The following is a 66,527-nucleotide window of genomic DNA, read 5'->3' on the forward strand; positions in this document are numbered from 1 at the left end:
AACTTAACTATTAAATTAAATAAACTCCATCGAACTCTGTGTGTCAAAAAAATGAAAGCATGGAAGTTGTATTTATGCGCGTAGTGAGCAAGACTACAGTTGTCTAACTTCTCTTTTAGCTTCAAAAACTTTGAATATTACACTTATCGACTTCCTTTCGAAAAAGAACTTAAGGTTCGCGTATACCCCTTAAAATGGTTATAAGGAAATTAAAATAGAACGGAAAAAACAGGGCCACCCCCCGAAGTTATCAGAATGAGAAATATATTACAGAATTTCTTTACCCAAGAAGGAAAGCACAATATTAAGTCAAAAAAATTGGTAATATAACGGTGCGGAGGAGTCTTTCTAGAAATAGTTAAAAATTGGTCTATGTTTTTGAATAATCCAGATACAGGGATAACTTCTCCACTTCACCCATATGTGTCTTAAATGTTCAAAAAACCAGGAATTCCATCCTGCCCTAAACCTAAAGGTAACAAACCCAGATGCGTAAACTGTCTAGGGGGCCCATTGCAAGCTATAGAGATTATTATTACCTCAAAAAATTCAAAAATTTATTTAGTGCTAAGAACTACGGCATGAAAAAATATGCGAGGATGCGGTTGCGGTTCGGTGTTACAACTTACCTCTAATCGCCATCTTTTTTTAAGTTGTGGTCAAAATCTTTTGTGAGGTAATGTTATTCAGTCCCTTAAAAAATTTTATGACCGAGTGTTGCATTTAGTATCGGACATATCGCTTCCCCTATTAAACCAGCCTTAAATGACCTTCAGTAGAAAGGTTACTATACAACTTATAACCTGACAAGCTTACAGCGAGTGCGTGAACGTTCTATCGACACCTAGTGATTAAAAAAAAATTTTCTTTATTATTACTTATTATGTTATGTTGTTCCTGAGTGCCCTTCGGGCAGTTCTTTCGTTTATACTATAGCACCTCTTTACTAACGGGTATAAAAGAATAGGCAACACCAATATATTTTTATTCGCACTACACCTGAAGACTTTTATCCTTAAAGAAGCTCGTAGTCACAGTATTATATATCTGTCCTTTTTGCATTTTAACATTCCACCTAGGTTTCCCTTTTTGTATTTACTTTTACGGGCATTTGCGTTCTTAATCTTGCGTTACATTCTTTTAACTTATACCCTAATTGATCTCCATTAGTGTTTCGTTTTTAACCGTAGAGTAAAGCTTTTAGCATTATAGCATGGTAGGTTAGTAGAACTGCTAAAACAGATATTAATGGTTAACATTATAGCAATATTTTCCTTTTAAAAAATTATACCCATTTTAGAAGGCAAAAAAAATTTTGAACTTATTCCGAGTCATCAAAAAAACAATATTTTTTTAAGTTTTGGCAAAGCTCGTAAAAATAGTTCTACGTAACACTTCGTAACAATGTTATTTTTGTTTTTGAGGGAAACTGACTGAAAATGACGCCTTAAAAACACTTTTATGTTAAGGATAAACTTAATTTTCCGGTAGGATAAAGCTAGCTAGTTTATTATAACTCTTTTTTGCCTCCTTTCACACGCTAATTGGCGCTATAAAACTTTATAGACGGGGAAGTCTTTAGTATTCCGAACCAAAGCAAAATAGCCTTTTCGCTTATTCGGATCTGCAACAGCCGCACAACACCGGATCTTGCTTTTACTTAAGTTCATGGGGGGATAGCCTTTCTAAGTAAGTATGTTAACGATGACGGCTCATGGTGGTTTTTATATGGCTTAGGGCACCTCTCCCAGATCAAGGATTTCCTGTCCTTCATAACTTCTACCAACAAGAAAAATACGAAAAATAAGTAGAAAAAAGGCAAGAAAACAAGGAAGAAAAAAAAAGTTACGCGTATCTATAGCAAGGCGGATGGTGATTAACAAAATACTCCACTTGCAAATCCTTCAGGATCTTATGGACCTATAAAGGGTTGTGGTAAGGGAAAAAAAGTGGAGACTAGTATAGTGAAGTTGCTTCTCGGTACATCCTTTATAAGCCTTCTGGAGAACCAATGACTGATCAGGAACGTTCTATGGCGCATGCGGGGGGTCTCAAAGTGGGGGTGGTTGACGACTCGCCGTCGGCCCTGCACAGCAAAACTCTCGTTATGGAGAGCACAGCCTCCCAACAGACACTCAGGGATACCATAAGGCGGACGGACGCCATAGTCGACATGTCTCCCGCAAAAACAGCCTCCTCGGGCGTGTGCTTCCTAATCCACGTGCAAAGCTCACGAACAGTTATGAGGTCAAAAGCGCCTACGGGGCGTGAACAAGCAAGAGCCTGACCAGCACATGGCTGCGGGACCTTGACTGGTGTAGTGCCGGCGTAGCTCATGAAACCATTGGCTCTCTGCCGCATAAAGTATTATGATGGCGAGCCCCAATAAAGTGGAAAGAAAGCTGCGGAGGTGCGATCGGGTCAATGACTCTTCCGGAGGTCTCCAAGTCCTCGCGAGAAACAGTTGGACGAACATGAAATAGGAGGAGAAGAGGCCTTTTTGGCGCGTAGCAGGGTAGTGTGCAGGTAAAGAGCGAGCAATGGAAAAACAACAGACCCAAAAATGGCAGCCATAGCACAGATAAGCGTTTGACCAGCAGCGCAGAGCACGTGATTCCCAACCCTGGGACGGAAAAAATAACGTGCGGAGAGCGTTACTGCAAGTCAATAAGAAAGTACCGAAGAAGGCGAGGTAGTAGAGAGGTCCGGCAATGGCGTGATGCGATACGTTCTTTAATCGAGGCGTGCCAATAAGGGCTGACACCGAACAGACCGCCAGGGGAAGCAAGCCGCCCCGGCAGAGATGTTTAAGCGTGCGGGTGTCCATAAACTGGAAGGCGCCGCTGAGAAGATACCTTTTGTTTAAGGGGGCAGCAGGCAGGGGAGCGGTTTATTCGCAGCACTTGCCAAGAAAAAGCAATACAATGCGGAATAAAAATCAACGGGGCGCTCGCTAGTTTTTCCGGCCAATAACGAGTTTAGTTTGGATAATAGAAGGCTGAACAGGTGAGAGTCGTCGGTCACGTGGGCTGATCCCGTAAGAAAGAGCCTCAGCAGGAACGCAAACGCAGCAGTTGCGAAAACAAAGGAGGCTGCGCTTTTCCAACTTGGCGAGCTTTTTATCTGCGCCAAAAGTAATAAATAGCATAAAGGTGCTTGATACAATATTGTAAATATAGCCAGTTTTCTATTAGTTCATTAGAATAAGTCAATGGAAATATCTAATCACTCGCGGCCCGGGAACGAGACATGATGCTATAAACCACCACTCGAACCGTTATGATTTTAGCTAAGTTTAGTTTTATAAACTAATTTAATACTAAAGTTTAGTCAATAATCATAAACTTTAGCTAAGAAAGGTGCCATGGCTCACCGCCGGCATTCTGTTCTATATACTAGGAAAGAGTACTATTCTCATACAGTACCTATAGCATATACTAGTATGCTACAAGTGCTATATTTCACCGGCGAGTCGATTGGACTATGCTATTACTACACTCTTCATAGAGTACAAGTACAAACTTTCATCGGAAGCACCAGCTGCTAAAGTATAATTAGAGCTAGAAATAAAATACTTTTAGAAGTCGAGAGGTTATCAGGAGCGAAAAGGAAAGAAGCACACAGAAATCCAGAGAAGCCAAAAACATATTATTTCCAAACATGAGCACAGCGGCTGCAACATTCGACGCAAGTTTTACAAAAACCAAATTTCTGAATAAGTCATACGAGAGATGCCCAAACAGAAAAGCGGCAAGAAGCGCGCCTATAAAAGAAATATTTAACACAACTTCATTCGTTTCATGCATTTCTTTATTTTTGCTGTACAATTAAGATGTTATTTATAGTCAAAATAATTATTAACTTACAAGTTTCTACGCCGAACACAGAAGGCAGCAACTGCCACGAAAGAAGAGAGAACAGCCGAATAATAAAAAGCAAAAAGAGCTGAACTTTCACTAGCATTTTTGGGTGAGTCATAAGAAAAACTGTTTGCTGTACGGATAAAAAAAATAAAGGGACGCCCCACATTTCACGGAGGCCAGGCCCTGTACATGAAACAAGAAGACTTTACAGAAAAGGTAATTAATTATGAATTTACAGACAAGAATCTGTAGATAGTGAGGAGATTAACAGAAAGACTTTTTATAGAAAATTAATTATGCGAAATTAGAGTTATCTACAAATAGTGAGAAGATTAACAAGACTTAAAGAAAATTAATAAGCAGAGTAACGATATTATTATTATAATAATATATATATTGTATTTAAAAAATATCAACTTAGTAAATTATATAGTGAAAAATTAAAAACTTTTATTAAACGGAAATTCCACTTTTGAATTTAAAGTACTTTTAGGTAATCTGATATATTTTACAACCAATTATAGAATATATAATGAGTAACCATAAAAAATAAAAAGTAAAAGTTGCAGATTTAAAAAAAAATTATTTTTCAGCATAAAATAGCGTTTATATTTCAAAGTAGAAACCTATAAAAACGCGAGTCGTGAGAGTGAGAAAGCAACAATACGGGCCGAGCACAGAAAGAAACGAGGCAATCATCAGATTTAATAAGGAGATGCCGGAAGCCCTTAAACTGAAATACATAATAGCAAAAACAGAGGCTGGGGTCAGGCTCTGGAAGATTTAAAGAAAAATTAAATATTTTTTTTAAAATCTATAAAGAATTAAAACGTATGACCTGAAAAAATAAGATACTTTTAATGTAAAAATCTACTTCGCTTGTAGTTACTAGTGGCCAAAAGTTTCTGTAAATCTAATATAGGTTTTCATAAATTCATTATAATAAAATGAAATCTACTTAAAATTTAAAGTCTGAATGACTATTTTAAGTAAACAAAATTTTATAAGTTTGTTTGTGGTTAAGGTTAGGGTTAGATTTTCCAATACTAAACAACGGAAGTTTAAAAAATAGTGAAGGTGTTTAGTAATTTAAAGTTTACGTGCTTTATAACACAGAAGTAAAGTTAAAAGTACTAAGCTATAATACATAATATTTTTCGAAAAAAAAAATTATAAAATATAACAACTTAATTACAAAGGCTAAAGCGATTTCAGGCCAAATATTGAAGCGACGTATAGAATTAATAACGTCCGGATACTCAACCGTATCATCCTTCAGAAACTTATTAAAGACTTCAGCTATGGATGCATTGCTAGACTCCTTGTAGTAAGTGTAATATAAGGCGCGCTCAGAAATAAAAAAAGATTCCTTTTGATCCTTGAGAAAAGTTAAGTATGTGTAAGTTCCAAGCAGATAGTTAAAAAGAATAGCTTTTGGAGTTACAAACAAACTTTACTAAGGCTACCAAGGTTCTTGTGGACCACCAAGTTCTTTCTTCGTGCACATGATTTAGATACCAAAAGCAAAGGCTATTGTAAAAATTAAAGGATAAAACATATTGTAAATTTTTTAAGAAACCTCCATATTATTGAAAAACACAGTATAATAATGGCTGGTTCGAAGTTCCAAGATTCCTATAAGGATAGTATTAGCAACCCTCTAAGTTTTAAGGTAAAGTAAACCCCTCATAACTTTCTCTTTGAATCTTAGTGTCTTTTTCATTTTAAGGTTGCCAACTCACATACTAAAGCGTTATCAGAAACTACATAGGCGAACGCAATGCCTGCCCGAAAGGGTTACCAAAAAATCTTGATAAGATACATTTAAAGATAAACTTGCGCCGTTAAGGAAGTTGGCTGTTTTTACAAACTTTAAATCATTATTTTGCTCGGTTCGTAGGTTGCTTATACAACAGAAGTTAACTTTCAGCTTTAAACATTTGTTTATGGATATGCGACGAACTTTGGCTATAGTAACCACTCAACAAGTCCCCACGTTTTTATAATCTCTAAGTTTAAATAAAAAGGAGTCCTCTATTCTTTAAAGTTGTGGTTCGGTTTTGAAGTATATTCTTATGTGAGTGTCAAACTTAGTGATGTAAACCATTAATGCCTAATTTAGTTTTCATAACAGCTATATTGGCAGTTAGTATGTCCTCATTATTGTTTAAAATATTTTTAAAATTATTTATCCTTATTAATAACAGCTTAAAAAATTGGTTTTAGTTAGCTATGATGAAACAAAACCCCCTGCACAGCTTAGTTGTGATATGGAAGAGCGAAAAATCAAGAGCTTTTATTCCTACATTTCTTTTTAAGTCTTGGCGATTTTTTAAATTTGGCGAGGATTTTTTTGAAGTTAAATAGCTCACCCAAAAAAAATATTCAAACTATTCCATCTTTTAATATTGGTGGATGTATGAAAAACAATTAAGCTATACAAGGTAGATCTACCATTTGTTATATAGCCGTATGCAATAGCTCCAAGGCTCCCATTGGATCGATACGTTAAATCCAACCATAAATTAGTCACAAAGTCTGTTTCACATGGCTCCCAGGCGTTAAAATAATTTGGCCTAGAACTTAGCAATATTAAAAATTTTTGATTGTTCCAAAATTTTTTGTATATTCGCGACGTGACAAAAGTCATCATACAAAACAATTGAAGAACATAAAATATTATAAGCAAAGCATAACAAATGTTAAAGGAGAGTTGTTAGGCTAAACTCTTTCTCCCTCTCACGCAAGGTCACATTTGGGCGCATTAGACTTGAGTCATTAATAAATTGTCTGTTCTTTCAGCACACTTTCTGTACATATATGGTATTTGGTAACAAATAATAGTTGCTTCAACACTGATCAAAAGAGGAACAATTATTAGTGTTTAGATAAAAACAAGAGTCAAACAAAAATGTTTCACGCTTTATTAGGCGAAGAAATAAGTGCTGGGTATTGGTGTTTCAACGTGGTGGGACAAATAACAGCCTTGCGGAAAGGCGAACTATAACTCAATTTGTGGACTGCCCGGTTCCACATGAGAAAAGAGAATGTTTCTTTAAAGGAGTCACCCAGATTGGCTGCCTACAACAGAAGTTATGTTATACACCAACCAGTGGACTCCCTATTTTTACCCCAATGGCAAGAAGGCACGAGGCTTGCAATTGGATATTACCACTCCTTGTTAGTATGCTATCAACAGCTGAGGCAGTGAGCTCTACTGCTTTTTTAAACTGGAGCAATTTCTATAGTTTCCTTATTAAGTCTTTTTAGGGTTTACATTTTGTTACATACCTTTTCAAATTTAGGGTTCATGAAAATTTCGTACTTCCAGAGAAAAATGTTAAACAACCTCCAGATTTCTAAAGCCACATCGCCCTCATTATAAGAATCTGTAACCCGTTACAAACTTTTTGGGAGGTATTTATTTAACAACCTGTTGCTTCATTTTCAAAAATAGAAATGTCAATGGCAGTAATTTTAGCTTTTTTTTACACAAAAACATGGAAAGTTACTAATTACTTAGTAACTAATAAGGAATTATTATTCAACTTCTACATTTTCATGGTAAAACTTTAAAGAAATGGTTGTGTAAATTTAATAACTCACCTGGCGCTTTTACTTTGTAACAAACGGAGGATTCGTCATGCTGAACAATTATGATAGGATAATTATCATAAGAATAATAGTACATAGATACTTTCATAGAGCAAAATTGAAGCTGATGTAGGTTGTACATTTTCCAATGAATTTTGGTTATAACTTCCTTTAAATTAAAATGAAGTTGGGTAGCCCTCGTAATTGTTAATAAAACCTTAACTTTCAAGTGAACTGAAGGAATCGTTAATAACAAAATATAAATTAATAAACCCAATTTATAGGAGAAGCAAAAGCATCATCTTTCTCCGAGAATTTTATATTTTTGCAGGAGGTCAATACAGATCCCTCTGAAAAGGACTTGTTTTCGCTGAACAAAATTTGGTTGGATTTTTGTTAATATTATAAAGGTACAAGTACCCTTTAGTCAAAACGCTCACAGATATAAAAGGCATTGATTGACCTATTTATTGTTCAAATAGATACGAGAATTAATTATATTTAACAGAGCCGGTGAAAAAATTTTCCTTAAATATTGAAATATTGTCTCAAAAGAAATGCAAATACCTGTAGAAATCTCACACAAAATCTGCATACTACAACTTTTAAGTTTTTTATAATGCAGAGTTTACTCGCCAATGTAAATTATAGAATAGCTTAAATTTACCGAAATTGATATTAAGTTTATATGTCTGTTTTTTGGCGCCGAGAGCAGGCAGCTGTACCCCAACAAATAAGTTATTTGACATTCCTATGTACTCGATCGTCATCATTATTGTTATGAACTTGAGATAGTAAATATCTACTCAAGAAATCTTGCTTAATGTGAACGTAAGGCCCCGCCTTAAGTGGGGAGCTGAGTAAATTTTAGCCATCTTGAATAAATGCTTGGGAATCTGGAAAAAAAGATAACTCTTTAAAATAGAAGTCCCTTTGATTCTTCTTTTTATAAATTTTGGTCCTTCGCCTTAAATATGCTTTTATTTGATAAATTATGTAACACAAATAACAAGTTACTTATGTATAGAAAGATTATGCAACCAAGGATTCACTAATGCTTGGCAGCTGTTAGCTCCGCACACCTGCACAGCAAACTCGAAGTCAGATTCGTCAAAAAATTTAAATTGTTTTTTAGCAAGGAGTGACTTAAGAAAAAATATGAAAGTACATAAGGCCAGAGGAGGAGGATAGTATCCTTTTTATAAAAACCATTGCGAAACACTTTAGAGAGGAAAAGAGCTGTCTACTGAGCTAGAGCCCTCATTAGCACCGCTAGGCTGCGGCGGAGACTTTTCATTATAGTTGTTATACAGCAAATCAATTCCCGGAGGAGAAAGCTGGTAGAAAAATCAGGACTTGAAACAAGCGCATTCGCTGCTCAAGGGTTTAGTTTCCTACAGTCCTTCAGACTGCTCCAAATGTCTAAAGCCCCAACCTATCCCAAACTAATATAAAAGGTTTACAACTTGCAACTCTCAATTTTCATAAGACAATATCCAACAGATTTAGCAGTGAAGACACTACATATTAGAAGCAAAAGTATGGCTAAGCTTATAAAAGGATCATTTTCATTGACAAATAATATACTGGTCTGTAACCTGAAACGTTAAATAGGTATTATTTATTTGAAACCATATAAGGTGAGTGCATGCTATAAAACTCTTGCGGCACTAAGTGCAGGGAAAGTGTGGCACAGTTTGCAAGCTTGTCCACACTTTAAGCTCGTTGACTAACCACCTCCTTCTCAGTGTTTAACAAACCCATGGGTGCGTATAATACAATAGCTTAAAAAGCTATGAGTTTACGACATCTTGCAGAGAGTTCAAGTTAATATTTTTACACATTTGTTAGAAAAAACTTCTGCTAAATCTGTAAATAAACCAAAGATTGCTTCCAAGTAGACGACATCTCTATTTACAACGGACTTCAGAAGCTCTGAGTCTACCTAACAGCTGTATATACTTGACTAACTTGCTCCTTGGGGAAGATGTTTGCTGTACGGTGGCTTGATGTTCTTTTTTGAGCCCTAGGTGTAATACAAACAAACTTTCTACTCCTTCAGTACTTAGAAGTAGTGCATCCGTAGCTAATTTTGGCTCGAAGAAAAAAATTCGGATAAACAGCTTAACTGGTAATAAAAAAATTTTGGGGCAAATATGTATAAGTGCGTAAGTTTTTACAAGTCTACTCGGTGTATGATTCAATTCCTACTAAATTCTGTCTTTAAGGCAACTAGTATTTCTGTTAAAACTTGAAAATAACGTGAATCTAACCGATCTTAGAGTAATCAAAACTTAGAATCTTAATATTAACATGACAAGGCAACCTCAAAGCTGAAAATATAAAAAGAAAAGTTATTAGTAACACTGCATTATAAGAAACAAATAAAGAATAACTCAGAGTTAAAGCGGAACAGTCAAGAGAATAAGTAAGGCGGCGCTTTATAATAAAAATAGGTAGCACAAAACCTGTACTTCACCCGGTGAGGGGTTCGCTATAAAAAGTACATCAACCCGCCCGATTTGAGAAATCAAAACTCAAAGGAGTTGGTAAGTACTGCGATTGATAACCAAGAGGCTAACCACGTACTGCGCTTTCCCCTAGGAAATCGGAACATTCATGATACTCCTCCTGGAGATACAAGGACACCTACTTGCGCCCAAATCAAGACTAAGCGGCCTGCGCACGACTTATCGAGCACCGCAAATCTCACTAATGAATATCTGAAATATAACTCCTCGTACCAATCAAATTAGATACTGCGTATAGATCCTTCAGGGTCATATGATGGTTAATAGGTAGATATGTCCGGTAAAATACCAATAAACTGCAGGTCAACTAATTTTAAAAGGTAAAAAGACCAAAAAGGGTTCCACATATTTTTTGAAAAAATCATTAATATTTCAAAAAATTTAGATATCTATTTAATAAAATTAAGTTATAGAAAATGATATGAGGCCTACAATTCAGCCTTGCGTTAGCAGTACCACTGCAGCCTCCCATTTCTTTTCTCTTCAATAATCCCTAGGTATTGCTCATTTACTATTGTAAGGAGATTTTTAAGATCGTATATTTCTGTAAATTTTCCATTAAAAGGGATCTTGGAAAAGAATGGCCAAGTGTCAAAAACTTACACAAGTTACAAAGTTATAAAGAACTAGACTTAGAAAAATTTGGTGCTTAAAAACCAGATAACTGAGTTCTTTAAGTTGTTGTGAGCATCAGCTTTGATGATAAAAAGGGGGGGAGGACTTTCTATAAACAATAAATAATCTAAAGTGTTAAAGTCTAGAGTTAACTTTAATTAGAAGTTTAACTAGTTCTATATGGAATGGATATATGCTTTAAGTTTTATAGAGGTCTTTCATAGTAAAATTAACAAAAACTTAGATATAGTTACTCTAATATTAAATAATATATGTTTTAGTAATTTAAAAGTTTAAAGGTTGTATACCAGGTGCCACCCATAGCGTAAGGAGAAGCCGCATTCACTTTCAGCGGTAAGTTATGCAGAAGAATATACTTTACAAACTGCATAGTGGCCCAAGTTACCTAAACCAAATTCAAATCCATAAACTGCTTTTTAGTTTAAAGTTTAATGAACAAACTAACTTTTTCTAGTTATACAAATAAGTTAGTAAATCCTATATAAGCACTCCTGGCTATATAAAGTTTCAAATAATAAATAAATCTAGATCTTCTTAATTTAGGATTTGTACAGGCCCTGTACGAGGGTAACGCAATTATTTATGCGCTTAAGGTCTATCCACTTTTTTTAAGAATCTGCTTAATAAAAAAAAAAATTTATATATAGTGTAGTTTCGGGATAATTAGGACATCCATAGATTAACGAAATACCCGTTCAGTCATGTTTATTACACTCGTTCAAATTCGCAAACAAAAAAAGGCTTAAGATAACAGACAAAGCTACAGCCAAGTTATCGTTGATGTTACCTTAAAGCTATATATTGGCTAGTTAGTATCCATTCGATTAAATTTCATTTATAGTTTTACGGCTTCTATCTATAAAAATCTTTATACGTTGATGTGTAGGTCTCTAAAATTTAAATATTCTTTAGATAGTACCTATTACTTAAGAAATAATTAGTAACTGTTACACTAGCTGTCTAGCACACCGAGTTCCTTATCTTCACATGATGATTGTATGGTTTCCCCTCTATTCTAGAGGGTCCGATTATGCTGCAGCCTTCGGTGTTTATCCAAGAGAGATAGAGGGGCTTAAACCCTCAGTTTGGATCTACTGAGGAGACGGCACAAATAGCACTAAACGTAAAGAGAAGTGCCCTATGACTGTAACTAAAGAGCGGATTTCGGCTTTCCCTCAACAAACCCGAAAAAACTCGAAAGCTTAAACACTTTCTGACGTACAAAGAGCTAAGTGCCATCAATACAAGCGCTTAAACTATTAAAGTTAAAATAATAATCCTAAAATAGTCCTAACCCCACTAAGACTTAAAAAAAACGAAACTAGTAGTATACAAAGCTTTCAAGTAGTCAAGTATATATACCATACTTTCAGTTGCACAATATAGGTATCCTCAACGCGGGAAACGCCCAGGCGCAGAGACACAAACAGAATAAAGCCAACTCCAACGAAAATAAAAAAACCAACAACAAACTCGAGCGCTTTTCTACAGCTTTAGACATCTACAATTCCATTATGTTCGATTATTTGTGAAGATGCTGTCTTTAACTTTGGGTTTATCAATTTTTTGATAAATTTCTTTACGTTAGATGGTAGTTTTTTATGTAAATCCTAATTATTATTATAGAAGAAAAAACACAATTCTGTTTTGGAAAAAATTTAATTGCGTTTTAATATTATACTATTTGTATTTTTATTAATAACGTCCCGCGATTATTCTTTAAGTCTATGTAAGGAAGCGTTATCCAATAGGTCAACTACTCTTAATTTTCTTGCCGGTATAAATATTCCTGAATGTAGATTAGTTTGCAAAAATCTTTTATACAAAACTTGTACAGAAACGCCTTCGCAAATAAATTTTTTTTGATAACTTCATAATATCAATACCTCTGTCTTCCGTTAGCAATGGACAAAGAGTTTTTACTAGGGTAGCTATAAAAAAAGGCTTAAAGGTTGTCTTGGGCAAACCTTTTTTAGCCAAAATCAAAGTAAATTAGACGTGAAGATGTTTACTAAAGATACACATTGCAAACATGGAACAGTGATCTGAAAGACTACATATGTTTCAGTTCCTAAAATGGAGCCTTTCGTTATGTAGTTGGGCGTTGGTCCTATTAAACTATGCTCAGTGGCGACGCTATAAAGTCAACGCAGTTATATTATAGACACCAGAGAGCTTAAGTTATAGTGACATGTGCAATATGCATTTATTTATTGGAAAAATTATATGCTAAAATTTCAAGTCCCGTGTCCTTTTGCACAGAGAGCTTAAGTTTAAAAATTTTTTCTTATTTGTTTGTTGTTAGTCTGTTTATTACATAAGCCCCTTACCGTTTATTGCAAATGCTCGTTTACTAATTTTAAATTATTGTAGAAAAGCTTAATACAAAGAAAGTTCGCCCAAGTTGTCGATCTGTTAATTTTAGTTTCCTCTGCGCGTTGTCTTAAAGTTTAACTATAGCGCACATAACCTGAATATTGTTTATGAGAAAGAAAAACTGATCAGTTTGGGGCGAGTGGGCTATTTGCACATCATAATAAATTGACTAGAAGAAACGCCTCCCAAAGATTAAATAAGCATATAGCGTGGTTATACGCTTAACCAGTTTTTTTAATTGGTTACTTGTCCACTTTATAAAAAGTGTTTTAACCGACTAAAATGGGAAAGGATTGGCAGCGACGAAAACCTGAATGACAAAAATAATCAAAAGCAACACACGCAAAAGTTATTTCTTTAAAGTGAAGGTCAAAGAATAAATCATTTAACTTATGATTAGGTTTTAACTACTACTGTACAATTAAAGGTAGAAATAGGCGTATGGACCCCCTTAAAGATTGAAAAGGTTGTCTAAGAAATTCTTTCTTAGGATCTCAAAGTTAACGCCAAGGTTCTTTACCTTTAGGCGCCTTGGTTTGTTTATAACTTGTACTATCTAATTAGGCAACCATGTCTTCCATGGATTAAAATATAAAATTAGATGATTTCTATCATTTTATTTAAATTTTTAATATAAAGAGGCTCTGTTAAAAATATTATAGTTTAACCTAACCGACTGGTCGATTTGAGACTTTATAAACAGACTAACGGCGTTTTATAAAAACAAGGAACAAGAGGTCAGCAACTGGAAACCAAAAGCTTGAGTCTTTATTGTAAAATTATTTTTACTAAATTATTATTATGGATTATACGATCCGTTTACAGTGCGCGGTAAATAAAAAAAATAGAAAAAAAAAAGGTAGATTTCACACAACTGAGGGTATGCTCTTTGCATTTTATATTAATTTTAACTAGTAGATTTAATCTTTCAAGATTAATTTTAAATTGTGTATATATATTCATTTTAAGACAATAAAAGCAAGATTTCGATCTTTCGTTTTTGTGGCTGCTTTTCAGTCTACGGGGCTCTAAGAAGTTTTAGCTTTATTTTCTAAAGAGCAAGTTAAATATATTGTTTTGGTCTAAGGGGCCTTACAAAGTGTTGATAGTAACTGTCTATAAGATAGTTGATTGGGAGCTTAACGTCTAGAGGGCGTGTGCGTTATTAAAATAGCCTAAAAGCTCAAAAGGAAATTTCTAACGAGAAACTCCAAGAAAAATACATTAATTTATAAGCAATATAAAAAAAAAAATAGAAAGTGGAAGCTGCGTTTGTTATTTTAATAGTTCCGTTATCGTTTTTTGCTTGGTACAAGTTTTAGTATAGTTTACTTCACTTCACGTTGACAAATAACTTCTTTCCCGTTATTTGATCCAATAAAATTTTCAGCGTATTGGTAATATTAAAGTTAGGTGCTACTAAGTTAAAGTGTACCTTTATCTTTCCATTGTTTTATTATGCCTAACCAAATGACATCATATCATAGTGAATTTGACTTAGAAGATCAAATTGAAAGCTTTACACTGAAATTAACAGATTTTTTTTGAAAAATATTTATCAATAAGAAGGGTTAAAGAAAGTTATATATTTTGTTATATATTTTGTTATTTGTAGCCACAATTAGTATAGTCCCTTCGATACACTAGCACATGATTTGATTAATAATTAAGGACTGGGTTCTTAAATTAAGAAAATTAGGAATGCTCTTCCTTATCACCCATTTGCCCGAAGCGATGGCCTTAACTACTACTCAAGATAGCTCTATACGTAAATAGATGAGACTTTCTGTGTTTTAATTTTTTCGTAACTCTGCTAAGTTTCAAGCGGTATAAAAATTTGCTATTCTATTAAGACCGTAAATGTAAAATACTAAGTACGATCTATATTTTTTAATTTAAATATTGGTTAAAAAATAACATATTTTAAATATACGGGCACAGTGTCTAACATATCTCATAAGCTCACCAACGCGTAAAATAAGCAAGAAAAGCGCTCCTTTGTGGGAGCAAATTGAATACCTGCTAGCGTAATAGTTCAACAGATCTTGAGCATTTACGGTCGAACGCTAATGGGAGCTAGACTTTAACCTTACGCTTTTTAAACATTTCTGTTCATATCCTTTGAAGTCTACAAGCGTCGACTTTTCATTTAAAAAGTATGTCGTTTCAATTCGAACTAAGGTAAACTCTAAGCTAAACTATATTAAAATTTAAATTACTAACTTACCGTTAGTACAAACTCTAAAGGTTCGAAGGGTAACCAACTGAAAATTTAGGGTTACTAATTAAATTCTTATTTTAGTATAATAAAATTTAAAAGAAAGGAAGCACGATATAATTAAGCTTAACAGCTTTTAACAAAGAAATGAGAGAAGAGGACCAATAGAATAGTTGAGGAAACAAAGAAACAAATAGGGTTAATTTTTGGCAAATATCGTCGCGGTGATTTTTTGTTTATGTAGATCCGCGTTGGGGCCCCAACTTAAAAATTACTTATATACTAGAAAATGTCTAAAACTTTGACACCGTACATTACTGCCGTGCGTAATACACTTAACGCTGCCATTTGCTTGGAAAATTTTCCTTCTCAAAGGGTAGAACGACATAATAAGCCATTGGTTGAACTTCAGTGAGTATACTTAAATAAACTTTTCAAAGTTGGAATTTAATTGATTAGTAAAGGACTGACCCAGAGTTATTATGTGTGCCCGTTGTCATTTGCCGTTCTGATAAAGAAAGAGTTTTAATTGAAGCTTCGGTTAACTCTTGTCGAATATCTTTAGCTATTAAGCAGGTTGCTCTGTGTTAAGCTTTATTTTCGTTTAACTATTTGGCCTTATTCTATAAACTTAGATGGACGAGATCGAAAAAATCCTTTGTAAAAGGTTTATGAGTTTTATAACGCAAAGAGCGGAGGCCTTTGTTATCATGAGAAGAAAACCGATTTTAGTAAAAAAAAAAAAAATTGTATAAGTCTTCACGATATTACTATATTTTTTTTAAGGGTTATGACTTAAGTTTCCTTGTGACAAACATTCATACAGAAGTGATGTACAAACACAAGTTGGTGGACTTTATCTGTACTTTTATGGAGGACATCGACAAAGAAATCAGTGAAATGAAACTTTCTCTTAACAGCCGCCTTCGTTTATCCGCTGAGGAGTTTTTAAAAGCCTTTGGATAAACGAAATCTGCTTAAGGACTTATAAAGCTCAAACTTTGAATGTAGTGAGCCTTGCTAATAAATTTATTACGAAAGACATAAATATTAACACTGCGGGGATGTAATCCTATACAAGATGCAGCGTAAATTATTGTATAGCGGGCTTGACAGGGTTGGCTCATAAATGGCACAATGTTTTTTTTTAAATTCAAGAAATGAATACTTGCAAAGATTTAAAGAAAGTAATCTGGGGTCCGTCGCGCTACCTCTGGCTCGCCCTTACGCGGCGCAGGATCAAATTGAAGGCTACACAAGAAAAAAAATATAAGAAAGGCAACTGCTAAATATGTGATAAGCAGGAGCTGACCACGTATACTTGAGAGTGTCGTCCAGTTCCATTATAGCAGCCTGATTACCGCAGCGGTAGCAGTAGTTAGGCGCGCTGAATATAGTGGCGACATGTTTGCTGTGAATCCAGTTGTAGCCCTTAAAAAAAATTACTTAATAACTGAAGCGGAGTTACTGCAAGCTCGAGAGCGACCTCCATAACGAGCTGGTGCGCCCGGGCAATTAAGGTGAGGCCGTTGTGGTGATTAAACTGCTCTGAAATGTCTTGGCCAAACGTATAGCCGGCGCCACGTGGAGACATGCCCCAGCCACAGCGGTCGTCAGGATCACTCCAAAGAAGATCGCACATGGGCCCCTCGTGAGGAACCTCTTGTATGCGGTCCAGTGCCCGAACCTGCAGATAGCCCGTCAAAAGAAAGATTATTAAAAATTCTTTGGAGTTACGTGGTCTAGAGTGTCAATAGAAGGCGAAAGTCCTCCGTGTAAGGAAAAAATCTGAGTAATAGTATGTATAGTTAGTTTGTCACAAGGTTACAATAGCGAGTGACATTCGTTTAAACAGAGTCAAAATATGGACAAAAACAATGTCAGAAAAAAATAGTAAAACTTTTACTAGCGAGAAAAAATACCTGATTTTCTATTAAGGCAGTCAAAGGCAAATAGTCAAATAAATCAGTAAAGTATTTCCAAACGTTGGTGTTGGCGTACTTTTTTGTACATTCGTCATAGAAACCGTAAACCTTTCGCGGGTAATCTCAGTAAATATATTTGCTTTTTAACAAAAAAGCTCAAAAGATTATACTTGTGTAATTTGTCTGCTTTCGTGGTTGCCTCTCAATATGGTAATGCGATCTTTATACCTTACTTTTAAGCAAATTAGAAGACTGACAGTTTCCACAGAGTAATATCCCCTATCTACGTAATCACCTGAATAGCGAGTGATAATTATAAGAAATGAAAATTTTCAAGTGTTCCTAGTAAGTCAAAACCCATAAATAGATAGTTAGTATCAGGACTATCACCACCAATTCTAAATAGCTCGATAAGATCTTGAAATTGGCCATGTACATCGCCACATACCGTGACCGGGCAGCAAACAGTTTGTACGTTGGACTCGGTAATAAAAATTTCTTTTGCTTTTTCGCAAAGTGTTTTAACCTATTACCATTATAGGATTCTTTAATAAAATAAGAATTTAATGATACGAAGTTTACCTGATCTTCACTTAGAAATTCACACCTATACAACTTTTCAATCCAAGCATCCAAATCTTTCACGGATAAGGACATCTTAGAGACTTATCATTATAAAATGTTTAATAAGTCTTTGATTAAAATTCCTGGTGGATAATACAAGTAAAAGGTATAACAAGCGCTATAACTTAATTAGCTATATCGGCAATTAGACTTCGGAACAATTACTCAGTTGTTATATACACTTTAGCGAGGGGTCAGTTATAAAAGTAAAGCGAGCGAAACCAATAATAACGAGGGAAAAAGAGAACGCTTTTGCGTCTAAGCTCCCTGCCTTACCTACCAAACAGTTTATTTCCGAGCACGGTCAAAGAGATATTTCATATTTAGTTGATCTCGAGGCTTCTCATTAATACGACAGGATTTATTGAAATAAGATAAAGCGGTATATTTTGACAGTCATGAGGAGGGAGAATATAGAGGCTTTTAGCAACTCCATGTCATGAACTAAAATAAATACTAAATATAAATAGTTTTGAGGCCCAAGAAATCTGTATTTTTTTAAATATCTAATTAATAAAAAGGAAGGAAAATACCAAAAACACTCTGAGTAGTTTGGCTGCATCTGCTAATTTTATAAAAAATTTTAATATTACTAAATAAAAATTGCTGACGGTTTTAGCTTTGGCGCCTTTTAAAGGACCGCTAAAAAGTTGGGGACTAAGTCAGGTTGGTCACCATTTACGAAATTGAAAAAACAAGGCAGTTCTATCAAAAAGCTTACTACGCTTCTAATAATTCTATACCAATAAATACTTACTTGAATATGATATATGATATTATATCTGCTTTTCTTTTTTATACCAATTTATAATGCACTATTTAGTTAGTATTAAAACTGCTGAGTAAACTTTTGTAAGGAACTAACTCAAAAATAACGTATAAGAGACTATTCTAAAGGTCAACTAAAGTTAACCTAGTTAATTTCATAACATAGGTATAACTTTTAGTATAAGCGTTAATGCACTATAAAAAATTAAATTTTTTTATAATTTGGTTAAAATACATAAAACAACGTTAAAAACCAGCTTATAATATAATACTATGATTGCAGTGTCTTAAACAGTTGAAAGCCATGAGGTGTATTAAGGTCGTGAAGGTTAAATAATAATCTTCATCCTTAAAACAAGGAATATAACGGCTTGGTATAAAAACAACTTCTTACCTTAGAGCAATTATTATTTGATTAATTTATTTAAAAATACAAAGTTTCCTTTCCTTTTGATAACAAAATTACTAAATTATTGACAAAAGTTTTTAATCAGTAAAAATTCTATAATGTGGACATTAACTGTAACTATTTTGTAGCTTTTTTTTTATCTACCTTAAATTTGTACTTGCCTAAAATCAGTAGTATATATTATGACCATTTTTTAAGTTATAGCGAGGTATATGATCGGTGTTTCTTTTTTAAATAATCATGTTTTACAATTTGTGGGCTTTTTAGATACCTGTATAAATTTTTTACGCAATTTTGAAAGCGGGTGTGTCTTTTTATGAACTTGTGGTAACTAATTTTTTTATAAATAATAAAAGTTAAAGTTAAGTTGTGTAAATTTAAGGAAAAAAAGTAAAAATTTTGTCTTGGGTTTAATAATCTGTTACAGTTGATGAAAAGAGTTTTCTGTATACAATTTGACAGCATCGTTTCTAGGTAAAATAACAAAAATAGTTACCACCAGTAAAAAGACATTTGATCTAACGCTCCCTCCCTCCCAAAAAATAGTACTGGTGCAAAAGGGGCGCTAGCCTAGAACGAGACGTAAACCAAATACTAAAGTAGACGAGGGAAGGGCCGGTCTGTGGACTCCCGGACGTTCTTGTCAGAGTCGCCGCCAGTGGGCCGCCGTAAAACACGTTTTCTTTAATTATTATTTGGAAAAGACAATTTATATTTGGATATTAGTGTTATCTATTACCATTGAAGTGCATATTTACTTTGGTCAAGATTAAGATGCAAGGTTACAAACTCAAAATACCGTTTAGAATTCTCAGAAATATATTGACGCCAGTTAGTCTTAGTAGTTTTATACCACAAAATCACAATTACATTTTTATTTACTTAAAATATTCTATTTTTACTTATTTTTGTTTTTAAATTTCAAAAACTAGATACTTGGCAGATTTCAATTTTTTCAGTTATTTTTATCGGTTGCGCCCCTATTCTTCTCTTGTGGTTTGTTCCAGTTGCTTCTTTTAAAGTCCTTAAAACCCGCCAGGCGTAAATTTAGATATTATTTTATAAAGACACATTAACACCAATTCCATGTGCTAAGGTTTTTAAATATTTTACTGGCTTTTGCTTGTGGCGGACTTTTGGGCGATGTCTTTTTACATCTGTTGCCACACTCTTTTCAACCCCACTCTTTTTCCATTATGTCCCCTTCGCCGGAAGCTTCATCTCTAGAAAACCGCTTAAATAATATACCGGTCGGGTTTTCTCTGATCGCGGGTCTTTTATCTTTCTTCCTTCTTGAAAAGTTGTTGCGAAATTTCCAAGGTAAGTTTGGTAACATACTTTGTTATTTATATTTATGCGCAGTTTACATAGAAAAAATCTCCACTATTAGGTACAAGTAGCTCACAAACTAAATATGCTAAAGGCAAAAGTTTGAAAGAGAGGAAATTTTCACTTCCTCCAGTTAAAGTAAGTTTTACTTGTAGTATCCTTTTTATATACATAAGCAACCCACTATAGCTCATTGATATATATACTTATACTATTGAAGTGCATAGCTGATCTTGAAGATAGTGTAGTTTAAAGGCCCCAGGAATTATATCCCCTTTTATATGTAACTTTAAGTTTTCATGGTTATTATACTCTAAGAGTGTTGTTGGTCAGTATTGATTGCCTGACTGACTTTGTAGGCGACGTACCACAGTTATGTGAGCACTTGTAAGAGTTGCCGTCATTCCTTGAGTGGTTAGACGTTAACTCGAAACCAGTACATTAGTCAGCGCCTCTAACTTTATTGCGCTACTTGATATTAGCATTACTTTAATTACATAACTCCCTAGTTGGAAATGTTAGTACATAAAGATAGTTTCTTAGGAGAGATATTCGACGGTATGCTTAGCATAGTCCACTTTGCAAGCATTAATAAACGAAGCAACTTTCTGGACGTAGAAAAATTTTAGCCTATTCTAAGTGGTATTGAGTAAAAGGACGGGGTAATAGTGCGCTTTGCAGTCAACGGTAACCCCCCCCCCTGCGCCTGCATAGGCTTAAGGCAAGCAGTAAGTCCAATGTTCATTTATACAAGGCTTCTCTGTAGGTTACATTTTTTTTACTTTAGCAAACAAATTTTGGAGGAGTGAGCGTTTTAATTTTTTTTAATTGTTACTGCGTTTCCAAGTTTTTGTGTTTTTTATTTAATTGCCTTGCGAACTTTGAATATTTTACTAAGTTTTTTTATATAATTTTTGGCAGGTTGTTGGCTATTTGAACCTACTTGCCGACTTTGTCCATAATTTTACGGACGGTTTAACAATAAGCGCCTCGTATCTATTCAGCGCGAAACTTGGCTTTCTTACAACTCTCGCTGTATTTGTTCACGAAGTGAAGCGTCCCTTTTTTACATTAAAATAATCTCATATATTTCCCTTTATATTGTAACAGATTCCTCACGAGCTTGGGGACTTTGCCATACTTCTCCAAGCTGGATTAACTAAGAAGCAGGCTATGGTTGTTATCGGCAGTCTTTACCGCCTTCAAGCTTTTTGCTTATACTTATTCGTCGTGTATGTATGTAAAGTGGGCGCAAGTGCTTACAGCGTTTGGTTCCCTTCTAGGCGCAGGCACTATAATAATAAGCGACCTTTATCCTCGCAAAAATCTCAGAGTCACCTCTTAGTGCTTGGCCTGTCGGTGGAAGATGCCGTGCCAGCCCGCCTTGTCTTAGCTTTCACGTCGGGTGGCTTCCTATACGTGGCACTGACTGCAATCTTCCCTGAGCTTTTGAAATACTGCACTTTCAGGCAGACTTTTTATGAGGTGACCTTCGTAGGCTCGAGTTGTGGAATCTACAATTCCTATTCTCGTGTATACAGACGCTCGCTTTTCTTTTCGGCGTAGTGCTGATGGCCTTGGCGGGTATTGTCGAGTAAGGAAGGACTTAAGTCATTTATGCTCTTCTTATGAATGGGGTAATTAAATTCAGTACGCCTTCTACTTATAAACTGTTTAACTTTAATTTGTTAAATATTTGTAAAAATTTATTTTATTAAGACCAATTTTAAAACCCTCTTTAAGTGCATAATTATTTTCTTTTTAATCTTGAAAACCTCAAATATTGCTTGAGGGGGCATTCTATATTTTCGAAAGGGGTATTAGACCGCTATATGGACTTTAGTAATAGCGCTTTAGGAAGTTTTAGCTTTTTTAAAGTAGTTGACATAAGAAAATCGAATTTTATAGTTCATTAAGTAGACCTTGTATCCATTTGACCGTTCGAACACAGGGGGGGGAGGGCAGCTATACGGCTTCCACGGTAGGTAACGCAGTAATACTTCGGCGTTTCGATTTCCCACATAGTGGGCCACCGTTGGCAGTTATGATGACTCCGGTTCTACTTTTCATATGTGTTCAGAAGGCGTAACTCTCGCGTCTGAAAATACTTCTAGGTTTAGATCTTTCCCTTAAGATACCACTAATTTCATTGACTTTGTGCCTTTTAAATATTTCAAATACTTGTTTTGCTGCGGCCCACTGCTGTTTACTATGAGTTTTCAAGTGCGTAGCCAACTTATTGGCTGCAGTGGCGTTTCCGACCTGGTTCTACTTGCGAGATACTAATAGGAGTCCACTACTTCATTAAAAGGGTGTTCGTGCTCGACATCTCTTAATCTTTCTAAAATCATCATATTCATGGGATAAGATGCAGGTTTCGAATTCCTGGTCTCTAAAGTAACTTGCCCTCCATGTTCATTTGACACATCTTTAAAACGGAACTTCATAGAATTATTTAATTCACGGGTTTTGGCTGCACTATTCGTAAACGCTCTCAGTCGTCTATGTATGCTATAGCAATACACGTTAATTGATAGTCGGCTATAGAAAGAGGCATGTGTCAATGACACCGTTTAAATCCGAGGTATTTTAACTTTTCTCTCACGAGATCAAATAACAAAGTTTCCTGTCTCGCTTGTTCCGTACAGCGCTTTATTTAGTAGTAAATATTTGCCTTCTAAATTTCCGTTATGTATGAAATGGAAACCTAAGGGTATTTTGACTTTTAGAATTACGTCCAAGTCTGCATTGACGTAGGCATTTTTTATAGTCAAATTTTGTTGAAGATTTTGTTGGTGTGCTAAAACGACAAGGAGCTTCATTGCTTCCTTAGATATCACTGGACTTGTGTATTTGAAATAGCCTAACCCGCGTGTTTGATTAAAACCTTTGAAGCAGTTCCTCGCTCTAAAACTTCTGTCATTATAATTTTAAAAGCCCAAGTAGTATCTTTTATATCGCCTCCCTTATGCTCTGATATTTGCTATATACTTATAGAGTCTATTAATTTAATTTTTAATTTGTTTTAACTGTTAAGCTAATATATGTACAAAATTTAATTTATTAAGTTTTTTGGATATTAGATAATATAATAAGAAACAGATATTTGGGTATGTTTTTTCAAACAGCACTCCAGAGCATTTTATTTTATAATCTTATAATAGAAGACAGATATTAACTTTAGACTATAGAAGAAATCTAGATTCAAGAAAGTTAACACTTATAGTAATAACTTTTAAATCAAATATATTTTTTTCCGATAGTACTAAAATTGTATTAAGTCCGTACTCGAAATGCAAAATAAGTATAGGTAGAAGACCAAGAGGGTCTGACTGAGCTTGCGTGTATAACTTCTATGTTAAAACGATAAATATGTTGGTAACTGTTTACAAGAATTAGAGGCGAAGTCGTTGAGTATAAGATCGGGTTTTGATATATATAACGCAATGGAGCCCTTTTACATTTTTGTTTCGCCCCTAACTTTTTTTACTGTTGAGCGCTATTCATTTCTTTTCTGTATTTATTTATTATTTTTATAAAATGAGCTCTATCGTTGAGCACTCTGTTGTTTACTGGAGCCATACGGCCTTCATTCGTAAAGTTTACTTACCCATTGTGTCGCATTTGTAAACAAAGTAATTGGGTACCCGAAAACTGTGTGTTTCGAAGATAAAAGCTATAAATATTATTCTATTGACCTTTTAATTACAAAATTAAGATAAAAACGTTTAGTAGGTTTTTGCCTCTGACTAATATTCTAAAGATCTTATGATTACGATTAGTTATACTCCAGACTTAACTTATTAATGAAGCATATGTAATTTCTAAAATTACTGTAGTCAATACGATTGTTCGTATAAACTTCATTAAATTATTTAAAAATTGATATATGAAGTTGAGCAGTAATTTTGGTCCCGCTCATTTTCATATATATAATAAATTTTGTTTACAGTCAAAATTACCAAAATTTATCAACTCCTTAGAAACATAACATATCTATACACGTTTTCAACTTAGTAAGTTTCTAATAGATAAGATTTTAGCAATAGAACAGGCAATCGCAATTTAATACAATATTAGCCTACAAGGGGGAAGAGAAATACTTGAATAGCTCATATGTAAACTCTGCGGACACTAACTTTATTAAAAACTTGATCCGGCTAACCTTGTATTTGCACTTTGTGGGCTGAGGAGACCCTTATATTATCTTCAAAATGAGTTGGTTCTATCGGTTCGTAACACCTAAAAAATTTAAGTTTTCTGGTAAATGTTTGCTTATCATAACTATTAAGTATTTATCTTTAGTTATTCTTATTAGAATCCTTAATAACTTTAACTGTCAGTTATTGTGAAACCTCCACTTTAAAGGTTGTAAAGCAAACTTGTTTCAAATTTTTTTGTAGTAATACGTACTTATTAATAGTTTATTGAACCATTACTTGACATAAAACACCTTTCCTTTTACAAATATATGGAAATTACTGACATCGACAGCTGGAAGTACTTATCTTTTGACTTTACTTTTCTCATAATTTTTAACTTGTATTAATTCTTACTATACGTATCAAGGATCGCTCTAAAATTTTTAACTTTTATTTATATCTGCGAAATAGAGATGGGCTTTTTCACTTATTAAAAAAAAATACAGCCTTGGGCCGAGTTTTAATTGCAAAAGAGGCCCATTTATTTATATATATATTTGTACATATACGTTTTTTATATAATCTTTGTAGGGTATCAACGCACAACTATCAATTAAATGCTGCAACCTTGACCTACTTTTAAGCGATTTAAGGGATTATCCTCTGTTAAGAGATGTCTATTTTAACGTAGAGGTTACTTATGTCTTACTGTTTTTTTTTTCAGTGGCGAAAAGTTGTATCTACGTAGTTTATGACAATGAATTTTAGGTTTCTGGACTCCCTTACGATGCGCATGAACAAGCCTTTAGTAAACTCAAAGTTAAAATTAGAGACACTATCGTTGTAATCTTTTTTATTTTATTTGATTTTTTTTGACCTATAATAAGTAATTTTCTTTTTAGTGCTTAATTTTTTGTAAAATATTTAATTTTGTTTTACTACTTTTTGACTCGTATCCCCTATAATTAATAATTATATTGAAGTATATTTTTTTCTTTATTGTTCATAACTATTTATTAATAAGCACTTTTTAAAGCTTTTCATAAGTATCTTAAATTCTTCTGAACAATTCATTTTTTTTAAAAAATATAGTATCTAGCCGTTTTTGAAGGTTACTAATTTCGAGTAAATTAAATTTATATTTTTGTTATATAATATTTTAAATAACGTTTAATATAAATTTTATAATTTTTTTATTAAATATTGAATTCTTTACTTTATCGGTAGTTTTAGATTTTATTATTAAAACATTATAAACTTTTAGAATTTTTAGAACTGCTCTTGTTATTAAATCTTAATGTTATTAAGGTTTGATAATTAATATTAATTATTTGTAGTTACAATAATTTTTTTTAAACTTTAAAACCATTTTTGTATAGTTTTCTTAATTTCTATAATCAACACAAAATTTTATCATTAAAATAATTAACTCGGAAATCTTTATATACGGCTTAAAGGCTGACAGGCCTCGTTTTGGAGAGCGTTCGGCTATAAAAGTTGATCCACACTGTCAAAGTAAAACTTTAGCCTTAATGATAATTTCAAGTTTTTTTAAAAAATTGACTAATTCGGTTTTTTATTAAAATTGTAAACTAATTTTTTTAATATTATTTTTCTAAATATAAAATTTTATGGTAAAAAACTGAGATCTATAAAACTCAATTTCTTTTTTTAATATTACTAATTTCTTTAGTTATTATAAGTACTAAATTTATAAATTTTATAATGTGGTTGAAGTCATTTTTTAATAATTTTTTTTACCTAACTTTAATTCAATTTTAATTTTTTATTAGAACTTTTTTGTTTTAAATTTATTATTATAGTTAAAAAGATTTTTATAGTTGGAATATATATATTTAAAGGATTTTTAATAATTTGCTATACACTATAAATATATTAATTATTGTTCATCTGTAAGCCTAAGAGCTATAAAATTTTAAATCTTTAAGCATTTATAAAAGTTTTGTTACTATAAAATCATTTTATTTCATAACTGATTTACATTCTATCTCGAAGTGAAATTTATATACATAATAGTATATTCTCTGTCTTCTTAATTCTGGGATCTAGTGAATGAAATCATTTAAGATGCATCGCAGTGTTACTTTGTGATATAATTTATAAAAACTTTATTAATTAATTTTAAAAATTTAATTTTAATATATATTTAGGAAAAGTGATTTAGGAATAAGTGTAATTTGTATTTTTAGTAATTAATTAGCCTCAGAAAAAAAATAATTGACAACTTTAAAAGTATGTACTTTGAATTTTTTTTCCTGACTTGGAGTAAATTGGATTAACTAAATAAATTTATTTAAAGGTAAATTTGGAATTCCGTGTAACGCAGTACAGCTCTGCTTTAACTTTTATTGTATTGAAATAGTGATTTCTTTCATACGTTAGAAATTTATGTCCCATCTAATTTTTTAGAAAAAGTTTTTTTTAAGTATTCACTTTTATTATTTTTTCTTTAACTGTTTCCTTTTTTATTTTTTAATAGAACTTCAAACTTTTGTTTTAATTTATAAAAGTGTTTAAGATCTTATTTTGCTTCTACCTTTGTTTTTATATAACTTTGTTTTTACATTTAGCCGATTTTCTCAAGCAACATATACAAGTAATTTTTATTTTTAATATGTTGTAGAAATCAAGCATCTGGAAGCCTCGGATTGGGACGAAGCCCTCCGAGGCGAGAAGGTCACGCTTATTGACGTTCGTAATCACTACGAATACGAGTTGGGCCACTTCTTTGGGGTACTCGCTGTAGCGTGGAGCCCTGTATTTAATCTGACTTCATTACAAAAGGCACGAAGGCTGAAAACTAACGTGTTTCGCGAGTCGTATGACGCTCTTGACGATGCGTTGGTAGTTGCTTATAATCATAAATTTATGTGAACAAGTTTTCTCTACATAACTTTGCAGTGCGACGTAAATAAAAAAGATCCGCTTTTGATTTACTGCACAGGCGGCATCCGTTGCGTTAAAGTCGGAAGTTATTTGTATAAAAAAGTTATTTTTTTTAAATTACAAATGCATTTTCTAGTGTTAACTTTATTTTTTTGTAGGGATTTCAAAATGTTTCTACTTTGAAAGGAGGCATTAACGCGTACATTTCACAGCGATTTCAAGATGTTCGATTCCGAGCCAAAGTTATTGTTGATATTTATTGCAAGCACATTACTTTATAATTATGAGTCACTCAGCCTTCAGACTGTGTTGGTAATTCTGCCGAGATACCGCTTCTTTCTTCAGAAGTACCATAGTGAAATTCTTTTGTCCTATAACTTTTTTTTCCCTTTTTGTTAGAAATCCACTTTTAGAGGAAAGAATTTTGTCTTTGACAATCGCAAAGCTGTGGCGGTAACGAAGGTGTCGGCCTTCAAATGACGTTCGTTGGCGGTCGTTATCTTTCACTGGCTTCTTATAGGACGTGGTTGGCGCCTGTTCCCACTGCGCGTCACCCGCCAGCATCCACAGAAATTGCGCTAAAAAGGAATGCTTTCTTCTTTTCTTACAGTGGTTTCTATTTTTTCTTTATTTTGTTTTTCTTCTATTATATTCTTCTAAGCAAAGCGTGCTTCGAGCTGTCTAACGGCTTCTGCTCTCCGGAATGCGCTGGTCTTCAGCCTTCCATCTCCGCCTCACCGCCATCTCGTGAACCAGAGAAGCCATATTACGACCAGTCTGTTTATCTCAAGCACAAATCTTTTTTTTCGCGGCTCCAGAGGGTCAAGGTATATGTGCAGGATGAAGACTTTTCTTTTCTAAATGAATTAATTTTATAAGCCTTTCAACTGCGAAACGCTTCGCCGGTTTTCAACGGAGACTCGCACTTTTACTTCTGCTGAGGATTACTGCAATCACTTTTCTTCTTCTTTAGAAAATGGAAATCTTCTTAACTTGATGTCCGTCAACACGCCGTCTCCCGTTCTCTGCGGGCCTCTTCAGGGGAAGGTTCAGTAAATTTATATTTATACAAATAATTTTAATTATATTTTAAAGTTATTAAAATTTCTTGCTGCGATGGTGAAAGCCGAAAAGGCCCTTGAATTAGGAACTTTTATTGGTTATTCTTCTATATGCATAGCGGAGGGTCTGCAAGAGAACGGGCTTCTCACGACTTGCGGTGTTCTTATTCTTTTTTCTTTTTGTGAATTTTTCTAATTTGAAGCTCTCCTGTTTTAATGCAGATCACAACGAAGAGGCGATCGCGCGTGCTAAAGAATTTGTCTCCCGCAGTTCAGTGAGGGACAGGATTCAGTTCCGATGCCAAAAAGTAGAAAACTTGATTACTGAACTTCTAAAGGTGCTCTTGTTTGTAGTTAAAAAATAATTCAAATAGTTTTATTATAATAGATGGGAGCCCGCTTTGATTTTATTTATTTAGACTCGGCTAAAAAGCAATACCTCAATGTCTACAAGCAAGTTATGAGCGGAGGTTTACTTTCTAAGACGGGCTTGCTTGTGATTGATAATACGCTTTTTCGCGGATCTGTCTTAAATTTAAACAATAATTCTGAATTGAAAAACTCTGAGCCTAAAACAGAAAGCAAGATAAATAGAACTAGCCGACTGGGAAGTGAAATACATCTTTTTAACACTTACGTACTCGAGGATTGCTCAGTTGAAACTTTTATTCTTCCCATTCGAGATGGCCTGACTCTTATTCGATATAAATAGTCTATTTATAATATGTTTGTTATCACATACTAAAGTAAATCCATGTGACTTTGGATGGCGTTCCAAAAAATTGTTTATATAAATTTAGTAAATAAAGTTTTACTTATAAATCTGAGATAGATATATAATATTAATTGTTTATAAAACTTTATTTTATAAGTTAGCACTGTAGAATTTATACTTTCACCAAATTTCTCCAACAAAATTTATGACCGTATTAAGGCGCCAATCTACGTGTAGCTCCTTCATTTGACGATTCTTGCAAACGCTATAAGTAATAAAACCGCCTAATACTAGGCCTATTTAGTTTATAGTGCCTAAATTATTAAGCTTGCATTATATAAAAAATGCTAAATATAGCGCTCATATAACAATATAAAGATATTATACTCAAAAAAAAAGTACTTTTTTTTACTAGTGTAAACTAGTTCTCAAATAAAGGTTATTTAAATTCAAAAATTTATGTAAATAAGCTAGCTTTTTATTTAAACCAAGACTTATATTCTTTTAGAAGAGGAACTCTAATCTTAAGTTAATCAAAATATTACGACGATACGCGAGTTAAAAAGGGCTATGAGAGGGCGGTACTATGGGATATTACATAGTTTCGTTGGCAGTTTTAGCTCTGCAAATATTAAAACGTCATACGATTTTTTTTATCGAAAGAGCTCATAAAGAAGTTTAAGTACAATATTTCTTTAAAACAAGAAATGTTAAATCTGTGATATAATACTCCAACGACGAACAAAAGTAATTAGGATATTTATTATATTAATAACGTCTGTCTATACCAACGAAGTATGCAAAACTCTAAAAAGCGTAAACTTTTAGCCTTAAAAATTACCTTAAGCAAATGCAGGAGCCAATCAATCTTCGCCGTCGGAAAAAATTCTTAAAAAAGTTCCGCGTGCGTTCCAAACTAATAATGTTTACTTTACAACTGATTTGCTTTAAAACCTATTTCACTTCCTACTCTATATAAGAGTTTGCTCGAGTTAAACAGTTTTGTTAATTTTGTTAAGGTGTGTAGTTAATTATGCTTGGTTGTGATATAAGCGGTTTTTTTAATATAAATTTTAACAGCTATGTGAAATTGATTGGTTATCTTTAAAATATATTGTGACATAAGAAAACTGATAGTATAGAGCTCGCAGCTGAAAATTTTGTAATCGTGAAGATCGTAAAAGCTATAAGGTTTATAATCAAATGATGGTTGACACAGTACATGGCTATATTATTACATGCATATTTATCATTATAAAATATATTTTTGTAACATGATAATTTCTTAGGGCCATGGCCACTCTGAAGGACACTTTAAATGAACTTAAATATATAAAACCCCGTTCAAAAGGGACACCACCAAGGGCGGTAGAGGAAAACAAGATTCTCGTTCACACCTGCAAAGCTTGTGATGTTAGAAAAGATAAGAACAAGTAAATGCAATTTATGGCTATTACAAGAAGTTGTGATATATTTATTGTAGCCCCCAGTTATATTGGACTACTTTTACAGAAAGTCAATAAATTATAATTAGTATTTTTTATTAATGTTAATAGATACCTTATTGATTAATTAAAGTGCTCAACCCTTCACATTAATACATATTTAATAGCCTTCGTTACCCATAATTTTTTTTTTAAATTACTAGCAATAAAAAAAATTAGGCCAGTGCGCAATAATATTTCGCTTTTGCTTTTTGCCTTTTTTTAATGAGCTGAGTAGGCGTAATTGAAATTTGACTAAAAACGCCCGGCTTAGCCCTCTCAGGTTGCTTAATATCATTTATAATAAAAGATATGTCATTAAAAAAAAAAATTAAAAATTCATGTAAAATATGTACACCAAATATCTAACTAGAGTAATTTTGAAGCACGTTAATAGTAATTTTTAATAAAAAGCAGTAAAGCAGTTACGACCATAAAAATTAATATTGGGCCTCCTACTTTATGTTAATTGATGCAAGACACCTTATATAAAAAATAATAAACCTTGTTCACACAAAGCCACCGCCATTTTTTCTAATATAAGTAAATAAAAGACTATCTTGCAAGACAAGTTTCAGCAGTAAAGTTAAAAATTTGTAATATGCTTCGTGACTAATAAACCTATTGAAATACTATAAACTTGAGACTTCTAACTTTTTTATTGCATTAAAAAATATTTTATAAAAGGTTTTTTTAATTTTTTAAATAAAAGTTGTCTGATATGCTCTTCGTTTGCGGTTTAACTGTTTATTTAGCATATCAAATTTTTAACTAACAGAGACATAATTTATAATTTAGAAGTACCTCTTTTGTAGATGGTCAGCATATTATCTGCGAAATTATATGTTTATTAAATTTATAGATCTTCAAGCGTTAATATATAGAATTTTCAGATATTAGTAAACGATTCCCATTTAATATAAAGCTTTTTTATATATACATGATATTTTCTATGTGTTCTTGATGATAAAAATTAACGCTCAATTGCTTGAATGTTAATAAACGCTCATAAATCCATTTTTAATTCTTCTGGACAAAATTTAGCTCTGGGCAGCAGAACTCTAACGGCTACTAAAGCCACATCGAATTGCGTAAAACCTTAACAATCAATTGGCTATTCCGTTGAGCCTCATGGCAGTTTCTACAATGTGTCTATTTCTTTAGAAATTATGGGCTCGGTTGTTAATAAGTAGTTGGCTGAGCCTGCGTCAATGTTTTTCGATGAATAAAGAGTTTGATGCCCGAACGCAGCAAGGCTACGGAGAATTGCCTCCAAGAAGTTAAACTAGGGGGATTGCTTGGGGGGTGTTTGGGGCTTGCTGTTGGTTTTGCTTTTGGTGCGACCTCTTGTTTTAGGTGCGGTTTAAGTTTTAAAATCTTACTTTCTTTAAGCTATTTTAGTTGCTTCAGCTTATTTATTTGATAACACGGAAATATATATGTAGCATTATTTTTTTTTTTACTTAAAGTAAAATTTATTTAGAGCTGGCTTTAGAGGAAGAGAGTTTGTACGTACTTTAGGCTCGTCAATGCTGAATACGGGAGTTACGTTTGGTGTTTTTTTGGCGGCTGGGTTTGGTCTAAAAGGTTGTTTACGTAACTAAGTTTTGAAGTTATTAACGAAATTCTGCATGTTTTTACTAAATAAAATAATTATAATTATACCCTCTTTTGCTCACAGTGAACTTAAACTTAATTTTAAAGATCTTGTTTTAAAAATTAATTCTTGTTTGAATAAATATAATACACTATGTTACTTTAAAACTTGTTAGTATTAAAAAAACTTAGGGATTTGGCCGGAAACTATGTATTTTTTATTAAATGCTAGCACTATATATAGTTTTTATATTTTTTGAAGTACATAAATAGCTTTTTATTAATTACTGTCTCATTTATTTTTTTATAGATGTATGACTTTATTAGGGGTATAATAAAAAAAGTTTTTTGAGGCTTACTAGTTTACTCTTACAGTTAAGACTTTTATTTTGCAAAGAAGAGGCAATTTTATTTTATTAGTATGCAATTGTTCAGAAATTCTTATAGTTTTAATAATTGACTCTTTATTACACGAACCTTTATATTCCTTTTTAGCTTAGTAACTCTATCGGACTCAATTTTCTTGTCCGGATAAATGTGGTAATAACGTTTTTATGTAGTAAAACATATTTTTAATAGGTTTTCTCAATTTATTTTTTTTGAGTTATCGATGATTTAAGTTGAGGTTGTTTCTTTGAATTTTTGAGTAATATTATTTGCCCCCACTTCCCTGAAATTACACTGTTAGTATTGTTAGTTTTGAAACACACTAATAAGAAATTATTATTTCGGATAACATTTTTACTACAGAATAATATACGACAAAAGAATTTACTACTTTATTGAACAGGCATTGATTTAAAAATGTTAGAAAGACCTTGTTTTTTTCTAGTTTATTATTATTAATATTGAAAGTATACTCTATAAAGAATTTTTATTAGCGATAGTTACAAAATGCGTAGCTGCTCACATTAGGATATTTGCAAACTACTTTTAGTGCTTTAATTATAATATCCATTTTTTTTAAACGAGATCACAGTTTAAAAAAGTTTTATAGCAAAATAAAATTTAGGGGAACAGCGATATTTTTCACATTTATTTTTATTGAAAATTATAATTTACAAAAAGACCGCAAAAAAAACTTTTTATTATAATTCAATTATAATATTGCTACGTGTTAATGATTGCAAAAGCATTTGTTGCTATTCTAACAGCTTCTCTGACCTTTTCAAGTGATGTTCATACCAGAAAGCCAAATATGTATTACAAAAAAATAAGGTAAAGCTTTTTGGAAAACTTAAGTTGCTTTAGTTTTTTAAAAAAAGATTTCAATATATTTTAGTTTCTATAGTAAACGAGCTTCAAAACTACCTTAAACAAGATCTAAACGAGGCTGATTTATTTTGGCTAAAGAACATCTTATTAAAAACTTAAAAGTTTTCTTAGTAAGGAGTCATGATTTAAGGGTTTATAATAGGGAATAGTAATTTACCCACAAGAAAACTTGACACCTTTTTTCAGGTTTCGTGGAGGGGGAAGGGCACAGTATCAACTTGTGCAAGGCAAATTGATAACAATTATCTTAACCTATTTTTATCTTATAAAAATAAATTGCAAGAAGTTACGCCGCTATTCTTGTCTCCAACTAGTTGAAGGTTATGTTTGTGCTACAGAGAAATTCTTTGTGAGCCTTAAGATTCGGTATCTAACAAGGCCTCCTACTGGGATCTAAGTTATGGCAAAATAAGAACTGAGAAGACGAAAATACGCCCACTAGTCTTCTTTAGAATTTTTTTTTTTTCCCAGAGAAGCGTTTACCGCTTTGTGCTGTTTAGTTTTGCCCTTTTACTTTCTGTTTCTTGTTATTATACACAAGTCTTCACTTCTAAGCGCAAAAAGCTTTTAAAGGAAAAGGAGACGGGGGCAATTCCAAAAATGACGAGAAATACTCTTGAATAGCAAAGGTATTAGCATTAAACCTCGTTTAATTAAGCATAACAGTGCTCCTAACACGGTGCTGGAGAAATAAAACTATATATTTATATAAACAGTCATAAAATATCGCAAATGACGGTATATCAGTTAGTAATAAAAAGAGAGTTAGTTAATAACTCAAAAAATCTGTATACCGCTAATAAACTAACTTTTTGCTTCTGTCCTTCACTCTGTTAGCCTATGGCCCTTTTTATGTTGTTTAGAAGTCTTTTAAGTATACTGGCGAAGTCTGTTGGTACAGAAACTCAGTAATAATGAAGCCAACGTTTACATAGTTATAATAATCAAGAACTCTACGTCATCCAAAGAGTTTGTTAAATTTAGTTTTTGTAGGAAGCAATTCACTTTTTTTTTTCAAAATTAACCAATTTTAGGGGGCTTGATAAACAAGTATGTGCTAGACCAGAACTTATTACAGGTGTTCTTAAAAATTTACTTATTAAGCAACAAAAATTAACAACTTTTTTAAAAAAATTAATATAATATTGTCGGTTTATCATAAACAATATTGCGTGTTTAATTTTAAATAATTATTTGGAAGTCCCCCTTTAAAAAATTTCGTTGCAGAATTTGCAATAGAAGATTGTAGCCCACTTTTTTTAATGGAGTCTCAATAAAAAAGATAGCCAAGGAGAAAATTTTAGAAAAGATGGTTTTTAAGGAAGACAATTAACTTCAAAAAGTTTACAGGTATTCGCTAGTACGGCGTTATCATGATTCTCTCAATTGCATTAGCGTCGAGACTGCTCTTCATTCACCCAAAATTCTTATAAACGGGAAAAAAAGAAAAATAAAGCGTTTAATAAGTGCATAGAGCTATGCCTTTTGTGGAAACTTAATAAATAGTTAAATTTCACAAAGCTATTTTCTGCACTTGCACTTCTTTACCATTAAAATAATTACTTTGCTAAATAAGTTTTAAGTAAGGGGATAACCTGAATCATAAAATTTTAACTCAAAAAATTAAGCTATCTAAAGGCAATATTTCCTCTTGCTTATTTTCTACCAAAAATCTTTACACTGCAAACGAAGCAATAAATAGATAGATAACCTTTTTTATAGCGCGCAGATATACTTTGTGGCGCAAGAATACAAGATTATATAATAACAGTAACGTACTCTTAGTATAAATGCTTATTGAAAAAACACATCTTGTAAAAGAAATCTTAAGGTACAAGCTAATATTGTCATTTTTCCTTATTAAATTTATTTTCGTCCCGCTAAGGTTTTCATAATCACATATGTTAAAAAAATTGCTAATTAAATAGCCTTAGTGGCAAAGACTTTACTTATGGTCTAGTACGAACGGTTCAGTAACAAGTAAATAATGTTAAGGAGTTTAGAGAAAAAAATTGTTTTTAAATATAATATCCGTCTCTTACAATTTTTTAAAGAATTTTAGTTAGCTAAAAATTTAAAGTAAAAATTAAAATATATTAAAAAAATATAACTATGGCGTATTAAGACTATGACCAAATATTTAATTTAATTAAACTACATTACAAAAAGATTAATAGCCTCAAACTATTATTAGTTATTTTTTGCTTTTTTGTTTTTTAAATAAAACATTTAACGGTGTGTCTACCAAATTCAAGTGTTTCATTGTATGCACCACGAGAAGGTCGATAATATCTAGGTTTCCTTCTTCAGCTGCTAGTTCAACAGCTTCGCTCAAATTAAAACAAACTTCGAAGTTTTCTAGCAAGTAAGATGCAATATTTGTATAACCGCCTTGAATTGCATTATTGAGCGCGTACGGTGTGCACCCTTCAGATCGATTTTCTCTTAAGTACTTGATAATATCTAAATGATTGTTTTTAGCAGCTAAATCTACTACTTCTGGTGTACAACCCCCAGCATTATTGTTATGAAGAAATTTTATCGTTTCAAGATTACCTTCCGTAGCGCAGAGATTCCAGATCTCACTGCTAATTGACATTACCTTCTACGAAATTACAAAACACACTTTTTTCTAGCAGTAACCACGATTAGCTACTTAGATACGTTAAGGTAAGTTTCTATATTAAGAACAAAAACGCAAGATCTGCCTACAGCATTGTGCTTTCAACGAGTACAAATAAACGGAGTGAAGCTATTACACAAGAGCCACCAAGTTGAAGATAACCGATAGTTCAACGCTGACCTGCTAAGTTCTACTTTTAATCTTCCTAATCAAGTTTTAAAATGTAGCACATACAAATACATGCGTTTATAACTGTATAAAATTGCATTTAATGCATTCATAAATTAAATTTGTAGAAAAACAATTTGACCAGAAAAAAAGTTACCTAAAATGGACTTTGCTTACTTATGCCGTTGCTTTAGCTAGTATTGTAAAAAATATATAAACATATAAATTTTAATTGTATAAAAACTCAACTGAATAGTTGTTATAACAAAACATTACTTAGAGTAATAAAAATTCAGAAACCTGATAAAAATAATAAAGCAAACTAAAACTAAAAATAAAGATAAGCAGAAAATATTAAAAGAGCAATAATATTAACTATGAGAACAAGTAGAAAACAAATAAGAGTTAAGCAGAAAAGTCAACTACCAAAGGAACAAAGTTTTTAATTATTAAGAATATAAACAACCTAAAATCCGCCTATCAGGAGGATGGCTTGCTGTAAAGTCATCCGAAGAACAAAAGTGCTTGTGCCTGCCAAATTAGGTGCAAGGTATAGACCCTTAGGACCATTACATTAAATGTACGCGTTGAAATTATATTTTATAAACTAAAAACTATATAATTACTTACTATTTCCATGACAAATTTAACAGAACTCTACATGCTTAACCAAACCATCGTGTAATTCAGCGTTTTTAGCAGTACACCAAAGTTAAATGTGTTAGTAACGCTTAACCTTTGCATAATTTCTTTAGAAAAAGAGATCTTCGCTGTGCTGTATACCGAGCTTAAAGTGTTGTTTTTCAAGCTTCAAATGTATTTTTTAAATTTATATAGCAAAAGTTAATTATATAAAAGTTCATAAAAGCACTAGCGTATTAAGTCTCTAAAAAGCCTTAGTGTAATTAGTAGTAAACATTATATTTGCACGCTAAAAAATTATCTAATATCCTAGAGCGGATGACCTTGGAATCACAGCTTATAGCTAATAATTTCTAAAAGCTTAAGGGCCGCTGTAAATACTTAAAATAAAATTCTGTATATCCTTCAAATAAAAAAGAGTCAGTTACGTACGCCTTCATCGCGTAATGAGCTTTGGTCTCAGGAGCAGTTTTTATATTTCTTGGTAATACTAATTTTAAATATAACGAATGTGCCATAACGCACTGTAAAGATTACAATATTTTTATAAAGGTTTTAGAGTTGTCCAACAAGTGGGAAGTTTTATAGATAAAAAATATATAAATAGATAACAAGATTAAATCAACAGAAAGGTTAGACTAGTAAAGTCAAAGGACCAGGAATAACATTCACTGTAAGGAGTGTGAATGGAAACTTTGACCTATGCGAGCGTCTCATGAGAGCGCAAAAGGTTCCGACGGATCGTTACACATGCGGCCTTAAATTCTGGTCTAAGAAAATGTTTGGGAAATAATTTACACTGGAAAAGCTCTAGGGAGCTGGTTAAGGCTATTATCCTAATAGATTTTAGCTTTTGATCTAAAAAAAATTATTTAAAACCGAGGAGTTGAACTCTGCGAGAAAAATTATAGTTTAAAATTTTCAAGTTCGCTACTAGAACTGACCTTGGTTCTCCGCAGCTCATGGAGAGAATTGCCATCTACTGAAAAGATTTAGAGAACAGTGTACTTTCTTATTAACAAAAAATGAATTGTAGAAATTATGATCCAAGTAAATTCCTTTAAAAAAAAGAATAGCTATACATTACCGCCTTCTTAAATTGACAAAGTTGAATGTTACGTTAGGATAGCGGTAACACTCTTTTTGTTAAACGCAATTCGTTGTGAAGGCATCCCACTTTCAAAATAGGTGCAAAACATAGCGTTGAGTTCGTGGCCCAGACCCTTAACCATCTTGACCAACGTTGGCAGAAAAGTCATTAACATTGAGAGAAGTTGGTGATCACACGGAAAGACCAGACTTCTCGATACGCAAGTTAGTTTCGATAGTAGAAGCGTATTGCGATAAACTTCACGAATAACAAATTTAGGCAACTTCTCTTTAAAGGGGTAGGTAAATATTGATGCAGTGCTTCCTCATGCAAGAGTGCCGCGACTTGTCTTGTTTGAACCCCTTGGGAAGTGTCTTATTAAAAGTTTCACTCCGTAGCTTGTAACAGATTTATGAAGGTCAATTGAATTTTTATAAAATTACGTAGGAATTTTTACTATTGCGGATCGTAGCGAAGATGACATAGCGGAAGATACGTCCGCGTTGTTCGCGGCGGCTTGGACAGTGTCCGATCTGTCTGTATTTAAAAGAGCGTACTACCCTTCTGTAGTTTACACATATCTTACGCGCACACGATTGCGTAAGCTTTTACTTATGTATATATATAAAAAACTTTTTTCTTAGGGCAGTTAAATTTGGAAGCCAATCTCTATAAACTTTATCAAAAGCATTTTACTTATAACCGCTGTAACTTTAACATTTCCCCGCAACCCATTGCTTATTTACCTTGACCTTTAAATTTATTTTTGGGGGGTTTTTTCACAGAACGCTAGATTTCTCTTTGGTGACCTTGTTGAGATAAAAACTGCTCAGTGTTAAAGTGACAGCTAAAAAGTATTTTTACGCCAATACAACCAAGTTTTTCACTTTGTTATGAAAAAAAAAAAAAAGTCTTGTAGATACGGTAAATTTATAGACGCATAAGAATTGCACCGCTATTATTTATTTTTTAAAATAAGAAAATTAGCAAAATTTCCCACAAAATTGTGTTTGAAGCATACTAATAACACTAATTTTGCATAAAAATGAGGACGTATTAGAAGCCTTGAGGGATCTCAATATTCTCATCTCTCCATTCCAGAGGTTCTTCTATGTTATCAGAGAGTAAACTCAGCGAAGGAGACTTTCGTCTAAAATGATAAAAAGTAACTTTTTTTTAAATAATATAATTATTATAGGAGCACTTTACACTATATATATTTTTTAAAATAAAATTTACTAAATTGTAAATAAAGTTATTATAAAAAATTAGTTATTTTTAAATAACTTTATATTTACTAAGATTTATATTGTTCTAAAAGATATAACAAAAGATTCATCTCAGAGAAAATGAGTTGAACTAACTCAAAATCTTTTACAAAAGTTAAAGAGAAGCTTCTCTATATAAAGTTCTTATTATAAGTTATAGCGGATAAAAGCTAGTAAGCACCCAAAAAACGCAACGAAAAAATAATCTCTTTGATTCAGAAGGAAAGCATGCATCTAGCAATCTACCATTTATTCAATCCCGCCTTACATATTTACACTAAAAAAACTTGTTTTTCTTGGCTCGTTTTTAATATGCAAAGCTAAATTATACCGCTGGAAGACATAATTAGCACAGCGTGCACGCAAGGAGAAGAGTACACGTGTTTTATTATCAACATCGAGTATTCCCTCCAGTGTAGTTGTAAATTTACTGAATATAACAGCTTTAAACAAAAATATATTTTTTTGAAGTGGTATTGTGTGCACCGTTGGCTCTCTATCAACAATATTTTTTCTATTCTTTTATAGCTTTTATTAAGACTTTAGGTACAATAAATTGATAGTTAAACCAGTTTATCATATTAAAAATAAGAATCTACCATCTATTATTCTATTGGCTTACAAAAACGCTTTTACAAATTTGGGCCAATTAAAAAACTCTATATTTTACGTTCACAAAACTTTTTTTTAAATTCAATTTAAACTAAACTAAATAAAACTTTTTTTCTTGACAATATTAATGAAGTTTATATCAAAAATTAAAAAAAATGGTAGTTTTGAAGGTAAACTAACAATAATAAATAGCATTTAAAATAACAAATATATATATAATTTTTGAAAACTATATAATAATAAAATTCTAAAATTCTATGGAAACGTGTATAAATTTACTCTATATAAATTTTTTGTTAATTATAATGGAAGAATTCATAACATTTCTATAAAAGTTTCATTGTTATTAATACTTCCTTTTTCATAACTTTAGAATTTCTTAACTATTTTATAAGAGGCTTAAAAAATGATGCTGAGTTCAACTAAATATAAAAAATTAAATAATAATAATTATTATCTCAACAACTTTCTTAACTTAAAGTTAAATTTCCATCGTTTCCAAAGAAAAAAAATGAAAACATTTTATAGACAATAAAATTTACTCAAAATTTAAAGGTTATTATATATGAAATACAAACTAATTTTTTATTTTAATCATATAATAAATATTAATAATAATATAAGAATGTGAATAAGATAAATAAAATGAAAATATATACAATAGTACAAACAAAAAAATATAAAAAAAATAGTAATTTTTTTAAAATTTTAATTATAAGAGCTTTTTTTTCAAAAGAAATTAAATAATACGACTATTAATATAAAATGAAAATTTTTTTATATTAGAATAATTCATCAAAATATCTTAATAAATTAAATAAAACAGCACAAAACTGTATTTTATTTAAATTTATTAAAAAAATAAAAAATAAAATATTGAAATTAAAAATTATTACAATTATCCTTTAAAAAAGTATTTTTACAAAAAAAATCTAAAATAAAAATTTTTATTTAGTTATAACCCAAAAATATTTTTAAAAATTAAAAAAATTAATCTAAACTAAAAAAAATTTATAAGTAGGATAAAGAAGTACAGTAAACTTTACTAAAAAAGATTTATAAAGTTTATTATAAAAGAAAGGTTAACAAGTAAAAAAAAGTACTAACTTCATTATGTAAAATCTGTTATATAAAATCAATTTATATTTTTTAAAAAAAAATCCAATCTATACAAATTATTACGATACTAAGGGGAAAACTTCCAAAGCAGCGTCCAAATGTTTAACCGCTTTTGCAAAGAAAGTTCGGTGGCCTTCAATAAATTTCTGAATGGACTGCACTTGCCGAGTCTATGACGAAAATTACTTTTTTGATTTAAGAAATTTAATAAAAGAAAATTATAAAAAAAAACTTAAATAAATATTTTATTAAAACTATCTCTTTTTATACTGCTTTTTTATACGTGATCAAAGTAAATTTTTTTTTAAAAAAAATTTAATTCACAATTTTGAGTTTTCATGTATAAAACAGTTTAATTTTAAATTAAATTTTTATAATTTTATGTAACGTGTTATGCCATTCAAAAAATTAAACTTAAACTAATGCTCCAATATTTTTATAAAAGTACGAAATTTTATTAATACGAACATAAAATTTCAAACTTAACGGATAATTAAACATAACTATTGCATAAATTAATCGTATTCCTCAATTAGTAATAAAATTTAGAGGAAAAAACAGTAAATTGAAAATTTTCTTATATAATTTGAAAAATAAATAGAAAGTTAAATTAAGGCATTAATAAAAAATTATACGATCTGCACTAATAAATCTGTTTTGAATTTTTTTTAGTAAATAAATTGATTTTAAATTAATTGCTTTATTTACGCCTAACCGAAACAGATTCTAATTCCGCCAAGACTTCTTCAACTTCCTCCACTTTTCGATCGTAATCGTATTGAGCTGATTTTAGTAAATTTTCAGCCCTCTATATAAAAAAATAGTTAAAAAGGTACACTAACAATTATTAACCGAAATCAAGTTCATAAATTAAAATTTTTTTTAACAATTAAATTTTAGTTAAAGGATGAAATTTAAGTAAAGTTACTTAAAAAGTATTAAACCTTTTAAACAAAATATTATAACAAAAAAAAAATAAAAAACAATACAAGAATTAATACCAGGAGTTAAAAAAATACATAAACTTTGCAAGATCTACAATTTATTAAAAAATATTATTAAGATTTGGCACAGCTAAATTATAATAATAAAATATAATAATTATAAATTTTTAAATATGAAAAATAATAAAAGTCCTAAAAAAGATTTGTTTTCCATTTTTTATTATAATTATAACTTTGAGAAATAAATTATACACTTCCTTAAACTTTAACTTCAGTAATCAACTTATTATATATATTATTATATAAATTAAAAGAAATTTCTGTAATAAATCTAAACGAGAAATAATATTTTCAAATCAAAAAAAAATTAACAGAAGTCGTCTCATAATTGCCATTTGACTTTCGGACTTTAGATTTTGCTGCGTCTAAATCTAAGCGTTTCATCCCCAATTCTCGATATACAGCCTTTGAAAAATAAATAAGTATACTTTTTTGAGAAATTATAACTTTTATATAAAAAATAATCTAACTTAGCCGCTTCGTTGTATAATTATTGATAAGCATAAAAGTTAAAAATAATTTAAAATAATAAAAAAAGATTCTATAATGAATATAGTCAAACTTAATAATATGATTAATGATGGTGGAGATTTAACTTTTTCAAGTCAAAAATATATATATACGGAATACAGAAATTAATTTCGTTAACTCCTATATGAAATAAAAAGCTACAAATTTCTAAGTACAATTACTTAATCTAAGAAACAAAGGTGCACAAATTATTAAAAAAAAAAATTACTTGTGCTTTCTTAACGGGATTTTCTAAAAAAAATTTGAGCTCAGCAATGTATTGTTCACTGTTTTCGCTAAATTCTAGCCAATCAGTACCGACACTAGAATATGCATTGCTGGCTATTTTGTGGGCAACAAATCCTGGATTGTTAGAAAGTTCTAATAAAAAGATTTAATTTATTATTTAGTATTGTTAATAAATAATAATTTGAAAAACCCGAAGCAACTGTAGGGAAGTTAAGAAGCCCCAACTTTGAAGCTTGAAGAAATGCCCTTGAGAGTAAGTGAAAAGGAGTTGAATATTCGCTATCGTCTAACTGCTGCTCAAGGGAAGTTCTTATAGAATTCGTTACTGAAACAGTAAAAAATGATTGTCAGAAAGAGCTGGCGTTTTTTTTTACAACAATATGTAACGCACAACTTGAAGGATCTATTAGGTATTCCACTCGCAGTTTTAGAGTTTTTAAAGAATCTTTAACCTCTTCAAGTCTCTAAATAATATACTTAAAGATTTAAAAAATTTTATCTTATCTTAATTATTTTGCCTGCATCGTACTCTCTAAACCGGGTGGCAGTTCTGTTTTAGGAGCCGACTCATCTAACTTTTCCTCAACCAACTATACATAACTTGAATATATAAAATGAAGACATCAATACCTTTTTATCAAACCTGAATAACTCTATTGAAATAAAGACTGGCAGTAGACCAACCCGACTCACGGCTATTAAAATTCATAATGTAGAAAAACAGCTTTACCGGCACGAAGAATTGTTGTTATCAATCTATTAGTTCTCATTTAGACCAATTGGAGGAAGCGGTGGTTATTAGCCCTTAAAAAATGATTTTAATTTTAAATTTCATATCTAAAGAAATAATTCAAAGTTATATAATAACTTGAATAAGATATCTTTTCTCCTTAGTACCAGAAATTGTATTAAGACTTTTTACCACTTTACGCTAACAATACTATTATTATTAAACTTGTAATATTATTATAAGTTGGGCAACCTTAGGAGGGTAGCGTTTTATGCCTGTTTATAATAACGCGAAAACAAGATCCCACATCAACACCTCGTTAGCTTAAGTAAACATATTTAAAGCCATGGCGCACAAGGAAATGAGATTAAAGCTAGTACAAAAGCCATAGTTTTTTACTTCAGTTGTTAAATAAGTTTAAAATCACTTAACTATAGCGAAAAAGATCTAAAGTTATTCTCCCTTCTTTAACTATATACCTCGACGACTTCCTGGGTTACACAAGGGTTGGTTGCAAATACAGAATTTTATATCGTACAAGACTTGTAAAATCCCGTTTTTTAATAATGATAAGACCTGAAATTTAAATTTCGTAAATTCGTCTTTAAATAAATTTAGTAGTATATATAAATTATTAACACTTTTGAGAAAATATTTGCGTGAACTAGCAGCTTCTTATATGAAAATGACCTATTTCTGGACTAAATGCACATATATTATTAGGGTATCGGCATTTCAAATTATTTATTAATTCAACAGGGTTCTAGTTAAAATGTAGAAATGTACTGCAAACCTCACTTAGTCTAGATTTTGTTTTGCTAAAAGGTTTTAACTAGTATATACCACATTAACTAAGCGCAGATTAGATGTATTAATCAAATTTTATGAAGTTAGCGTTAAAGTTTTAGGTTTTTTAGAATTTGCATACCTTAAGATTATTACTTCAAAGTTGTTGGTATTACTGATATACTTTACTTTAAAACAGTCTCTGCCTGCTAAACAGCCAGGATGCAATTGATAGCTCCCCTCACACGCGGGTTGCCATTTACGCCGATGATATGTTGATTTATTCCTCGTCGAAGTCACCCGTTTTACTATGCTAGCACATAAAATTTTATCTCGACGAGCTTGCTAGCTGGTGTGGTCAATGGGACCTTCTCATTCACGCAGTAAAGGGTAAAGCGCTTCTTATAGCTGAGAAATGCCACCCGCTGCCGACTCCGATAACTTTGAACGGCATGGACAATCCGTGGCGTTCTCAGGTGAAATACCTGGGAATCATTATAGATTGTAAGTTGTCGTGGCTTCCACCCGAAAATTACGTGGCGGAGAAGGTCAAGGCAACGACCCAGCTGCTATATCCTATATTACGCAACAAAACGTTGCGTAATAAGCAAATGCGTCATTTTATTGTGCACTCGACAAATTAAGACATATGCATCTCCTGCCTGGTCTTACAACTTGTCGGCAATCGCGTCAAGTGCGACAAAGAAAACTGCTGCACATTTTAATAAAGCGCCGTGATTTGTGGCGATAATACACTTCACTACGAACTACAGATCGAGCTGCTGCCGCACTCTTTAAAAAGATGTCGTCGCCTTGTTCGAACGGATAGCTGGACACGCTAACCGCCTATCAGCGGGAGAACTCACGAGTTGGGGGGCGGTGCACTCTCAGCGTGATGACGGTTGAAAGCTGGGTGGGATTTAAATTGAATGTGAAGGTATGCGAAGATTATAGTTTCACTTGCTCTCGTGGACGGCTAAAAAACCTGTTTGAGAGCTCGTCTTCGAACTTGTTAATTCGATCGAGCCCCAGGAAACGCCTTTAGTAAATTAATAAAAATTTAATTAAAATAGTTGTACATATACTGAGAAAGCAGCAAAAGTAATGCTTAGTTTTGCAGTAAATTGTTAATACTATAAATAAATAAGTCAAAGAATATTTGGGAAAGGCTTATAAAGATTTTCAAGATTTTCTGGTAAATAAAATAACACGGATTTGATGGTGAGGGATATAAAAAAACAAGATGCATATAAAAAGTAATTGAAAGGAAGACAACAACACATTCGTAAGTCATGTACTTCAATTAACTCTTTCTTAAAACACTACAAGAGATGATTATAAAGATTGCTGATTCTATTAATAATTCATAGGTCGTATCACTGTACTAAACAATAAAAATCTATTGTGTAAAGTATTATTTTTGCAATAAAATAAAGATTAAACATAATACATTAACAAAGATAGTTAATAATATAATGAAAATCTCCAAAGCAATTCATTTTTCTTGTCGACCAAATCTCATTACAACCGAAAAACCTTTTTAAAAATAAGCTTTCTTAAGTTAATATTATTTTATCCAACCAAAGTCACTAAAAATTCTAAGTTATATATGTTTTTACTAAGTTAATATAAACTCTAAAATATCTGAAACTCAACGAATTTTAAATTTATTATAATTGTCTTTATAAACTCTGAGTGCTAATATGCCTCTGAGTGAAAGCACTATGGCTTTATGAGCAAGAAACAACACAATACCCGAGTAAATGACGCTGCTTAAGGCTTTTAGCGGGTGTGTGGACTTACAGTCTCGCCTTGTTTTTGGCACATGTTTATAATGCACTTCGCAAGAGATTCTTCATCAGCTTTAGTTTTTTTAGTTTGAGATGAAACAGCGTTTTTAGTTGGCAATGGTTCAAACTTTTATATTGTTTGAATCTCCTTCAGGTTATGCTTTATTTGAAGCTAAGGGAGTGGAAGGTATTGCTCTCAATTCGGAATCTATACAGCAAAGTATAAAAAAGTTTGATAATTTTGGGAAGATTGTTAAACTCATCGCTTTTTCACCCTTTAAGAGCGCTCGAGATGCGTTGGAAAATGTTAATTGTATTTCCGAAGGTTTTTCCTCACTAACCATTTTTATTATTAGTTAGTGTCTCACGAGTTTTTTATTTATTAGTTATGCTCGCTCAAGAAACGTTTTTTAATTTTTTTTCATTGAGATAGTTGTAATTCTTGTTCCTTATTATAAAGGGATAGTTTCTGAAACCTTGAAAAACTTCTTAGAGACCTACTTTCCTAAATCTAAATTTGGAAAGAAGGTATACTTAATTATTTATAACTTGTTACTATTTTTACTTTTTACAATAATCTATTAGGCAAGTACTCTTCTTGGTGTCGCTCACTCTTCTTTTTGCGCGCAAGTTAAAGATGCGACGGGTATCTTTTGCGAGGTCGAGTTTTTTGTGAATTATTTGTTATGAATTCTAATTTTTGCATTCTTAACAAGTCCTCCGACGTTCATACTGAACTTATTCGAGGAATACGGCAACACTTTTCAAAATTTGTTAAATCCCATCGGGAAGGAGATTTAGAGAAGGCCCAGCTAGGCCTCGGTCACAGTTACTCAAGGGCCAAAGTTAAATTCAACGTCCACAGAATTGATAATATGGTTTTTACTATTTATGTTTGTATTTTTATTTATAACCTTACACGTTTGGAAGGTTATCCAAGCCATTTCTCTCTTGGATCAGTTAGATAAAGATTTAAATAAGTTTGCTATGCGGGCAAAGTATGTTACTTTTGGTTTACTTCCAGGTCGTTGCAACTTTTATTTACTGTAAAGTTTTATAGGGAATGGTACGGCTACCACTTTCCCGAACTTGCTCGCTATTGCGAAGACAACCACACTTACGCCCTTTGCGCTCGAGCCGTCGGTAACCGCAGCCACGCCAGCGACGACTCCGACGTACTTGAAAAGTTGGAGGAGATTCTCCACGATTCCGATAAGGCCCTCCAGATCCTCCGCGCCTCGAAGATGTCTATGGGTTACGGTCGGTGCTTGCCTACTCCCGTGTCCATTGGCCTTTTTGATCTCTCCGCTGCTTAAAGATATTTCTGATTTCGACTATATTCACATACAAATGTTCCTGGAAAGAGTTGCCCGTCTCAGCGAATACAGAGGAGAGCTTCACGTTTATTTGCGCGAGAAAATGAACACGGTGGCCCCCAACTTGTCAGGTTTCTTCTCCGTTTATAATAGGCCGCTCTGGAGTTTCGATGCTCACATTCTTTTAAGAGCTTATTGGCGAAATTGTGGGAGCGCGGCTGATTGCGCAGGCGGGCAGCCTCACCAACCTGTCGAAATGTCCCGCCTCCACCGTGCAGATCCTCGGCGCTGAGAAAGCCTTGTTCAGGTTCGAGCCCTGCTCTATTGGCTGACTGTGCCCCTCTGGCTGACAGGCTCGCTGTGCAGGGCTTTGAAGACACGCGGAAAGACCCCCAAGTACGGGCTCCTGTACCACTCGTCGTTCATTGGAAGGGCAACGCAGAAGAACAAAGGCCGGATATCGCGGTATCTCGCCAATAAGTGCGCCCACGCATCGCGGATCGACTGCTTTATGGAAGAGCCAACCAACGCGTTTGGGAAGGCGCTGCACTCTCAAGTAGAAGAGCGGCTCCACTTCTACCAGACAGGTCGGGACGGGATGCAGTCTTTTTAAACGGGTCTCTCCATCAACCCTTTTGTTTAGGAGCGACCCCGAAGAAGAACATTGAAGTTATGCGAAGCGTTATATCTGAGCTGAACAGAGCCGCCAGCAGCAAAGACGAGGGAGAAGAAAGGGTCAAGAAGTCGAAGAAAAAGAAAAAGAAAGATAAAAAGAGCAGCAAAACAAACAAACTGAAAAGGAAGCTGGAAGATACGGAAGACGATACGGCTATTAAGTCTAAAAAGAAGCTAAAGACCCTTCCCACGCCTGAGAAGGTCTCCAAGAAAAAAAAGGACAAGAAGAGCTAAACGATAATAAAAAGCACATTTTCCCAGAAGTTTTATCAGAAGAGCTGAGATGGTGAGCTACACACGAGGAGAGCAGACGAAGCGCCTGCTGACCTGTCCCATCACGACGCACTGGCCATGGGTCGCATCGATGGCCACAAGATTCTCCAGAAAACCGAACTCCGTCGCGGACTTGACCTGCACAAGTTTGGCATTAGCTCTCCGCGGGAAGCATGAGGGTATTGGGACGGGATACCTCGTAAGAGATATCCCCAAGCCACAAGGTCAGTCGGCCGGACTTGTGCACCTGCAACTTCCCGAGGGCACCATCCTCCAATCCGCCTTCCGGCGCGCTTATAGTTACGCTAAGCCAACAAAGAGAAGGTGTAGTAACCATCGTCCGGAGCAACGGGCTTGTCCGCGCGGTGGGCCCCTTTTAGAGGGAGTTGGGCAGGAAGTTGGAAAAAAAGTAACACATTTTTAGCCTATGGAAGAAATGTTTATAAGTTAATTCACAATTTCCTTTAAATTTGAGAATATTTAGAGTAATCATAGATAAGCACTGTCGTGAAAAAAGAGATCCAGTCTTCTCCAGAGCTCGTATAAGTTTGTTGAACTTCATAATCTTGTAGATCGTAGTCCTCCTTGTTTTCGCTAACTTTGTTTTCTAATAACAAATCGACTATAAGAAGCTAAAGGGAATTGAATTTATAAGATAGTAGAATTATATAAATTTTAGAAAAAAGAAAAATTGGGAATTTACGCGAATTAGAGACAAAATTAATTAAAGCAAGGAAGATGACAGCGAAATACCTTATTATATTTTTGGTAAAGTTGTTTAGCAAGCAGAAATAAATTAATATTATGAAAGTAAAAGTAATAAGTTTTTAAAAAAAAATAGTAAAATAAAGGCTCATACTTATTAAGAATATTTAAAATATTTTAGTAAAGTGGATCGATATGCAACATAATCTCAAGTTAAGAAGTATAAAGTTTCTTTATATCGAAAAATCGAAACTTCTACTACTAAAAAGTTTAAAAAATAAGTTAACGGTGACTAGTATAATAACGGAGTTACCAAAGGATAAGTTAACTTCTTGAGGAATAAATATAAAATAGTAACTAAATAAGGGAATGTTTCTAGCGTGTAAAATTTTAACTTATAACACTTTGATATAATTAATTATAGAAAATTCAAGTGTATAGTAGTCTATTAGAAGAAAAAGAGAGACCAATCTCTATTTTCGCATTAATCAACTCAATCTTTTCCTTTTTTTTCGAAGCTACTTTAAATAATAATAATAGCAAGTATAATTAAAATAATTCTTAATGAAAAAATTTAAAAACCTTTATACATTCTACTGCGGGAGTTAAAGGGTAGTGTTATGGGGATTTCTTTGCTATTCTTATATCAAAGGTAAATTAAGAGCCTAAGCGCACTGAAAAATTCTTACAGAAGAGTTGAAATCTGCGAAACCTGTGTCTGCTCCATCTTGTTCAACGCCTTCTTTGGTTATTCTGTCTATATATCAATATTAAACAATGAATTTTTACGTAATAAATTTTATATTTAAAGCATTATTAGCTTTGCAGAGGTAAAGCGGATAGAGAGGACACCACCTTCCGATCCAAACTATACGATTTACCAGTGGAACTACAAGCCCCTTTTCGTATATATTATTCCAAAAAAAAGGATATAGAGAAAGTAAATAAATTATGTCAACTTTCTTTTGAATTCCAAACGTCAGTAGCGGAAAAAAGACCAACACTTTCTTTCAGAGGCTCTTTTTTTATACCTTTTAATTTTATATTTTCTTTTATAGTTCTTTTGGAATTGTTAACTTCAGAAACTGGTGAATCTATAGTCACGCATCTACATAGTAAAAATATAATAAAGACATAGAAATAGATAAAGAAGGAATCTAAACACATGCCCTTTTATGCGTGTGGTAGGAATGGTAGGTGTGAATCTTCGGATCTGTACCGCAAATATTAATAAATATATAAAGATGGAATGTACTACGGTTGCCTTATTTTCCGCCCCTACTGTGATGGGGACTACGAGTTTCTTTCTTGGTAACGATTGAGAGGAAGGAAGTATCGTGCCGATCTTCTTAGGTTGAGTTTGGGGTAAGGCATTCGGTGTAGTAAATTTTTGCGTATTAAGAGTTCTAGTAACATTATCAAAGTCATCTGAAGCTTTATTTTTCTTGTATTCTTTAGATTCCATATCGTAATAGAAAATAGTTCATACATACAAACATTACGAGCTTTAGTGGCTGAAACCTTTAGCTGTTATTGTAAGCTTATCACTGGCCTACACTCCTGTCCATATTTTCAATGTTAGTGCAGCTGGGCGTTTATTAGCAAACTACAAACGCACCAGTACAGTGAAAGACGATACAGATATTGTCGCTCTTCTACTCAATATAAAGAAAACGCCTGATATTTATATAGTGTAACTGCTCCTATTATCGTTTTAAACGTTTAGTGAACTACCAAAACTTCGCGGTTGCTATTGCACTTGAATAGTTAATTTGTCAATAAAAAGGTTCTCTACAACACCGCTTTTTGAATTATAGGTAATGTTGGTTCTCTGATTAATATTGCTACTCTTAGCTTATGTTAAATTAATGGAGCGAATTTTTAAATACCAAAGGAAAGCTTAGTGTTTTGAAATATATTTAAAAATAGTTACCATAAGCCTAGGATGTCTCAAAAAAATTAGTGGTAACAGGAAACATTTATGTAAACCCATAAGTACACAGTCATTAATTGCTAACATGCCTTGTATGGAGTAAAATGGTGCATTCACTCTGCTAAATTCCGTTATATAAATTTAACTCTGTAAGTCAAAGGAATATGTTTTGCTCTGAAAAATATAATTAGCAATATGTATTTAGTTTACCAATATTAGGGGAAACAGGGTAATGTTTCAGTAACTTTTGGAAACGGAGGATTGTAATTTTTTGCAGTGATACTTTGCAAACATAGGGATGAGCTTTTTTTTTGGTTGCACATTTTAAACGTTAATATTAAGACTCAAGCTATTTTACAAGGCTACTGCGTGGGGATGCGGTCATTTCACAATACCTTTTCAAAAATATATCATTTTTTTTTAATAAATAACCATTAAAGAAGTTTAAATCTCATAGACGCAAATATTGACTAAAAAGTTTTTATACCAGTAGTAAAAAGCAGTGCTAGTATCTTTAACTTTTCATTTCGTTACCAGACACTTAAATGAGACTGTCCCCTTTTATTAGTTTATTTTAACCTTTGCAATATAAGGTATTCAGATGTATATAATATAAATTACTTATGTTAAAGCACATATAGAATACTATACTTTAAGGCTTTTCAATTTCGTATGTACGTTTACAGCGTCAAATATGGATTAAAAAAAATTAAATCCCCTTTCTAAAGAAACCACAAAACCTATGTTTAACAATTTTTTAAGTCCTTACTCTGATATACACCTGTTAATATGCCTTTAAATTGTGTATTTGAATTTTACCATTATTAATTACCTTACGTGCTTAACATACTTGCTAGCATTTTCTATCTCAGAAGTTGTTAATTTCACGGGCTTTTTTTTTCTATCTTTACCAAACATACAGCCCCAAAAGTCCTTAATAACCTTATTTATATAAAAATAATAAAAAAGTTTTTTACAAAATATTTAAGCGCAGAAAACCAGAAGTTGGTAAGTTTGCATCAAATGCGAATAGAAGAAAAAAATATAAAGTACTCTAAACCCTAAGCTATTTTATCAGAACTTTTGTTGACAGGTAAGTTGTACACGCAACCATCAGTCCAGAGGATGTGAGTTGTCACCAATGAAAATCAAACTCGCGACCTTGAGATTGCGCGACAATGTTCTCACCACTGAGCTACGGTGACTGCCGCATATTCGGTCGATAAATTACGTATACACCTTTTGTTGTATTCAGATAATCTTTATATTGAAACCCATGTAAGCTATAAGTAAAAAATCACATGTACCTGAAAGAAAGCTTTGACTTGCTCGCGAATTGGGCCTTACAGCAACTTATTGGACTTATTAAGATAATTAAAAATATTATAGCTGAATAAAAAAGTTTTTATGTTGTACAAATGCCGTACTCGTAACCTAAAGAAGCGCAGTTATAATTAAGTGGGCTGAAATGTAAAGTGAGTTAAACGCGTAAAAATTCGATTAGAAACTTAGCTACCTACACTGGTTAACTTGGAGTGCCTAAAAAAAATTGTCACTAAATTTTTTACTATATTGCTGACTTGAAATTAACAACTAAACATTATGTTCATTTTCTTTCTAAAAAAATTCAAGTAAGTTTGTAGATTATAATAAAAACCTAATTAGTTATACGCACAAAATGCTAGTTCTGACGCCGATAAATAGCATTATTTTATGTTATTATTTATTGGATTTAAGTTGACAAAAGAATCTAGGTCCTGTAAGTTATATAATAAATTTTGAAGCACCTGTTAAAGTTTTAAAAACACTGTTACCCTTTTTATATAATAATAAAAATTAAAATAGCCTCGTCCTCAGGTAGTGTAAAATCAGTTGCTATTCTATCATCGTAAAGGGGATTGAGGTCCAATTCTTCTAAAGTACTAAAGGTGCCACCAAAAAAGTCTATGTGATAAACCAGTTAGGCGGAAAAGTACTAGAACGAAAAAGTTATAAACTTTAATAGTAAACAGTTTCCAGATATACTGTAACATATATGGTACTTCACCTTTGTCGAGGGCTAAAACTTTATTGGCAGGGTCATGACCATCGCTACAAAAATTAGAGTTGACTGGAATAGAATTATGGTCGACTTTATTATTTATTAGTTCCACTTTCGGAAGGCAACTTTTAATCTATAAAAAATGAGAATTTTAAAAAAATTAAAAATTGTTTGGAAAGTCTAATGTAATACTCCCTCCTCAGGACTGAGAGAATTTATTTTGTTCTTTAGCCAAAGGTCATTATTCAGCTTAGTAAAATTTTTCTGAGGTTTTAATATTTTCTTAGTTTTGCAGTTATTAGTTTCCTGATGTTTTAATTTTGTGTGAGTGGCAAGAGAGGACCGGGTGGCATACTTACGTCCACATCTATAAAATACTTAGCAGTTGTATAATTTGGAAGCAAAATTGGTACCCTGCGACCGGGCATTTTACCGATCGTTCAATTTCCTTAAATGTGCGTCTATGGCGGATACGTTTTCCTTCGTTGTTAAACTGGTTTTCTTGAAAAAATGACATCTACATTTTACAGTTATAAAAATAATTGGTAATAAAAAGCTGAGCATTTTTCTTTCCAGGAAGCCATTAAATTGATGAAAGGCTCACCTGCAAGCCTAAGGTACGCTCTGAAAGCTTATCTTTGTATATGAGTTTCTGAACTTTAGTAAACATGGAGTATTTATTTTTTGGTGGTGTTTGTGGTTGAGCTACGTGGAAAACTGGTAACTTTCCATGAAACTGTTATAAACATTTTAGTTAACAATTTGATATTGGTTACATTGGCGGATTGTACCTGAGATGGGTTATTATCAGAATTTTCACCTTTTTCGTAATTAAATTTATTGGGCCTAATGCATCCTATTTTAACAAGATAAATAACTAAAGCTATCCCAATTTAGATTTATTACTACAATAATTACCAGGAGTAGGGATGGTAGGAGTTAATAAAGGAACATTTAAATCAGAGAATATGTCATTGTTAAAGTTGATGTTGTACAATGAAGTAGGGTCGCCCGCAGCAAGTGAGTCAAGAATATTGTTACCCATATTACTATTGACATAGCCATTGCTATTAAAATTTAAACCATCGCAGGCGATTTTTTGGGGTGGCTGAAGAAAATTATTAATATTTCTTTCTGTCATAATAGGTTCGGCGAAATATTTATGTGGTAAATTTGATGATGCGATTTCTAAATTTTTATCAGTGCCATTTAAAATAGTATTGATCCCGAACCCTAATATAATTTTATTTTAAAAATATGTTATGGGCGGGTATCCCGAATTTATATATAATACTAAGTTTTAAGTATTATTGTTGTATATATATATATATCTATGATCCATGAATATAAAAATTACCGTTTGGTGATTTAAAATATTGTTGATTCCATTGCTGCGTATATAAGGTTATTACAGTATACTAAGGCTCATAATACGCCATTAAATTAAATAACCTGCCACGGATGAGATGGTAGTAATTTCGGTGTCGAATTTTGAAACAGCATATCGACTATTGTAAGTAATGATAGAATTTTGGAGAGCTGAGAGACTCCGAAGGTTAAATAAAGCATAAAATTTTTAGGCTGTCAGCCTCTATTTATAATTCATGTTCCAGCAGCCCAAAATGGGTGCTCCAAATTTGTAAATTTTATTTGGAAATCATAAAGTATAACCGATAAAGTCATAGGTCGCCGCTATTCATCAAAAAGATGGTTGGCTGTCATAGAATTAACAGAGCTTCCTGTCTCAATCCATAATTTTTCATTTCTAGGTTGTTATTGCGTAATCTCGTGGTTAGAGATCAAACTCATAACTTATAAACCCTCATGAGGGTTTTCTTCAATTTTGTTGCTTATACTTCTTTTTAGCTTTGCACGTTGTCCCAGTCTTTGGGAAAGACCTTGCTGCTTTAAGAGACTTTTTTATAAGGAATTTATTAAACTATACACAAATTTTATTAGAAGCTGGCTATTAGTCTTCTTTCTCCTTGGCTATGCGAATCTAAGCTTCTAAGCTTTATTAATTAAAAATTAGTTATAGTTAAATTCATAATTTAAATGAGAACGTGGAAGATGATCGAACTAAGTATGAATTGTATGCATACATTAAGGGAAGGATTTAAAGTAATAATTATAAAACTTATTTATTTTATCTTATAAATTTTGATAGCTTTGACATGCTATAATGATTACACTAAAAACAAATTTAAGTAGGCTTTAGCTGGTTAGGTCGTAAGTAATCAAAAGAAAGAATTAATTTACTGCTCTTCTTGTATAAGTTGCAGTGCGTTTAATATTTTTAATAAAGAACTTTATATAGCTACATTTATGTTCCTTATCCTTATGAAAGGTTAGAATTTAAACTAGAAAAAATTAAATGCACTTGTAACTTGCTTACAGTAATATACCATTTATTAAGTTACTTTGTCCAGAGTAAGAATTTGTTAACCGCTAAACATCCTACTCTGAGGGTACACCCCGTGCGAGCAAACACCTATGCGTGGTAAAAGCTTTAAAATTAATAATAAAACAAATATTGAAAGTTTTTAAGTAGAATACAATGTTATAAGCTGATATTGTAGGAGTAATTTTTTTTTTTACTAACGATATTTTCTGGTGCTCGATCTGGTCGTAAAAGGAATTAACGAGCTCTCAACGGGTTCGTATTGCACACTTTAGTTTTAAGCTGTGTTTAAGCAATCTCATATATATATATGTATTAAAAATACTTCTACCCCCCCTAACCCGTATTATGTATTTGGAGTCCACTGCGCGGTCGGCGATAGCGTGCGTAGACTTAGATTCTGTAGTTGACCTCATCTGTCAGTAATCGATTAATGTGCCGACTGAGCCGAACGTGGCGATAACGTTGCGTCGGAAAACGTTACCCAGAGGTTCAATCCGGAGATCTTTATGTAAGACGACATTACGAACAAACCACGGCGCGCCTGTCATAAAGCGTAGAAGCTTGTTTAGTCTCATTTGAAGCGAAGAGACTATTGCCGATGAGTCGTAGGACCAGGCAGTAGACGCGTATGTCATGATCGGTCAGATGCACAACAAACACAAGCGTTCGTTTGACATGCAGCGAGAGTTTGCTTCGAGCACAAAGTAAAGGGTAAAAAGTTTGGAACACCGCCTTGGTCTTCGCAACGAGATGGTTTGCGTGCGCTTGCCACGAGAGCTTACTATGATTAATGGTCCCCAGGTACCTCGCCCCTGAGGATACCAAGGAATTACCTTATTTTCAAGGTTAGCGGCGGTAGTGGTGTAGTGCGCTTTTTTGTGATAAGAAGGGCTTTGTTCGGGCTTCGTTCTTTTCCGCATTGATAGTGTAAGTTTTCAGCAACGACATCAGTTTGGAAAGCGTCACTAGATAATACTACAGATGTTGGCGCAGTAGAACAGGTGACTTTGACGAGGAGTAAACCGCTGTGTCATCTGCATATAACCCGACCTGCGATTGGGAGTCGTCAGACTTTGGCAGGTCGCGTAGATAAAATGCAAAGAATAAGGGTGAAGAAAGAGATCTCTGTGGGACTCCGGCTGTTAGTAGTCTTAGGGATGAGGGCGCTTCGCCCACCCGTATATCAAAAACGCGCCCTCAAGATAAGATTTTGATCACGTTAAGGAAGATGGTAGGAAGGGCTAGCGCGCGTAATTTGTAAAGCAAACCCTTGTGCCAAACTCGGTCAACCGCTTTTCGACATCAAGGAAGACGGCGCCCACTGCCTTCTTTATATTGAAGGCACGGGTCATCTACTCTGTCAAGCGGAGGAATTGAGCAGTGGGATGTCCTTCTCGAAATCCAAAATGGAAATTTGGCAGAGCGTAGCTTGAGTCAACAAATGCTTTCAAGCGGCGCAGTATGGCCGCCTCAGCTACTTTGCCAATGGCTGACAAGAAACTGATAGGCCGTATTTGCTGGACGTAGATGCTGGTCGTGGTGCCTTCGGGAGCATCACGACATTGCCGTCTTCCAGCACAATAGGAAGTGCCAAGAGTCATCGTCGGGTAGTTGCTAGGGCAGCGTAGGCGTTCTACAGCCATTATTGGTAATTGCTTTAACATTACGTAGGTGATACCGATGGGGCCAGTCGCCTTTTGTCTTGGTAAAGCGTTAATATCCTCTCCGATTCGACTATGATGAACAGCTCAAACCGTTCCTCGGCATCGGCAAGGCGGTGTGAATCATAAAGCACTCTTCCAGCAACTATATAAGCAGGTGGCAAACACTGAGCAGCGAAGTGATCAACAATAAGTGTGGCTTTCTCAGCATCATTTTCCGCCACAGTATTGCCGTCTCGCATAGTAGGTAATGGTAAACGCGCTTGGTTTTCGTATTTCCTTATGAACTTCCAGTAAGAGACGCGACCGTTACGGTTATTATCCGATGTATTACTTAACTCTGTCTTCCACAGTCGATTATAGTGCGCCAACAGCTTTTTTCTAATGCGCTGGTGCAATTTATTAAGCGCTAATTTTATCTTCGGGGCGTTGCGATACCGAGGCCACTCGAATAAGGTGTCGCCGCGTGCGGACAAGGGCCTTCAATTTATCAGGCAAGCGGTTAGGGCAGAACTCAACTTCTCGTGTTCTCGTGTCGGTGTGGTTCGCCATGGTCAAAGCGCCCTCGAATTCAGCAAGGCGGAAAATGTTTAAAAGGTTATATCAAGAGCCTCAGAAAATTCAACCTGTCCGTGAAAGTTCTAATATATATCAAGTAACTTCTTTTCGTTGTTCAAATCAAGCAGAATGAAAAGAGGTCCGACTAGAGTTCGTAAAGAGCTTCAGTTGCCGTTGAAATATAAATATTTTTTAAAACGGCGATATTTAATACATCTGTTATCCCTGTAGCTTAAATAATAGGACCCATGTATTTAAAACGCGCAAAACTATTTAGCTCGCTAAATTCTGTAAGCGCAATGGTAAATTCCTTCTCTGCTAACAAAATTAGCTACCTTGGTAAAATGTTAACTAGCCCGTTACTTCTGATCTCACCATTATTTAATAATTATGTGTGAGTTGTATTTCTTAAAGTTGGAAAATATCAATTTTTATGTTTAACTTTTATCCTAAAATTTTATATTTGTATCTATCTTAGCTCCCTAGTTGTATCCCAACCTTGCATTCTAGTCCCTACTCCTGTACTGAGTTCTTTGGATAAGTTTAAAAAAACTGAATAAATGCTAATTTTCTTAAATTCAGTACTATAAATCGGTTTTTGAAACTATTTTTTTAAAAACCGTGGGACTAGATTTTGGTTGTAAAAGTGGCTAAATTCACAATTTTTTTTATCGTATTCTAAGGGTTTTGTATTATTCGATATTTATAACTAATTATTCTAAGGGTAAGTTGATAAAGTGAATACAAGTATTAAGTACTTATCAATGCTCTAGGTAAGAGCAGAGTTGCTGTACTGAACCGCCAAATTTACTAATTATCTTCAAATATCCGTTGCAGTCAAGTTTTCGGTCAAGTTCTTTATTTAAAGGTTCAGATCAACCACAACCGAAAGGGAGCATCTAATTTTTTGAGCTCAATTTTGTTAAAGTCGATAGCGGCATAATTTTTATAATGTACTGTGAGGGTTTACCGAGAGAGGGGACAATCACTTATTAACCTCACGCGCACCCTTTACCGATCCCTCCTTTCTTGTCCTAGTTACCTTTTTTGGGTGGTGCGAATTGCTCTCCTCAGGTAGCTCAAAGTTGTCAAATAAATTATAACTTTTTTAGTATATCGATAAACCTATATTATACACCTTTGTTTTTATTATACGGTTCTAGAAAATGCAATCCTATGCTGTTTTTATGATACTATTCCCGGATATCTCGCTCTATTCTATTAGTTTTATTGCTTTATAGTTCAGTTTTCAAACTTTTCTATTATATCACCTGTGTCCTAGCGGTTTAAATTCAATTGTTTTTCGTACTTACTGCTTTTTATTTAAATTTTCCTTGATTACTTTTTATGTACTGGTTATCTAATAACCTTGAAAGCAAATTGTTAAAAAATTTTAAAGGTTAACCGCACAATGAAAAGTTGGCAAACTCAGCATAGTATTCATACATTCTGTTCGAGTGGGTATATGAAAATTAATTACTATATTGACCGTGATAGAGAGCGTTACATGCTGGTTTAAAAATGTATACTTAAGTTTAATTAGTAGGTAGACTAGGGAAACACGGGTGTTTTTTATACTCTTTTATACCTACCTCGTTCTTCGCCTATTAAAATTTCTTAACAAAACTTTAAGTCTGTTTATTTTGGTACTGAACTCCAACTCATCTTATTAAATAATTTTTGTAAAAAACCAATTTGGACAGAGCCATTAAAATAGTGTTTAACCATGAATAGCAGTAAGTGCTAACCCTTTTCTTGAAAATTTGCAAAAAAAAATTTTTATTAGAGGAAACGGGGGTTTAGAAGTATGGACTCCTCTTTTTTCATTTGCGAAATCTCATGAAGTAGATAATTTTTTTAATGTAGACGACACAGGTAGCTTTAATATATAAATAATTCATTTAACCAAATTATAATATTTAAAATTTGTGTGCTTTAAAAATCTTAAAAGCGGCACAGGCATTTTTTTTACGTAACGATTAAAGAAATATAAGTATTGCAAACACCAATTTTTATAAAAAAAAAAAAAAAAAAAGAGCTCATTTTAAGTGACAAGTTATTTATATGCAAAAGGCTACTCCTGTGTTTGATAGGGTCAACGAACTTCGATTACTCTGCGCTCTTTATTAGAAGAAGACTTGTTTTTCATATTTGGATAGTATAAGGGGGAAGAGCACGGTATGTACCAACTGTTTTCACTAATTATTAATGTGTTTTAAATTTTCTTTTGCAGCTTTCAAGCTTTGTGAATGCACACGCCCTAAAGACGGTAAGCTTTCTTTTATAACCCATCCTTTACAAAGTTAGTGATATCACTAAGTTCAGACTTATAGACCGAAACATTAAAACCATACTTGTATTCTAAATAGTCAAGCCAGCTCTATAGGCTGAAGGAACGTCGTAAAAACGTCAGAACAAAAATCTTATAGTTCAGTATTTTTTATTTAATATTTCCTGGTGCTCGAATGGATCGTAAAAGAAAACATCAGATTTAGAAACCCTCTACAGGGTGGTAGCGTACACATTACCTTTAAGCTTGTATTAAAGTAATCTCGTATATCCTAGCTCAAACCATAATACTCTCTCGTGCAAAATTGTTATAAAGTTTTGCTTTTTTTTTTTTCATTTAATATAGAATAACTTTTCAATAACTAATGGGTTACTTTAAAATTTATACACAGTAAACTTCTATGCCTAGCTACATTTTGTTAATACTTGATCTTAAATTGGTTTAATATTCGAATGGATATGAGCTTGTAAAGTTGAAAGATTATAGAAACAATTTTACACGGAGAAAAAAATTTAATTTAATATACGAGGTTTCTAATTAGTATAGCTCCATTTTGCCAGAATCACTGCTTGTATCCTTTTTGGCATACTGGCAATTAGATTGTAGCATTGAATCTGGCGTTATATTTTCCATTCTGATTGTGCACATGTCCTAAGCGCGTTCAAGTTAGCAGGATCTGCTTCGTATGATCACAATTTCTCAAGAGTCCCCTGCATGCTCAATAGGATTGAGATCAGGAGGTTGCGAAGTCCAGTTAGCACTTGGAACGACTGTATAAGGGGTTAATATAAACAATTATTAGTTAGTGCGTTATAGAATTTTTACGAAAAAATTTAAACAAAAACAATTTTGAACGATGGATATGTAGAGTGTGCGCCGTCCGAGATTTTCGTAATTGACCTCATTTGTCGGTAACCAATGGGTACGCTGATTGGGCAACTGCACCGAAAAAGGTTTAGAGGTCTTGATGTTATGAATCGTTGCCACGGCGCGCCTGTCTAAGGCGTAACAGCTTTTGCTTTGTCCCACTTGGAGGGGAGGCTATTGCCGGTGGCGTTACTATGATTAAGTAAGCTTAAATTTGTTATTGACTTCTGAGTAGGGTCTCATATAGAAATATTTTTATACTTAGAAATCTATAATAGTATTGCCCCCGGTTAAATCTAGTTTTTACAAAGCTGTTTGTCAACTCAATAAAATTTAACGTTACAATTGGTAACTTCTAGTGTATTAGATTTATGATAGAAAGTTAGATTTTACTAACCCCTTAAGATAGCAAACAATAAATTCCTTGTAAACTTTACTAAATATACTTTAATATCTTTATATTCATTATCAACAAAGTGGTTCAGTAAACCTCCCTGACTGGGGTCGGGGAGTCGATCATCAAATATTATTTTTAGATGGACAGGTAGGGATAAAAAGGTTATTAAAAATAATTAAATAAAAATCCTTATATTGCATAAAAACAATTAATTTTTAAAAAAAAAATACTTGCTGTCTGATACTGCAAACTTACATTAGAGAGTTTTTAAGTTAAAATAAGGAATGGAAATAATTGATAATAATCACACTTTTAAGCCTAATTAGATAAAAAACTTTTTAAAATAATGAAGTGTTTGTACAGACAGTTAATAATTTTGGTTAACAGTAACAGTGTGCTTTTCAGAAAGAAATCTAGTAAGTATTACTAACTAAATAAGGCAACAAAAATAACAGCTGAAAAAAGCTCTAATAGGAAATAAATCTTTTTATACAGCTATCAAAGAAATTTAATTACTGTTCAAGGTAATCGCGCTTCAGTTAGCATCTTTATAATAAAAAGGATGAGCATCCATGGCTAAGAGCTTAGCTCTCTTAAATCGTACTTAAATAGTTTTATTATTATGGAAAATAAAAACTGCTTTAACTGGGGTGGTCAACTACAAGTTATTAGTAGAGCTATATTAACTGTTGATAACGGTGAAGGGTTTCATGATAATTTGCTATGAACAATACGAGAAAAAAAGGTAAATGTGTGGAAAAGTGTATAAAATAAGAGGTTTACTATAATTAAAAAGTGTAGAAAATCGCGGTACTAGCAGAACAAAAAACCCTTTAACTTCACAATGCTGACTATCATAAACATGCTCCTTTTGTAGGTGCACAAATCTTCCCACTAAATCTAAAGGGGCTCAGTCGACAATAAAATAATAACCAGCAAAATATAAGAAACGTTAGCGAGACGCGCTGTGTGCCATCGCAAGTTTTGCGAAAACGCAGTGGGAGGTCATGGCTCGAGCAAATAAGATGAGGTCTTTGGTCCACCGGTGTGGGCCACAATTTAATTCAGCAGGGGGCATGCTGAGTACTTTATCAGAAGGCAAATACATTTTGAATGACAGTGTAAGTGACGTGCCTCCCTTCTCTTATACTTGTTTACAAGCATTATATTTATATTTAATTTATAGATCCCGAAATTAAGTGGTATTTTGTCTTTTTTCAAAAGCTTTTGTTCCGAAAAATACAATTACTCTGAAGTAGATTATAAAGAAGTTACTTGTTTTTAAGTGCTTTTTAGATTTAACTTTTTTACTATGTAGGATATCTTGTTTAATCCTCCTATTTTACCTCACGACTCTCAATCTATCCTTAAAAGAGTGGATGAGTTAGAAAAAAAATTTTTACAGGACGAAAAGATTGCTGCTTCGGGAACAGTTAGGCCCGTTACAAAAGGTTGTGTTCATTTTCATTTTGCTTTATTATATTATAACAGTTTATACAAATAAAAAAGCACTGAACTTTGGCTCTTCTACGTTTGGACGCCCAACGGAAGAAGAAGATTATCAATCTGAAAAAGTTTCTTCCGGTGAAAATTTAGAAGACGAAGTTTATAATAAGTTTTTTTCTAAGTATGAGGGCGCTTGTGATAAACTTAAATTAGGTAGTTTGATAATAACATATTATCATAACTGTTGACACTTCATTATTATCTTTTTAACTCAGATAATTCAAAGTTGGTAAACTATAAGAAAAACAGAGAGTATGCTCTTGGCCTTTTACCAATAGACGTCCGAGAGAAAGTTTCAGAGAGAACTAAAAGATCACTGGCTAAAGTATATATAAAATAAATCTAATAAATATATGATAACACACTCCCCCCCCTCCCCCCAGTTTGCCACGGAAACGAACAAAAAGAAGGCCTCTTCTTTTTCTCTCGGGGAAATGGAGAAGTCTCTGAAGGGGTTGTGCTTTCCGGACCGGCTATTAAGAAAAGCAGCAACCATCCAGAAGTGCGTTGAGGTGCTGATGTCTTGTATACCCCACGTGCGATCATTAAACTACGCTGACACACCTTTTAGCAAATTATATTGAGGCAGGATCCCTTAATCTCGAATGCACTTCAAGAAGTTGGTGTCAGAGTTGTTAAGGTAACGGTCTACACTAGCGCTATTCCTAGGGGGGTTACCCTTCCAAAAGGTCGAAATGAAAAAGCAAGCAGTTGCGGTGATTCGCTGGAGGAGTACAAGGGGGCCCGAGGTAACTGCTTTTTGCGGCGCACACCGCAGAATAATAAGTAACGTTTTTATTTCGAAGTATGAAACAGCGGAAAAGGCAAAGGAGATTTCTACGTACTTGAGTTCTATTAGCGGACGGCTTCGCCACGCTGCTCAGGCTCGGCTACAGATGGGGTTCTTTAGTGTCTCTTGCTTTGCTTTTACACTGCTGGAGGTGTGTGACTCCGCAGACATATCCCGAGCATGGTTTGGGCGCTGGACAGGGAAGGCGCAGAGCAGTCTAAACTTGACGAGGTTTTTGAACGTCTAAAAGAGGAAAAACATTTGCTCGAAACAATGAAGAACCAAAAGACACAGAGTAGCAGTAGTAGCAAAAGCGAGTTATCTTAATAAAGCTATAAACTATTTATGTTAAAAGTTCGGTTGTTGTGTTGGTACCAGCCGTCATCCGTTAGTAACCGGTGGATTGCTAGAAGAATGACTTGTTTATCCGCGGAACAACGATCGTCCAGTCGCTGGATAGTCGTGAGGCAGTCTTGTCTGAGGCGAGTAGCAATCAGAAGGTGCAGAGTGCTTCGAGGGGGGCTGTATATGAAGAAGGTACATGCGCTGGAAAGCCCTCGACGCACTGGGCAGCACCTGCACCTTTTCATCGTTGGAAAGGCACCGCAGAAGCCTATGGTCAGGTGTCCCATGTGTCAGTAAGATCGCCCTGCCTGCCACCACTAACCCTTACCAGAACAGGTGGTCTCTCTTCTCGCTATATACGCGCACTTCACTGAGGAGTCTGCCTTCCGGCCTAATAATGACCTTCACGTGGGAACTGCTGTCGCCTGAGAAAAGTTTACCGTTAGCGGTCCCTCTCGCGGGGCTGTTCCCCCCTCTTAGGCTCGTTCTTACCGAGAACACTTCCGTGCAGAACCACCTCGTTAGCTTTGCGGGTATGCTTTTCTACAACGTCCATAAACGACTCGACCAGGCCAGAAACGTCTACCAACGACCTCGTCCGCCCGATGATGGTTGCGGTCACCGAAAGTTGGTGGGCGTAAAAGCACGGTTTTGTTTTGCAGGAGGTTTGAGGCCCGACCTTGACGGTCCCCAGAAAGTACAAGTTCCCAGTATTACACGAAAGAAAGATCTGAAGATCTCCAGCAAGTAAATTCAGCTTTAACGTGATAGTGGCCGTTGTATTTTTCTTAAAGTTCTTTACACTCGTCGAAGTGCAGTCTGTGTAAGCTTCGTTGCTGAAGGGTAGAGCTCTTACGTTCTTCAGAGTCCTAAAAAGACATTAAACAAAATGAGAACCAAAGCGCATTAAAACTATACAAGAAAAACCGCTCGCTGCAGTTCTTAACGAGCAACACAACAGCGAGATGAGGATACACGGGAACCGCCTCCGCTTGTATTAACTCAAGCAACACTTCACTACTACTACAGATATTTTGACCGCTGCTTTTGTTACTATTATATTCCCCTACAGAATCTGTTGCCTCCTGGCCAAAAGTAATTAGTTTCTTCAGGGGAACAAACGGAGTGTGCACGGAAGAAACATATCGACTTTGAAGGAGATTTTCAAGAAGCCTCCGGCAGTGGGCCACTAAATGTTGTTTATTGAGTATAACTTCTTCCTGTTCCTGTGAACAAAGATTTCTTGATCTTAAAAGTTGGAATATATAAACAAATAAACACCCTCCGGCGGTTTTCACCAGTAAGAATTTTAGACTTGAAAAGATTGACAAACTCTCAAGACAACTCTTTATGAGCAAAGATTTAAAAAGGTCGCTATAATAATACCTTTTTCAAATTCTCTTTAACATGTTCATCCAAGCATCTCGAAGCTGTTTTTGTATTCATTTGGCTGGTCGCGCTTTGTTCTTCCGCCTCCAAAGTAAAAAATTTTACACCGAAGCGTTCATGCTCAACAAAATTGCCAGAGGGAAAGTTGGAGTCGAAAAAAAACTTAGAAAAGCTTCAGGCTTCATAATATATTTATAACAGTTAACAAAAATCTACCAGGTGTGAATTACCCCTCCAAAGATTAAAGCTTAAGCCACACAAATTGTTTTTTTGAAATTCAAAAATCGTGTTATCTATAAAAAAAAGTTATCAAAACTGCAAATTGCTAATAAATTTAGCAAGTTTTATTATATACAAAGGTATATTTTATATAGCCTCCATAATATTTCAAAAGTTAATCCTTTAATAGATATATGTTTAAGCGGGCGTTGTGTAATAATTAAAAAATTGCTCATTAAAATTTTACAATAAAAGCAGTATAGAAAAACTTTGTCCCGCGTTAAGAACTTCAGAATTCTCGTAATCCGTTTTAATTAATAAGAGTTTTGAAGTTCCATTTTTAAAGGAAAGCAAGCAAAGAAAAGAAATTTCTTCTATTAACAATATATTTTAGGAAAAACAAAAAAATAGTAAAGGCGCAAATCTATTTAAACTGTCCACAGTTAAATATTTTAAAAGGTGACAAACTTTTAAATAATTGTAAGAAAAATATCTTTATACAATAGAATAAGGCGAGAAGACGAGTTTCCTATTGATTTATGAAAAAAAAAAGCTACAAGCAACTGAAAATAACATACAGAAAAATACAGATATGTAAACTAATAAACCCAAGCTTTATTTAAACTCTTTAATGCCTAAGCCTCTAAGATTTATAAACTCACAAATGATACTTTACTATATATTATAAATATATTAAATTCTCCAATCTTTAAAAGGTTAAAATAGAAAATTTAGCCAGAGTTCAAAGCAGCAATCACCATGTATTATATAAAACAAAAAAGTAAGTTTTTTTTTAAATCGAAAAATAACTTAAAATAAAGTAAGCCGACCTTCTTTAGTTATATTTCTAAAAATTTTCACACTTTCCGCTACTTCCTCTAGTATAAATAACTTTACTAAATTGCTACCCTTATAAAACAAAAGTTCTTTGTTCTCCGTAGAAATCGCAAGATACCCTTCTGCTGAAAAAGCATTAGACAATTTCCAACTTGACTTATAGTAATAATTAATAAAGGGCATTTTAAGAAGTAAGGAGGTTGACTTGATCACTTTAAAAATTATATCCAACTTCAAAAGTTTAACGTGGAAACAGTCAGAGGGCTGGTGACAACTG

At 33.2% G+C, this 66,527-nt stretch overlaps 11 protein-coding genes and 1 long non-coding RNA gene across 13 annotated transcripts; 6 read left to right on the forward strand and 6 right to left on the reverse strand.

The window, feature by feature from the left end:
- Positions 1-1,493: 1,493 nt before the first annotated feature.
- LOC135119404 (C-mannosyltransferase dpy-19) lies at positions 1,494-5,619 on the reverse strand. The gene is made up of 17 exons (XM_064043821.1): positions 5,557-5,619; positions 5,443-5,498; positions 5,330-5,393; positions 5,059-5,241; positions 4,702-4,776; positions 4,490-4,637; positions 3,867-4,046; positions 3,576-3,763; positions 2,924-3,123; positions 2,680-2,855; positions 2,558-2,623; positions 2,308-2,496; positions 2,146-2,258; positions 1,985-2,086; positions 1,850-1,920; positions 1,743-1,779; positions 1,494-1,685 (listed from the first exon to the last, which is right to left on the reverse strand). The coding sequence occupies exons 1-17, from the start codon at positions 5,584-5,586 to the stop codon at positions 1,551-1,553; spliced, it is 2,013 nt and encodes a 670-aa protein (XP_063899891.1). The 5' UTR covers positions 5,587-5,619; the 3' UTR covers positions 1,494-1,550.
- Positions 5,620-15,465: 9,846 nt separating this feature from the next.
- Positions 15,466-16,241, forward strand: LOC135119397 (actin-related protein 2/3 complex subunit 4-like). The gene is made up of 4 exons (XM_064043807.1): positions 15,466-15,629; positions 15,683-15,794; positions 15,854-15,949; positions 16,005-16,241. The coding sequence occupies exons 1-4, from the start codon at positions 15,508-15,510 to the stop codon at positions 16,182-16,184; spliced, it is 510 nt and encodes a 169-aa protein (XP_063899877.1). The 5' UTR covers positions 15,466-15,507; the 3' UTR covers positions 16,185-16,241.
- Positions 16,242-16,251: 10 nt separating this feature from the next.
- LOC135119396 (serine/threonine-protein phosphatase 2A catalytic subunit beta isoform-like) lies at positions 16,252-17,880 on the reverse strand. Its single transcript, XM_064043805.1, has 8 exons — positions 17,726-17,880; positions 17,501-17,669; positions 17,314-17,438; positions 17,141-17,251; positions 16,956-17,006; positions 16,705-16,905; positions 16,531-16,649; positions 16,252-16,469 (listed from the first exon to the last, which is right to left on the reverse strand). The coding sequence occupies exons 1-8, from the start codon at positions 17,798-17,800 to the stop codon at positions 16,397-16,399; spliced, it is 924 nt and encodes a 307-aa protein (XP_063899875.1). The 5' UTR covers positions 17,801-17,880; the 3' UTR covers positions 16,252-16,396.
- A 1,699-nt stretch (positions 17,881-19,579) lies between these two features.
- On the forward strand, positions 19,580-24,382 carry LOC135119412 (zinc transporter zipt-7.2-like). Its single transcript, XM_064043829.1, has 11 exons — positions 19,580-19,612; positions 19,671-19,725; positions 19,877-19,985; positions 20,041-20,264; positions 20,335-20,411; positions 21,195-21,323; positions 21,384-21,449; positions 21,520-21,562; positions 21,619-21,758; positions 21,815-21,910; positions 24,317-24,382. Exons 2-10 carry the CDS (start codon positions 19,719-19,721, stop codon positions 21,869-21,871), a joined length of 852 nt encoding a protein of 283 aa, XP_063899899.1. The 5' UTR covers positions 19,580-19,612; positions 19,671-19,718; the 3' UTR covers positions 21,872-21,910; positions 24,317-24,382.
- Positions 24,383-24,439: 57 nt separating this feature from the next.
- Positions 24,440-24,765, forward strand: LOC135119410 (uncharacterized). The gene is made up of 3 exons (XR_010278207.1): positions 24,440-24,536; positions 24,592-24,641; positions 24,697-24,765. It is a non-coding gene; the product is annotated as an uncharacterized LOC135119410 (long non-coding RNA).
- Positions 24,766-24,888: 123 nt separating this feature from the next.
- Positions 24,889-29,139, forward strand: LOC135119378 (uncharacterized). The gene is made up of 17 exons (XM_064043789.1): positions 24,889-24,892; positions 24,934-24,950; positions 25,007-25,108; positions 25,184-25,258; positions 25,873-25,930; positions 27,060-27,169; positions 27,221-27,280; positions 27,338-27,424; positions 27,481-27,564; positions 27,619-27,669; positions 27,722-27,784; positions 27,843-27,934; positions 27,984-28,149; positions 28,202-28,369; positions 28,418-28,541; positions 28,606-28,721; positions 28,772-29,139. The coding sequence occupies exons 1-17, from the start codon at positions 24,889-24,891 to the stop codon at positions 29,093-29,095; spliced, it is 1,701 nt and encodes a 566-aa protein (XP_063899859.1). The 3' UTR covers positions 29,096-29,139.
- Positions 29,140-35,598: 6,459 nt separating this feature from the next.
- On the reverse strand, positions 35,599-36,052 carry LOC135119379 (uncharacterized). The gene is made up of 2 exons (XM_064043790.1): positions 35,699-36,052; positions 35,599-35,607 (listed from the first exon to the last, which is right to left on the reverse strand). Exons 1-2 carry the CDS (start codon positions 36,050-36,052, stop codon positions 35,599-35,601), a joined length of 363 nt encoding a protein of 120 aa, XP_063899860.1.
- A 2,943-nt stretch (positions 36,053-38,995) lies between these two features.
- On the reverse strand, positions 38,996-43,447 carry LOC135119380 (uncharacterized). Its single transcript, XM_064043791.1, has 9 exons — positions 43,382-43,447; positions 43,257-43,328; positions 43,130-43,202; positions 42,929-43,063; positions 42,719-42,870; positions 42,292-42,384; positions 41,691-41,783; positions 41,039-41,145; positions 38,996-39,126 (listed from the first exon to the last, which is right to left on the reverse strand). The coding sequence occupies exons 1-9, from the start codon at positions 43,445-43,447 to the stop codon at positions 39,033-39,035; spliced, it is 885 nt and encodes a 294-aa protein (XP_063899861.1). The 3' UTR covers positions 38,996-39,032.
- Positions 43,448-46,146: 2,699 nt separating this feature from the next.
- LOC135119417 (uncharacterized) lies at positions 46,147-48,280 on the forward strand. Its single transcript, XM_064043839.1, has 10 exons — positions 46,147-46,369; positions 46,505-46,572; positions 46,630-46,704; positions 46,761-46,922; positions 46,975-47,042; positions 47,105-47,304; positions 47,363-47,491; positions 47,550-47,667; positions 47,727-47,947; positions 48,004-48,280. Exons 1-10 carry the CDS (start codon positions 46,162-46,164, stop codon positions 48,267-48,269), a joined length of 1,515 nt encoding a protein of 504 aa, XP_063899909.1. The 5' UTR covers positions 46,147-46,161; the 3' UTR covers positions 48,270-48,280.
- Positions 48,281-48,287: 7 nt separating this feature from the next.
- On the reverse strand, positions 48,288-50,783 carry LOC135119418 (uncharacterized). The gene is made up of 11 exons (XM_064043840.1): positions 50,278-50,783; positions 50,183-50,226; positions 49,973-50,121; positions 49,835-49,912; positions 49,703-49,770; positions 49,596-49,653; positions 49,481-49,534; positions 48,812-48,915; positions 48,643-48,733; positions 48,505-48,590; positions 48,288-48,446 (listed from the first exon to the last, which is right to left on the reverse strand). The coding sequence occupies exons 1-11, from the start codon at positions 50,476-50,478 to the stop codon at positions 48,327-48,329; spliced, it is 1,053 nt and encodes a 350-aa protein (XP_063899910.1). The 5' UTR covers positions 50,479-50,783; the 3' UTR covers positions 48,288-48,326.
- Positions 50,784-57,602: 6,819 nt separating this feature from the next.
- On the forward strand, positions 57,603-63,829 carry LOC135119383 (uncharacterized). The gene is made up of 12 exons (XM_064043792.1): positions 57,603-57,707; positions 59,844-59,879; positions 62,163-62,285; positions 62,351-62,419; positions 62,483-62,615; positions 62,674-62,823; positions 62,886-62,995; positions 63,054-63,182; positions 63,242-63,310; positions 63,360-63,419; positions 63,477-63,571; positions 63,628-63,829. The coding sequence occupies exons 1-12, from the start codon at positions 57,603-57,605 to the stop codon at positions 63,785-63,787; spliced, it is 1,239 nt and encodes a 412-aa protein (XP_063899862.1). The 3' UTR covers positions 63,788-63,829.
- On the reverse strand, positions 63,133-65,270 carry LOC135119391 (uncharacterized). Of its 2 annotated transcripts, XR_010278205.1 has the most exons (8): positions 65,192-65,270; positions 65,087-65,137; positions 64,733-65,031; positions 64,298-64,674; positions 64,134-64,230; positions 63,836-64,073; positions 63,516-63,703; positions 63,133-63,426 (listed from the first exon to the last, which is right to left on the reverse strand). XR_010278205.1 is itself a non-coding variant. In XM_064043801.1 (7 exons), the coding sequence occupies exons 1-6, from the start codon at positions 65,249-65,251 to the stop codon at positions 63,884-63,886; spliced, it is 1,074 nt and encodes a 357-aa protein (XP_063899871.1). In that variant the 5' UTR covers positions 65,252-65,270; the 3' UTR covers positions 63,491-63,703; positions 63,836-63,883. The 2 variants fall into 2 exon arrangements, 1 of the variants encoding a protein (XP_063899871.1); XM_064043801.1 differs by lacking the exon at positions 63,133-63,426 and having other exon boundaries at positions 63,491-63,703.
- Positions 65,271-66,527: the final 1,257 nt, after the last annotated feature.

The sequence above is a fragment of the Zophobas morio genome, unplaced genomic scaffold (assembly GCF_036711695.1).
Source record: "Zophobas morio isolate AGI-343-1 ecotype UQ-CSIRO unplaced genomic scaffold, CSIRO_AGI_Zmor_V1 ptg000259l, whole genome shotgun sequence".
Taxonomy (NCBI): Eukaryota; Metazoa; Arthropoda; class Insecta; order Coleoptera; family Tenebrionidae; genus Zophobas; species Zophobas morio.

What these genes read in the sequence shown, in the direction of transcription:
- LOC135119404 (XM_064043821.1), bottom strand. Translation starts at nt 5,586, where the DNA reads ATGAAAAAGACACTAAGATTCAAAGAGAAA. An exon ending in CACTAAGATTCAAAGAGAAA is followed by an intron (nt 5,499 to 5,556) that starts GTTATGAGGGGT and finishes CTATCCTTATAG; the next exon opens with GAATCTTGGAACTTCGAACC. An exon ending in CCAGAAGGCTTATAAAGGAT is followed by an intron (nt 1,921 to 1,984) that starts GTACCGAGAAGC and finishes AACCCTTTATAG; the next exon opens with GTCCATAAGATCCTGAAGGA.
- LOC135119397 (XM_064043807.1), top strand. Translation starts at nt 15,508, where the DNA reads ATGTCTAAAACTTTGACACCGTACATTACTGCCGTGCGTAATACACTT. An exon ending in AAGCCATTGGTTGAACTTCA is followed by an intron (nt 15,630 to 15,682) that starts GTGAGTATACTT and finishes TGATTAGTAAAG; the next exon opens with GACTGACCCAGAGTTATTAT. An exon ending in TATCTTTAGCTATTAAGCAG is followed by an intron (nt 15,795 to 15,853) that starts GTTGCTCTGTGT and finishes CTATAAACTTAG; the next exon opens with ATGGACGAGATCGAAAAAAT.
- LOC135119396 (XM_064043805.1), bottom strand. Translation starts at nt 17,800, where the DNA reads ATGTCCTTATCCGTGAAAGATTTGGATGCTTGGATTGAAAAGTTGTAT. An exon ending in AATTTCTAAGTGAAGATCAG is followed by an intron (nt 17,670 to 17,725) that starts GTAAACTTCGTA and finishes TAATGGTAATAG; the next exon opens with GTTAAAACACTTTGCGAAAA. An exon ending in AAAGCAGACAAATTACACAA is followed by an intron (nt 17,252 to 17,313) that starts GTATAATCTTTT and finishes TACCCGCGAAAG; the next exon opens with GTTTACGGTTTCTATGACGA.
- LOC135119412 (XM_064043829.1), top strand. An exon ending in TAACTAAGAAGCAGGCTATG is followed by an intron (nt 21,450 to 21,519) that starts GTTGTTATCGGC and finishes ATGTATGTAAAG; the next exon opens with TGGGCGCAAGTGCTTACAGC. An exon ending in TGGTTCCCTTCTAGGCGCAG is followed by an intron (nt 21,563 to 21,618) that starts GCACTATAATAA and finishes GTCACCTCTTAG; the next exon opens with TGCTTGGCCTGTCGGTGGAA.
- LOC135119378 (XM_064043789.1), top strand. An exon ending in ACGCTCTTGACGATGCGTTG is followed by an intron (nt 27,281 to 27,337) that starts GTAGTTGCTTAT and finishes ATAACTTTGCAG; the next exon opens with TGCGACGTAAATAAAAAAGA. An exon ending in TACCGCTTCTTTCTTCAGAA is followed by an intron (nt 27,670 to 27,721) that starts GTACCATAGTGA and finishes CCTTTTTGTTAG; the next exon opens with AAATCCACTTTTAGAGGAAA.
- LOC135119379 (XM_064043790.1), bottom strand. Translation starts at nt 36,052, where the DNA reads ATGTCAATTAGCAGTGAGATCTGGAATCTCTGCGCTACGGAAGGTAAT.
- LOC135119380 (XM_064043791.1), bottom strand. Translation starts at nt 43,447, where the DNA reads ATGAATTTTAATAGCCGTGAGTCGGGTTGGTCTACTGCCAGTCTTTAT. An exon ending in CTTCCCTACAGTTGCTTCGG is followed by an intron (nt 42,871 to 42,928) that starts GTTTTTCAAATT and finishes TCTTTTTATTAG; the next exon opens with AACTTTCTAACAATCCAGGA. An exon ending in GAAGTTTTCCCCTTAGTATC is followed by an intron (nt 39,127 to 41,038) that starts GTAATAATTTGT and finishes TTATCATTTTAG; the next exon opens with ACGAAAGTCTCCTTCGCTGA.
- LOC135119417 (XM_064043839.1), top strand. Translation starts at nt 46,162, where the DNA reads ATGGTTCAAACTTTTATATTGTTTGAATCTCCTTCAGGTTATGCTTTA. An exon ending in GAAGATGTCTATGGGTTACG is followed by an intron (nt 47,305 to 47,362) that starts GTCGGTGCTTGC and finishes CGCTGCTTAAAG; the next exon opens with ATATTTCTGATTTCGACTAT. An exon ending in GCTCCACTTCTACCAGACAG is followed by an intron (nt 47,948 to 48,003) that starts GTCGGGACGGGA and finishes CCTTTTGTTTAG; the next exon opens with GAGCGACCCCGAAGAAGAAC.
- LOC135119418 (XM_064043840.1), bottom strand. Translation starts at nt 50,478, where the DNA reads ATGGAATCTAAAGAATACAAGAAAAATAAAGCTTCAGATGACTTTGAT. An exon ending in CGTTTGGAATTCAAAAGAAA is followed by an intron (nt 49,913 to 49,972) that starts GTTGACATAATT and finishes ATATACGAAAAG; the next exon opens with GGGCTTGTAGTTCCACTGGT. An exon ending in TAATGCGAAAATAGAGATTG is followed by an intron (nt 48,916 to 49,480) that starts GTCTCTCTTTTT and finishes ATTTGTTATTAG; the next exon opens with AAAACAAAGTTAGCGAAAAC.
- LOC135119383 (XM_064043792.1), top strand. Translation starts at nt 57,603, where the DNA reads ATGGTCAAAGCGCCCTCGAATTCAGCAAGGCGGAAAATGTTTAAAAGG. An exon ending in AAAAATACAATTACTCTGAA is followed by an intron (nt 62,420 to 62,482) that starts GTAGATTATAAA and finishes TTTACTATGTAG; the next exon opens with GATATCTTGTTTAATCCTCC. An exon ending in TTGTGATAAACTTAAATTAG is followed by an intron (nt 62,824 to 62,885) that starts GTAGTTTGATAA and finishes TTTTTAACTCAG; the next exon opens with ATAATTCAAAGTTGGTAAAC.
- LOC135119391 (XM_064043801.1), bottom strand. Translation starts at nt 65,251, where the DNA reads ATGAATACAAAAACAGCTTCGAGATGCTTGGATGAACATGTTAAAGAG. An exon ending in CTGGTGAAAACCGCCGGAGG is followed by an intron (nt 65,032 to 65,086) that starts GTGTTTATTTGT and finishes CTTTGTTCACAG; the next exon opens with GAACAGGAAGAAGTTATACT. An exon ending in AAGAGAGACCACCTGTTCTG is followed by an intron (nt 64,074 to 64,133) that starts GTAAGGGTTAGT and finishes ACCTGACCATAG; the next exon opens with GCTTCTGCGGTGCCTTTCCA.